At 39.9% G+C, this 55,376-nt stretch overlaps 1 protein-coding gene across 1 annotated transcript; it reads right to left on the bottom strand.

The window, feature by feature from the left end:
• Positions 1-467: 467 nt before the first annotated feature.
• Positions 468-28,521, bottom strand: LOC139313036 (sodium/potassium-transporting ATPase subunit alpha-1). Its single transcript, XM_070938362.1, has 23 exons — positions 28,329-28,521; positions 15,363-15,470; positions 14,904-14,963; positions 14,006-14,209; positions 12,980-13,093; positions 12,720-12,854; positions 12,477-12,594; positions 11,114-11,382; positions 10,807-11,005; positions 8,990-9,099; positions 7,761-7,895; positions 7,318-7,510; positions 6,390-6,565; positions 5,933-6,069; positions 4,755-4,905; positions 4,072-4,240; positions 3,584-3,738; positions 3,261-3,384; positions 1,912-2,057; positions 1,652-1,782; positions 1,390-1,491; positions 1,068-1,159; positions 468-756 (listed from the first exon to the last, which is right to left on the bottom strand). The coding sequence occupies exons 1-23, from the start codon at positions 28,338-28,340 to the stop codon at positions 728-730; spliced, it is 3,069 nt and encodes a 1,022-aa protein (XP_070794463.1). The 5' UTR covers positions 28,341-28,521; the 3' UTR covers positions 468-727.
• Between the last annotated feature and the right edge of the window lie 26,855 nt (positions 28,522-55,376).

Below are 55,376 nucleotides of genomic sequence, written 5' to 3'. Positions count from 1 at the left end.
CATCACACTGATGGCTCATCTTCGGCTTGTGTTCTATTTAAACCGCAGATCCTTTTCATATATATACTACCAAACAAGTTTTTTAAAAATTTATGTATTTACTTACATACTACCTTTATTATTTTTACAGATAACTCAAGGTGGCAAACATATCCAACACACCTTTCTCCTATTTTCCCTACAACGACCCTGTGAGGTGACTTGGATTGAGAGTTTCTCCTATCTTGTGCCTTTATTTTTTAGTTCCCAGATGCAGGACTTCATATTTCTCCTTAAGTTCCTGACTGCTCACGTTGGCTCACTTTTCAAGGCTGTTAGATAAATTAGTCTGGCATTTATTTGTAATGAACCTCAAAAGCCTCCTGACTCTAGTTCACTTTTCTTGTCTTTAAGCTGGCCTGCACTCTGCTCTTCCATGGTGCATGTGCCCACCTTCTCCTGAATTACCATGAATAAGAGAGTCAGAATCCTCTTCTGATCCATCTTTATTTGTAAAAGTCCAGATATAAAATCTTAACATTTCTTTAAAAAACCTGAAAAGGCACATTAAAAACTATTGTATTTTCCACCCCAAAGCCTGGACTATATTAACACTACCCATTTTTTTCATTGCATTATTCTTCTTCACTCTGAGTTGCTTTCATCCTTCAAAGTTTCCCTCTTCCTGTATTTCAGGAGCAAAAGAATGGAAGGAAGTCAAGAGTGCAACCTCTGGTCCAGCAGTCCTTTAGTAATAGGTTTCTTTTTCCACCCAGCCTACAGAGGAGAAAAACAAAGACATCAAGTTATATATATCCTAGTTTAAATATCAGATTAATCCTTGATATCAAAAACAAAATTAGAGAACACACAATACTGAGCTCTCAAAGCACAAGTAAAAAAGTTAGTGTTATAATGTAAATTCATGCCAACACCTGGGCTTCCAAGATACTAAAAGAAACCTGTCTCATTCATAAAATTTATGATGGTGATGGTGTACATATATATATTTATGTTGCCCGTCTGAATCCTTAGAGAGCTTTCTAGATTAGTGCAATGAGTGTATGGCACCTTAGAATGCTACTTACCTCCAGGGCTGCGTCTGAGGATTAGTTTTCTTACTTCATCATAGACAAAGATGAGGAGAGAATAAGGGAAAGCACAAAACCACCACGAAGGTCTGCAAGGTTAAAAAAATAATTGTAGTACATAGCTGTATGACATAATTGATGGTTAGCAAAAGCTCAGAAGCTTCAAAAACAACAACAGAGGAAGCCCAGATCCATTCGTTTAATGCATCACTGAATTAAAAATGATCAAAATTATGCTAAATCCAGTAATAGCAACTGAGGAATAGATGAGCTAATTATCAACTTCAAAGGCCCAACATTACTCAGGTTTATTACTTACTTCAATGGGTACATTCTCAAGGCAACATCCATTCCTGGGCAATAAGAGAGGAAGGCAGCAAGAGCAGTTTCTTCAAAGAGACCAAATATTAGGATCTTGTTCCTGTGGAAGCATTAAGAGATCAAAGTTGATCATGCAGGCTCTTCAGCTTGCAAACATTTTCCCAAGGCTGCTGGCCTACATTACTTCCAAGTTGTGTGATATTCAACAATGCAAGGGCCACAGGAAAAAAAAATACCCTTGTTAAGAGTCTGCTACTTACTTCATTCCTTGCTGGAAGACAGAATTCCTTCTGGTCTTACAGATAACCAAGTCTGCCCACTGTACCACCACAATGCTGACAAAGAATGCTGTGTGGCAAGTGAATTCTACAATTTTCCTTTGCTCATAAGTCTAAAGAAGATTAAGAGGAAAATAATTGGTTATTGGGCTTCCTCCATACTGCCAATGAAACAAAGATCCAATGGGCATGGGGTTTAGTAATGTCTGGTAGTAGTCCTCTTAAGCTAAACACAAACTCACCCACTGCTGTCCATAGCTGTCCTCCACATCATTTACCCATCGGTCATCCCACTTCACTCTAATCCCCAGTAAAGTGGATGGCAAGAAGCCATTCTCTGCAAGGATTACAAAGTATGTGAAGAAGCCACCCAAGGCTTGGATCATCCCTAAATGAATAAAACAGAGGTGAGCAAATGTTAGCAGTACTTTTGGAACACACATTCCGAAAACAAGGGCGTCTCTTTTGTGTATTATTTTAAAACCATCTCATGAAACTGAAAATATCTCACCATCTTCCAATTAACATAAGTGGGAATTATTTTTTATTTTTGATGATCTATTTGTGTAAAAACAAACTGCATCCTTGTATTAAGGATGAAATATCAGCTACTGCTGTATTGATCTATGTGAAAAAACATACAAGACTGCAACTTTCTAAATTCCAGCGAAGTCTATCTTCATCATGTCAAAGGACTACAGTTTTTCTAAGGTCTCTTGCACAATGTAACTGTACAGAGGGCTATGCAAGATGGCCATTCCAGGAACCAGCACTGCCCTCATAAAGGTACCCACCCAGCTGTTAACCCCTAGTCCCAACATCCAATTGGTTCCTAATTATCCCCCTAAGTCTCTTACTTATACTCTTTCCCACTGAAGAATTCACCTGTCCTTTCCCTAGTTGTACAATACAATGTACCTTCTTTTGCAGTTTCCCTTAATGATATTAGCTTTCAATATTATTAGCACACTAAATTTCTATAGTATACAGATCATGATTAATGAGCCTCCTTATCAGCCACAATCCTACATACACTAACTAGATTGCTATTAGCAATAGTATTTTTTCATGTGAGAAGTGCAAGAGTGCACACCTTCTCTAGCATGTGAGGAAATACAGAGAAACTGTATCCTTATCAGTAGAAACTGATCTCTGAAAACTAGTCCAGACTACTCTGGATACTTCAACAGCTGTGGCATCGAATTTCAAGGTGATGTAAGCTACGTTCTATATGTGAGGTTAGAAAATTTGTCACAATGGATAAGGAGGGGTTTCACTGTTTCCCAAGCCCCCTCCCCCCGAGTTAAATTCTAATGTGTAAAATGTAACTTGGGGGAGGGGGAGAGAAAAATGTAGATAGGAGAAATGCAGAATAGTATGAATGGCATGTCCTGTACCCATTTTAGATTTTATGTTAATTCTTCCAACTTTCCTGCTTACCTTCCATTAAAATAATGCAGTACTTTAAGAAGCCTGCCATCTCTTTTCCCATGTAAAGCATTTGCTAGATTTTTGAGCATTTGCCCTTCCACAAAAAACTGCCATCTCTATTCAACCCCAAGGAGATAGAGGCGGGTACTTTTCCACTTACCAATCTGACCATAAGCCATGCTAATCAGCCTTTCGTTTACAAGTTTGTCTGTCTTGGGGTTTCTGGGCTGTCTCTTCATGATGTCACTTTCTGCTTGCTCATATGCCAGAGATATTGCAGGAACCTTTGGAGCAGGAAAGAGAACTTGCAGAATTAAATTAAGCTTCATAGACTGTATGCTGATTCATATATGAATCAGTATCATCCGCACTGAAAAAGCATTTGGCTTCACTGCAAAAATTGTGCAACAGAAATATACTGTATGTCTCATTCTATGGGGTTGAGGGGATTAGTTGCAATATTAATTAATAAATTTTACTAACCATATCAGTGCCTAAGTCAATGCATAAGATGGTGACTGTTCCCAGCGGTAGGGGGATGTTGGCAATTATGAAGATAAGGAAAGGCGTAATCTCAGGAATGTTACTGGTCAAGGTATAGGCAATTGATTTCTTCAGATTATCAAAAATCAGGCGACCTAAAAATAAAGAGCACTTTAAAATGAAAGCAAATAGAAGATTGTCATACATTTGAGGCTAATCTTCCTTCTTGCACAACTTCTTAGAATACAAAATTTAATTCATTCTAATGAAAGAAGATGATGAAAAATCCTCTGTAGTACAGCATACATTAACAAAAGGCAGATGGAAATGCAGCCAACTGAAAGTGGAGAACATGCTATTTTTCCAAGTACCAAACAGGGAATTTTATATTCTTGTATAAGCACACACAGAATTTGGGGACTCGGACTATAACATGGAAGAGGAGGGAGACAAGTTCTTCAATTTAGAAAACTGAGCTAGATATTTACCTTCTTCAACCCCAGTAACAATAGAAGCAAAGTTGTCATCCAGTAGAATCATGTCAGCTGCCTGTTTAGAGACATCTGACCCAGCAATGCCCATAGCAACACCAATGTCTGCCTTTTTCAAAGCAGGGGAATCATTCACACCATCTCCAGTGACAGCTACAATAGCACCCTGAAAGATTAAAACAAATTCTTTTTTCTAGACACTTCATTTCAAGGACAGCCTATTTTTTCCCCCTATGAGTTTGGGGAGGTCACACAGTTTAGCGTTAAAGCATATGACTGACACTGAGAGACCACTGAATCACCAACTAAAAGTATTTCAGATATTCTCATCTGAAGAAACCTACTGCCAGACAGCAATGGTCCACTGGATATGCAGATATAAAGCAGTGAGGCATCAGGAAGTTATGCAGAGCAGATCAATGAAGGGAAAAACCCTGCAGATCTGTAGTGGAAGGTAATGCAAGAGAGAGATTTTGGCTATATATATTAAGGCAAGCTTATTAATTAATGATAGAATAGACTCATTACTGAAAGTATTTAAACAGACAGTGGACACCGTCAGGGTTTCATTATACACTGACAATCAGAAGCCGGAGGGGGTAGATCACTTTCAAAGTCTTTACCACTCAGATTTTATATAGAATGGACTGACCAAAATTGCAGGGATCCCCTCTGCTTACCTGCCGTTGGCAGCCTTCTACAATAATAAGCTTCTGTTGTGGAGACGTTCTAGCAAAGACTATTTCTGTATGGTGTTTCAGAATATCATCTAGTTGTTCACTGGTCATATCCTTCAAGTCAGACCCATGAATCACACAGGCTTTGGCATCTCTGTAATTTAAAAGATGGCATATTGAAAAGTTGCAGATTATTCCTTCAAACCTTGCTTTCCAATGAAAATGAAAAGATATCCTTGAAGTTAACGATCAGGTCCCAGTGACTGTGCCCTTGCACTTTTCTTGGCAATACACTGACAGTACTTTGCTAACTGCACTCTTCCAGTATTTCAATTTCCTAATCTAGCCAACAATCTTGAAATTATCAGGTCATGCCCCAACCAAGTATTTTCCAGGGTTCAACATTGCTTAGCTTCAGAGATTAGCCTCACATTGCTTTGTGCTGCCATCTAATGAAGCAGTGCTCTCCCCCATGCAACTCTGAGCTTGTTTTGCCTTAGGGCTCTGCAAATCATTCTGTGCATGCACAGCCTATGCCCAAACCCATTTCACACATTTTTGTCACAGCATGGAAGGAAACAGAGGCTGTTTTTACAGGTAAAAGTTGCTTAGTGGCAGGGAGTGGTAAGTACCTGGAAAGCTAAAGGGCAGACTGAAGGCAGGGGGGCCAGTGGGACCATTCTTCACTGAGATAGCAGCAGTGATGGTATCTGAGGGGGATGGGGGCCAGTGGAAGCTCCTGAGGGAAGGAGTACAGAGGACAAGCCCTGCCCTAGTTGCTCATCCACATTTTACTTCATCTGAAACCTAGGACAGTCAAAGTGGTCCAGGTTTCGGCTCTGCCAAACAGGCTAAACTGAAGAAGGTGGCAGAATCACCACAAAGATTTGCTTGTTCTGGGTTTGAAGCAAACATTTTCACATTGCGTGTACACACCCTACTTTGCTTTCAAACCTTCAGAAGGACTCAGCTGCCTAAAACAATTAAATACTGTAAACAGCTCTTAATCTGAAAAAAGGAAACAAAATAATATTAAAACCATTTTACTACTTTACTACTTACTTTTTCTCATATCCTACCAACAGATATTGTTAAATGCCAGAATAAACAAATTAATTAGCAGAATTGCTCCAATCCCTCTCAGAAATGCTCCACATTTTTCACTCTAGCTGGTCCAATACCTGGGGTTGACCTGGTTGACAGGGATGTTGAGGCGAAGAGCAATATCTTCCACGGTCTCATTTCCCTCAGAGATGATGCCTACACCCTTGGCAATAGCTTTTGCTGTGATAGGATGGTCTCCTGTCACCATAATGACCTACATGATGAAACAAATCAACCTCAGCAAGTGCAATGAAGACAAGGCCTAGAAGTCTTTTCAAATGTCCCTTGCCTGACCCGAGCAGCAACAAATAAGCTGGTGCTGATGTCAATCGTTCAAGAGAAACAGAACAATCAGCAATAACCATAACCTTTTGAGATGGAAAGGGAGGCTACCAACAGGCCTAGTTTATCTCTTCGTCTCCACCAGCCTCATCCTTTATCTGTAAAGCTACCAAACATAGCTCCCTTTTCAGTTATTTGGTGTTGTACTTAGCCTTAAATATTTGAGGGGAGAGGTTAGTGATGCACTTTTACCTTTATTCCAGCACTTCTGCATTTGCCAACAGCATCAGGCACAGCAGCACGAGGAGGATCAATCATAGAAATTAAACCAACAAAACACAGCTTCTCTACAGGGAAGTTCACCTCATCTGTATCAAATTGGAAGTCTTCAGGAAACTGTTCATCAGGCAGAGCCAGGTGACAGAAGCCTGGAAGAAATCCCATTTCAGTTATTTGTAGACAAACACACTAGGGCAGACATTCAGCAATGATTATTAATGATTAAATTGCCCAGTTGTGCATTTGATATGGGCACTTAGGAGGAAAATATTCAGCTGGGGACCCTCTCTGCCACATTACTGTACTGAGTGCTTGACCATGACATCCAAGCCATATCATCATCTTAAGTGATAGTAGTTCAAGCACTTCTCACCCACTGGCTAAGTATTTTCATCATAGTTTACAAGCATTTCATGCAATCTCTTGGCTATAAGGTAAGCCAGCTGGTAATGGAGTCCATAGGGATGGGGGTGAGGTCAGGAAGGCTGTCAAAAGAGATAAGATGGTAGACAAAGCAATGCAATTAAAGCCCCACCTCTGGGGTAGAGCTGTGGTGGTGCAGTGGTTAGAGTGCAGTACTGCAAGCTACTTCTGCTAACTGCCGGTTGCCTGCAATTTGGCAGTTCGAATCTTATTGATTCAAGGTTGACTCAGCCTTCCATCCTTCCGAGGTGGGTAAAATGAGGACCCAAATTGTTGAAGGCAATATGCTGACTCTGTAAACCGCTTAGAGACGGTTGTAAAGCACTGTAAAGCGGTATGTAAGTCTAAGTGCTATTGCTATTAACTGCACTGCCACAACTACTCTCTTGCCTTTTTAGGGCCCTATAGAGATCATGGCTGACTGACAGATTATTCTGAGAGAAGAAGGAACAAACAAGAATTCAGTCAGGCATCTTACCCAGAACTCTCTCCCCCAAGCCTCCCAATTCAAGATAGGCATTCTGAAATGCATCTTTGGCCTCCTCATCCAAGGGAACTTCTTTTCCATGCATCAGGATGGAACTGCAACGGTCGAGAATTCTCTCTGGTGCACCTTTCATCACCAATAGATATCGTGATTCTGACGTGTTTGGATTCTTGTGAATTGACAGCTGCATATTTTTAATAACAGTGTTAGTTAACTGCCTTTTGGATGGTATTTCATACATTGATTTGGAATATGCCTTGCAGATGACAAACACATAGAGCAAAAGAATAGAACCCTCCCAGCCAGAGCTATAATCTGATTGATACATAATTTAGCTTAACTGAGTTTGAGATAAACAGCAACACAGCCCAACATAAAAGATACTGAATTTGTTCCCAGGGAATGCCTCTGTGCAAAAAGCAGAGATTTCTTACTTGGTATTTATTGGTAGAGTTGAATGGGATCTCCACTACTTTGGGGTTCTTCTCCCTCAGTTCCTTGACAGATCCACAGCAAAGTTCAATGCATTTTAGAAGTGCAGATTCAGAAGCATCTCCTGCCACTGCTCTCTATCAAATGACACAGCAGTTCACAATAAGGATTTGAAATCTTTTGAAGGCAATTCAACCACCACCACCACCACCACCCCACTTTCAAAATAAGCTTAACTTTATCAACAAGACATATTTCAACATTCTCTGAGAGAAAACCAGTTAGGTTTCTTATTTTAAAAAAGAGGCTAGTGTTAAGTAGAAACTAACAAAAGTAAATATTTTTGCAGCAATACTGTAAAGAGAAGATAGGCAGGCTTGATAATAATTATAGAGTGGAACAGAACGTGCTCAGCACTAAGAGAGGGCATAAGCCATCTGTAAATAACTTTAAAAAAACATACGATACCTCAAGTCTCTAAGTTCTTTTTACAAGTTACTCTCAAGTAGTTAAAATGCATGTTCTCTTATTGCTGCTTGCCTATAAGTAGTTTGTTTTGCTGATGATACACCAGACTTGTATCATCTCCATTTCATTGAAATTTAAGGCAATCCAGAAGCCTTAGATGATGGAGCATTATACGATTGATAAATTTCATGTGTTTGTTGACTGCCAAGATCAGGCAGTTTGTCCAGCACTTTGCAAATCACAAGATCTAATTACCTATCCAGTGTGGGTTTTTCTCAGTTTAGGGGGCATCATTGTACTGTCCTTCTTGTATCACAGTTTAAAAAAACTACTGTTGGAAGAAATTTTCTTCTGTCATGGATAGAATTTTCAATAGATTCTTGATCTATGCACAAAATTTGTGAACTAAATTTCCATTCAAGTCTTTAGTAACCCTAATCAACAACACTGCATGCCATAAGACAGAGGTGTCAAACTGGATTTCTTCGAGGGCTGGATCAGCATTGTTGTTCTCCGGGCTAGTGGTGGGGGAAGTGGGAGGGAGATGGGATGGATGCCTCCTGCACCACCCTGCAGGCAAAACGGGGCGTGGGGGGGAAATGATGCTCATATTAAAGATGTTGCAATGTTGCCTTTTCTACTAGCAGAAACATTCTTATTTTCCAAGATGCCTTTTCTTTATGCTGCTTCACATTAACTGCAAGGCCACAGATGGTAGACAAATATGTGCAACTATGGCAACTGAACCAAGGGATTAACTCACCTTCAAAATGGGAACATTTTCTTGGTTAGCCTGAAATACAGCCCGGTTACATAATCCTGCAATCTTGGCTAAAGCAGTCCATGTTGGAGATGTTTTGTCAAAAGAAGCACCTAAAGGGAAGGAACCCATATGCTGTACACAATTCCATGCTCAAATCAGCATGCAATTAATTTCCTCTGCCACACTTTCCCCTTGTTTGATTTAAAGCTATTATGCCAGGCACAGTGGAGCAAAATCCCTCTCACAAGTTCTTGATTACAAGCTTAAATGCAGAAGAAAGATCCCTTCCTGGTCCACCACAGCTCTTAACAATAGCTGTAGGACTTCAGTCTTGATTAACTACCTTCTACATTTTCAGACAAACTGACCATTGCTTCTGTATCTAGAAAGAATAATTTAAGGTTCATTCTTCTAGACATAAACAATTAGGCTTGTGAAGAACTCCCTGGGTAATCATGTGTTTGTTTACACCATACATACTTTACTGATCTTTTCTTTTTAACAATAGTCTGTGGATTTATTTATTTAGTATGGTATTGCAATCCATGTTGCTATGTTAGTTGGTTACAGTAAAAGCAAATGGTAGGCTGCATATATGAAAATACTTATTACAATAGAAGGAGAATAATTATATAGCTTCAAAATATATGGAAAAACACATCAAATAAATCTATTTTCTCCCTGTTTTTCATTTTCAATTAAAAATGTTGGCCAAGCAGGATAAAGGATAAATATCTAATGTTATCTTTTCCATAGTGGTTTATGAAGAGTGAAGGATAAACTCATAACTTGATTGTTGTTTTCCATCAATTTTATGGAAAAGGCAGGGGGAATCCAAAAGGTCTCTTCTACTCCACTGGGTAAGAAACAATACACTACTCTCTATTATATAGGGATGAGGATGGTTGGGAAAAACCTCGATATTATAAGCCTTCAAAAAGTAGGATGAAAATTCTGGTGAGGCTTATTTCCAGCTCTTTATCCTTTCATTATAGTGACTTGCTCCTCTCCTTTGTCCATGCAAGTAGAAATATTGCTCTTCAAATGACAAGATTTTAGAATTAATGGAATTTAGAATTTATTTTTTCTCTGCAATTAAACAATCAACAAAATAATATTCTTCAATCAATGATCAACTTTTTTCAAATATATTTTATGTTTAATATTGTGCTTTAACATGGGGTTTTGTGTTCTGAAAAACCCTATTCTTAAATGGTTGTTTCAGATGAGTCTAAATCAGTGCTTCTCAACCTTGGCAACTTTAACATTTTTTTAAATTTTATTTTGATTTATATGCCGCCCTTCTCCAGAGACTCAGGGCGGCTTACAATGCGTTAAGCAATAGCCTTCATACTTTTGTATATATTTATACAAAGTCAGCTTATTGCCCCCACAATCTGGGTCCTCAGTTTACCTGCCTTTGAAAGGATGGAAGTCAACCTTGAGCCTGGTGAGATTTGAACTTGCAGTAATTGCAGGCAGCTGATGTTAATAACAGTGCTTTAGTCTGCTGCGCCACCAGAGCTCTTGGGCTTCAATTCCCAGAATTATCTAGCCAACATGGCAGGGCTGGCTGGGTAATTCTGGGAGTTGAAGTCTACTCCTCTTAAAGTTGCCAAGATTGAGAAACACTAATCAAGATTGACTTAAAACTGTATGTGAAGCATTGCAAATGTATTCTTTTTGGCTATTTTGGAGACAAAACAGAAGTTTTTACATATGGCTAGAAAGCTAGGCTGCCGGTCTGAACAAGTATTATCTTGACTATTAGCAGAAAGCAGTACCAAATTATCTCTTAAAGAAATCAGGCATTTTACCACTCTGGTTTTCTGTTGTGTCAGCTTCATGGATCTGGTTATCGAACCACATATGGGCAACAGTCATGCGGTTCTGGGTCAGGGTGCCTGTTTTGTCAGAACAGATTGTAGAAGTAGAGCCCAGAGTCTCCACAGCTTCTAAGTTCTTCACAAGACAATTCTTACGAGCCATGCGCTTGGCTGTGAGTGTCAGACATACCTACAAAATGAGGAAAGGGGAGATGAAGGCTGCCTTCCATCACAATTTATATTTCCTCAGATCTTTTATTAAGAAGAGTGTGCTAATCTCCTCTTTATGGCAACTTACTGTCACTGTAGCAAGCAGACCCTCAGGGACATTGGCAACAATGATGCCGATAAGAAATATTACAGCTTCTAGCCAAGTGTACTCGAGGATCAATGAGAGGATAAAAAAGGAAACACCCAGGAACACAGCCACACCAGTAATTATGTGGATAAAATGCTCAATCTCCGCAGCAATGGGAGTCTGTCCCCCTTCCAGCCCAGAAGCCAATGAAGCAATGCGGCCCATCACAGTTCGATCACCAGTGTTGATGACTACACCACGGGCAGTACCTGAAAATCAGAAGAAGGACTGTAATTAAACTCTCCCTTTTCTCTGTGTTATGTGCAATGCAAGCATAATACACAATTTTGGTTTTCAGCACAAACAAGGACATCTCTTCAGATGTTTCCCAGTCAAGTAGTTCAAAGATATTGCAAATGGTGGTACACATTTTCATCCCTCATGTATTAAGAATGTTTTATAAACTTTTATTTATTCTTGTTCTTTTTCCTCCTTGCAAAACTTGTCCCCATATAGGCATGATAGAAGATTCTTTGACAAGCTGTATTCTTTCAGGTACAGCTACAGAAATGATGTTCCAGCAATAATACCGTGTTTCCCTGAAAATACAACCTACCCTGAAAACAAGCCCTAGACCAATTTTCATGCCTGCATTTAATATAAGCTCTACCCCAAAATAAGCCCTAGTTAAGCCTGCCCAGGTGGGGCAAGGTGTAGGCGTAAAAATCAAGCTTGGGTGGGGTGGAGCTGCCCCACGCACACCGCACACACTTACCTTAGGACTGCCACAGCTTGGCCTCCCAGGCCCCAACATGTTGTGCCGCTGTCTGACTTCTTCTGTGGCCACTTGTGGCCAGACGCCATGTGGCACATTGCGCTGGTGCCGCAAGGCTTGTTGCACTGCCACTCACATCCACAATGGCACAATGCGCCATACAGCCTCCTGCCGTGAGCGGCGGCTCCAGCATGACAAGCCATACAGTGTCTGGCTGCAAGCGGCCACAGAAGTCAGGCAGTGGCGCAACAGGTGTTGGGGTATGGGATGCATGACTGCAGTGGTCCTAAGGAAGCAAGTAAGACATTCCCCGAAAACAAAACCTGGTGCTTATTTTGGGGCCGAAAAGAAAATAAGACCTGGTCTTATTTTTGGGGAAACATGGTAAATTCATGCTTTAGTTCAAAAAGATATAAAAAACCCCAATTGCAACCACTCTTTACATCCATCAGTTCTAAAATGTGCTAATAGAAGACATGATTTGCTAAGACGTTTCCTAATTTCTCCTTGAACAATCTATTATTTCTAGATTTGAGAACTGCTGTATTCTAACAGCCTTGTTGGTCAAATATTGGAAATTATATTTACCTTCAACACAATTAGTGGAAAAAAATGCAATATTTCTGGTCTCTAGTGGGTTATCATTTGTACAATCTGGAGACCTTGTCTGAGGTTCTGATTCACCTGTGAGAGATGAATTGTCCACCTGCAGGAGAAAAAGAAAAAAGTGCACATATGGTTTTATGGAGACACTGAGTGATACCATGCCTGGATCCTCTGCGGGACTTCTAGTACAGTCTCTTCATTTTTACTCCTTGAAGATATTCATACCTTACATCCATTAGCTGAAATAATTCTCAAATCAGCTGGGATTCTGTCTCCTCCCTTCACCTCCACTAGGTCTCCAACAGCTACACCTTCAGCATTGATGCTCAGTTTCTCCCCATTTCGGATTACCAAAGCTTGCTGCAAGAAGAAACAATGTTCAGTGACTATATAGGACAGCTCCATTACCAATGTGATCAAATATACATTAATAAATTGTAATTTATGTATTTTTTAAAAAATCTGAAATCTCAGCACTTTCATACCTGAGGCACCATGTTTTTGAAGGATTCCATGATCTTTGAACTTTTTGCTTCTTGATAGTAAGAGAAGCACCCAGTTATGATGACAACAGCAGCCAGCACAACACCTAGATATAACTACAAGTATATACAAGTATATGTGTCAGTCTTTTAAGTGATATTATTTATTCACACAAACCTCAATAAATTCTGCTCTGAGTTTGCAACATTAATTGTAGGCAATTATTTTAACAACAATGTTCCCAATGATTATGCTGATGAAAAGAATATATGAAGAGAAGAATTTAAAGAAGAAGAAAAAGGAGGACAGCAAACTATTTTCAGGTCAGAGGGAGAAGGGGCCATAACTTAATCTAATTCTTAAATTAAACAATATGAGAGAAACCCGTTGTGAAATTTTAAGATTTTGATGTTGAAATAGGCCCACCCTAAACTTAGCTGGCAAGGGCACTAGAAATACACAAATCAAGCTTTTACAGGCTGATCACAGATGTGTCATGCAGAAACCTGAGTTCAAAGGGCAAAATGTAATTTGAGCATGTGTAGTGGACATGTAGCACTTGTAGGGACCATCTTAAAATAACTCGGCTTGGATTGCTGAATTCTCTAGTTGCTATATAATCTTGGGAAAAGAGGCATCTGATTTAAGATGAATTTATGGGCAATGCACAAACACTCTAAATCATATTTTCAACTCCCACCTGGATTGCTGTTTAGCCTTAGATCATAGCCACCATGTTTATACTTACTCCAAGAGAAACGAAAGCCATAGCCAATAAGGACAAATCAAAACTTCCATTATTTTATGTTTTCAGGAGAATATAACCTTCCCCCAATTCTGGACAACTGTAAGTAGCTTTGAAGTAAAATCTTCCAGCAGCCTCTTCTGACAGACTTATAACCTTGAGGCACACAGCCAATGTGTTGACATATCATGATTTCCCATGATATCTAAACTGGGCTATTCAGTCATATCTCCCATTTTTAATCCCTTCCCCTCCCCTCCCCTCCCCTCCCCACCCCACGTACATTGTCATTATTAGGCTCTTCTCCTGTTGCAGCTTGAATACCAAACGCCAGAAAACAAAGAAGAGCTCCAATCCAAAGCAGAAGGGAGAAGCCTCCAAAGAGCTGCCGGCAGAATTTAACCCATTCTGGGGTTGTGGGAGGGGGAGTGAGAGCATTAAGGCCATCTCGAGCCAGGATTTCTGCAGCCCGTGCAGGAGTCAGTCCCTAAGACACAGAAAGGGAATGAGGAATTGAATTACAGAAATGCAACATGGTGGTTACTAGAGTGTGCTATAGTTGTCACACTGTAACATAGCAGAATTGCTTTCTTAAGTAACAGAGAAACGTCAGTTTTTCATTCATTCATATTTTCAAAACAACTTTTTCTAAATGACCTTAGTCATTGAAAAATATGTTCCTTTTACCTACTACAATTATTTGAATGTTGCCTGCTTGAGCTATTTCATTTTATAATAATGGATTAAAATGCATGAAACCCAAAACATTAAAAACATTAAAAACATTAAATCTAATTAAAAAAAACCTGTTGCTTTCCAATATTTTCACTGATAAAAAACCACAGTCCTTAATATTATAATTATCATAATACTATCTATTTCAAGTATGTGACAGTCATAACCTATAAATGATAGTAATAACATTAACAGAGTTGGAAAAGATCTTGGAGGTCTATATATAATATATATTATAAAAATGATCTTGAAAAGCTAGAAGATTATCATAGAATGATCCTCTAACATCATTCACAATGATTCAATGGCAGCAGCATTTCACAAAAATGCTCAAATCAAGTTGGGAAAGAGAATATAACTTCTGAATTATGACAAGAACATGAACCTGCTGCCAAGCATTTTGTACTTTCAAAGCAGAAAACTCCATCCAAACTTGACCAACTTACCCGGCTGAGATCAGTTCCATATTTGCGATGAAGTTCATCAAGGCTGAGTTTGTGATCATCCTGCAAAGTCAAAAAGACTAGTGAAGCCACATTTAGGTATCCAAGGATATTATCAATATATTGATGGAGTTTAACCGTAACAATTGCTGGAAAGAATTCCAAGTCGATAAACAAATTAAGTTTACCTAAAGTTTAAGCCTGGGTATGTCAAGGGGGAAGAAGGCACTATATGGTGTCAATTACCAAATTATCATTTTACTACCCTACATCCAGAGTTTTGATGACAGTGAGATGGCAAATTCTCTAAGCCAATTTGGAATACTATTAAAATCCATCATAGATCCAAAATGGTCCAATCCAAGGTAGTCAACGTAAAAGTCAGAAAATTGACAATTCGTGCCAGCTTAAGCATTATGTTAATTTCTTCATCCCTACACTGTGGACAAAAATTGTTCTTACCAGTGAAACTTCTTTTTTTAGTTCATCCATATCCTTTTCTTTTTTTCCTTTTTTCTTCTTTGCTCCATTCTCAGATGTAGCTGCAGGTTCATACTTGTCACGTCCAGTCTATATGAAAGTCAGAGACACAATAAAAGAACTGTCTTACACTGAACCAGGTCATTACTTTTATTTTATTTTAGTTATTTGAATTTATTTACCACCCAATTCCAACTGACTAACCTATGCAGTTCTGTATTTTCAACTTCTGATCAGCCTTTCCAGGGCTTTGGACAGAGGTTCTAATGCTACATCTCCCCCTCAGAGATCTTTGCTCTTTTATGTAAAAATCCTAAAAACAATCATTATAGGATACTCAACCCTTCTCAAATTTCACAACATATTAAAAACAATGGTCTGTAATGTGCACAGAAGCCTACTGCACATGTCACAAAACACAATCATAAGACTTCATTTGTAAAGCTGATTTTCATCACTCTTGGGGCATAATACTAAGGTGTTTGGAGCCTGAGTATGGTTCAGGATGAATATCTATGCTTTGAAATAGTGTCTGTATCAGGGGTGTCAAACTCAATTTCATTGAGAGCCACATCAGGATTGTGTTTGACCTTGGGGGGCTGGGGTGGGCTCGGTCAGCTTGATATCACTCGTGTCAGGGGTGCCTGTGGTGGCCCGAGCGCTCTGCCAGAGAAAACAGGCTCTAGAGCTCCATTTTTGCTGGCAGAGGCACCATGGGCCGGTCCTTTCCTGTTTCCAGGGTGGCCCCGAGGGCCAGATATAAGCACCCCGCGGGCCGCATACAGCCCACGGGTCTTGCGTTTGACACCTCTGGTCTGATACAGCATTATTTCTGACCAGTTAGCAAAATAAAAACACAGAGATAACTGCTTTTTAAAGTGCTTATTCTACCGGCTTGTTTCATACATGACACTACCGATAATATAGTCTGCTTGATTACAGTATAGCCTGCCCAGCTAATCATAGTTAAAACATATAACTACATCATACAATTATAGTCATGATATTAGGCTACTCACTTCTGGATAAGGGAGTAATTTAATAAAAATAAATACAGCATATAAGAAGCCTTAGAAAACATTATTGACTATACATTTGAGGTTAGAGAGATGGTTCTTTAATCTTACTATACCATTTGGAATGTTGCAGGATCCAGTCTGGGTTGGTCACTGGTCTGGGATCAGAGGTTGTCTTCCAAGCTTTTGAACTCATCCTGGAGCCCATCCTCAGGGAATTTCTTAGAGATGGGCTCCGGCATGAATCCGAAAGCTCGGAAGACAAAATCTCTGATCCCAGTGAGCGACCCAGATTGAATCCTGCAACATTATCCTGGGGCGCATACACTCGTCTTCATTCATTTGGAATGTATTTCATGTAATGGGTAAATGTAATGTACTGTTACACATAAATACTTCAGTCCTAAAAATTTCCTCTTTCCAGAAACATCCTATTTTGAAAGGTAGCATGTGCATTTTTAAGTTAAATCAAATGCAAATATTAATAAAAAATTAATTAGTTCTGCGTTTTATTATTTGAACTGCAACTGCCTTATGTATAATGCCTTTGTTTCAAGGAGATTACCGTAAATTGTTTTTAATCCATTTTTTTTCTTAAGAATGGTAGTTTCTAAGATCAGTATGTACAAATATTTACAAATCCTATAATGAAGGAACAAACTTTAAACTGAACAATGATCTAGACAGGACATTTAAATAAATATTTTTACTATATCAAATAGACCATGAGGAAGAAAAAAAAAAAGAGCTCAGGTCATTTTGAATTTAGCCACTATTTTTACTCATATTCTGCTCCAAGGACTTTTCCATCTCTCCCAACAGCTATTATTTGAGGAGTATGTGAAAACTACAGTACTGACTGCATTCCAAGGACTAGGACTGCATCGATCAGGATGGCCTCTTTCCCATTCCTCTCTAGACATTCATCCTTCCTCTAACTCAGGGGTCGGCAACTTTAAACATTCAAAGAGCCATTTGGACCCATTTCCCACCGAAAAGAAAACACCGGGAGCCACAAAGATCCTAACCGGAAGCTCCCCGTTCAATTCTGGAGCTAACTGGAAGTCCGGTTCCCCCCACCATAGTCTCCTCCTAGCGCGGTGTCTGTCCTAACTGAAAGCCCTATCAATTGTGGAACCAACCGGAAAGCCCGCCCCTTGCCTTAGAGTTTCCTCCTGGTGCACCGTGCTCCCCCCCCAACCAGAAGGTCCTCTCAAAATTGTGGTGCCGACCAGTGATCGCGAACTGCAACAGAAGGATGAAAGAGCCACATGTGGCTCCAGAGCCGCGGGTTGCTGACCCCTGCTCTAACTGTTGCTTGCAGGGTCCTGCCTGGATCCTGATACCGTCCCTCGGGAGAAGGGCAGTATAGAAATAAAATTAATAAATAAAAATAAATAAAAACTCTTCCTAGTCTTTATCATTTGTGACTCCTGAGTCACAAATGCTCTATTTCACACATACTTTATTTCACAAATACAGTGAAGGGTTTAATTAATGTTTTAAAATTTTATTTCTTAGCATATTCTTGAAAGGGGAAGCCTTAAGAATAGAAGTGCTGAGATTTAACATAATGGAAAACTAAGTTCCCTGCTCCTCCTGTTGCCTAAGAAGGTAAACAGGGCCGCTCACACTTTTAAATAAATTGTGGAAAATCTGGGTCTGGTTGCCAATGGTATCCTTCATAAAGCTTTGCAGAAGTTATGATATTATCAAGAGAAAATGGAACCCAGATACCTGGGTAAAGCATTATAGGACATTCAAGGAGTAGTACTTTGTTCATGTTTTTCACACACTCGGGGCTATGGAACATTTTGAAGATCACTGAGAGCTGGAATGGAGCTTTTGTTCTCTGCCCCTTATCTGTTAGAAGGTAAAGCAGAGCTGAACATTCCTGACATTCCCTTCACTGTATTGTTTCCCTTCTTAAAAGAGGGGAAGGGGAAAATTTTCAAAAAAGAAAACGTCTACATTCTTCGGAAGAATGGCATTTCAGTTACCCCAACTGCTTATTTTAAATACAAGGAAAAAATCTTAGATTATCATCAGGTAAGGGCACAGGAAACTGTTTCAGTCAGAATCACTTTATTTTCCCCATACACACACATTTCAATTTAAAAGGGAGCACAATCAACAATTGTTATTTTAATGCCCCAATTCTCTTCCTCCTCCTCACCATTTCAGAACACACATTCCTCCCCTGAACTACATGAACTACTGGCTTGAATTCAAATCCTTTGTGTAATATCATGGCTGAACAATTGCTTTCAAAATTTTCTGTATCAATATATGCTGATATTTAATTTAGATGAAGCACTGGAGTAGCACTTACCTACTTCCTTACTATGCAATTCAATCTACAACAGGGCAGTGTACTGGACACAATTAATCAGGAGGATAAGGTCTTATTTAATCCACTACTTTCTGGTAAATATGCAAGAAATTCCTCCAATTAAGATCAAGCCCGGGCAGAACAGGGATTAGGATGCCTGCAACTAGGATTTTGTACTTAAACAAACATTAGTCTATGATTGCGTATAAGGAAGGAAAATTGATCCAAGTATTCAATAAAATACAGCAAAGTTGCTTAATTACCAGACCCACAGTAGATTTGTTAATTAAGCTCTTCAATATTAAAGGATGTGCTTAGTCATGTGATATATTCACCCAAATGGCAAAGTCTGCCCATACATGTAATTTTAGAAGTACAGTCAAAATATTTACTTATGCAAAAATTATGGTACTGTTGTAACTCAGGCTATGCAAAACAATATTACACACCCAGCCAAGTTGTATTTCAATGAGATAGATGCTATGAAAGCTTTAAAGATGTCAAGAATTCTTCCATATTTAATGACTTGCAAAGTTAACAATGTGCCAAATCAAAATCTGAGGGGGAAGGTGTAGGAGGGCTACTCTTTCAATCTGGACAAGATAAGAACAGAGAGGACACCAGAACAAAGTCCCTGGGAATCTGTTGTTATTATAATGACATCATAAAAACAGGCTCTCGAGAGTTAGAGTTAGCTACTGTTCTCTAGTCTCAGCAACGCTTGCAGAACAATTACTTTTATATGGTAATTCATGGACAATGAACTTTTCCCCTAAAGACTGGAAGAAAAAAGCTACAAATACTTTTTTTTAAAGTAATGGCATATACAGGGCACAGAGGAGGGATGAGCAGTATTCCAGACCCAAAGCAGAAAAGATGCTTTAGAGGGGGATGGCTATGTTGACAATGTCTCCTTATTTCAAGCATGCATTCTCTAGGATCACATGGCAACTATGTGGAAAAAAAGCTTTTTTTAAGGTGGTGCCAGCCTCCCCTGCAAAGCACCTTTTCTTTTTCATATCCTAGAGGATGCTGCTGTTTGAGAAGCCCCGACCAAAGATTAGCATTTAGTCACAAGGCTAGTGTACAATGAGAAAACAACTGGATACTGCAAACCTCAGAACAAGATTTCACCCACTCCGAGCCAATATTAATCTCCTTTAATTGGATCTTTTAGGCATACCACAAATTATTTCAGAGACAGGTAACTTTCTTTCAATGTGGGGGCTGAACTTTTTTTCCTGCAAGCAACCCCCCCTCCCCATTTTTTGGCTTACAAAGACCACAAAAATTATAGACATGACTTCACAGGAAAGTGAGCTAGTATTTTCTTCCATTCTAGTGTGTGTTTGTGTGCTTGCCCACCACAAACTGGGTAACAAATATTTGTTATAAGTCTTAGAATATTGGCAGCTCAGACTTTGGGACTGCAAAACAGACTGCATACCTCTACTATTCCTCAGCAGAGTTATGCTGCATCTCTTGTCTGCCTGTCTTGAAAGTAGCCATGCCTTTTTCCAAGATTGTACAGCAGCTGCAGTGCAGAGGCCACCAGGAGAACCCAGGAAAAACGGGCTCCTCTTTAAAGAGTTGCAGATAGAAGCTCTATGCTTCGAAGTCTCTTTTTATGCTTGGATCTGAACTATCACAGATCCCAGTTTAGACCAGAGACCAGAGAATCAATCCCAAGATTGTAACATAGACTGGGTAGTTTAAAAAAAACATCCTGGAAGAAGGCAGAGGCAAATCACCTTCCTACCACAGCTCTGAAAAATACATTAAAGTGGCTATGAAGTCACCAGGAATCAAGCTTGATTATGAATAGAAAACTTCCTTTTTCTATCCCTACTTTTGGTTGCCACCAGGCACAATTTTTTTTTAATTTCAGAACCAAAAATAAGTGATTTCCTTAGAACAGAGAGGCATGACTGACATGAGGTCGAAAGCCACCTACATGTACAAACTGGAAAATAGGGATGTGCAAAATTCTGCCTGAAACAACACGTTTGAGGGGGCTGTGCCTGAACTAAAACATGCATAATTGAGGTGCTTCAGTTCATGTGTAGAACAAGAGAAGAGCTGTTTTGCTCCGGGCATGGTCTGAAATACAATTATTCTGGGAAGAACTGGTTTGAGGAGGAAGAGCCCAACCTATTGGTGATAGCAGCTGAGGGGAGGGAAAGAAGTGCTGGGAAGATGAGGCCATGTGGGTCAATGGAATATGCGCACTGGGACACCGCAAATGGTGACAGTGGCAACAACCATGAGAAGAGAGAGGAAGGAGTTGGGAAGGGCGGAGAACAGTGCAGGTGGGCCAGTCGAATATGCAGCTGCTGAAAGAAGCAGGGATGGTACATGCCAGCCTAATCCACTTGCACCATCCAGATACTGCTTCACCTGAATCTCTGTACAACCAAAGCATTCTGAGTTTTTGATTCTGCCAAACCATGGTGCATCTAAAATGATTTGGAAAGATTTCTGGGGCACAATGGTTGGCTCCAGATCAAGAGAGAATTTAATTTTCCATTACATGCATAGTGCATACCCCTACTGAGAAAAAAGGACTTCATTTCTACAACAGGCTTTACTGCGCCTGCTACAATCTTCAGTTTCAACCACAATTGAAATCACCAGGTTTTATATTACAAAGTCCTTTACAACCTGAGAAGGCATTGTTCTGAGCAGTTCAGCAGCCACCTCATACATGGTGTATCTATACAGTATTTACAACTTTCTATTTCAGAACTTTCTAATATAATAAATATAATATATAATATAATATAATAAATATAATATAATATAATATAATATAATATAATATAATATAATATAATATAATATAATATAATATAATATAATATAATATAATATAATATAATATAATATAATATAATGGTACTGTAATTCCACCAAAAAAGAAGCATTTGTATTTTACTGTATCTTCTGTTTCTACCTAATTTTTAGAATGAATATTAGCAGCCACTGTCTACATGCAGCCTTTTTTTAGCTCTTGAAGTTCCCAAGACCAGTATGGAAGAAACTGAAGTAAAATTGTACTTCTGACACATTTCACAGAATACCAGAAAATTAATCCCTTTAAGCAGCAAAAAAAAATCCCACTCCAATGTGGCTTTGTGCAATTGCATTACCCCACGGCAGTCCAATGTTCATTCCCCCTTCCCAGAGTAGGTGAAGTTCTTTTTTGAAGATGGACAAACTGCTGTTCAAATGTCATCCCACTTCTCTTTCCTGTGTTGCCTTAAGTGGCATTTTTCAGGTACAAATTATATTCTCAGCAAAGGAATGAAAGGCCACTCCTGTGCTCCAGTGAACCAGAAGCTTGCAATATTTCTAGGCTAGGGGGCCACACCTAGATTGGCTGAGGTGGAACTATTCCTTATGTGACAAATTTTCTCTTGAGAGCTTCAGGTAAGTGGGCCTTCCTTCATTTGTTTCTTTCCTTTCATTCCTTCAGGCCACAGCTCCTCTTCTCATGCTACTGCTCAACAGCTGTATACTCTCCATTTGTAACACAATACATAAGCACAAAAGGTATTCTTCCATGTCAGTCAGTATTTTGATTTGTCTAGTACACCAACATTGCCAGAGAACAGCTTAAGTGAACAAAGTCAATAATTTCTACTTATTTCTTATTAAGTAGGGGGGGGGGGGTAGGCCAAGGGACACAATGGGAGCTTCTCCCCCCTCATCAAATATTTTTTTTCCCCATTTCAAATGTTTGTTTTCCATTTGGAGAGTTTATGAACAAAAAATAGGGGTTTAAGGCAGCCATTTTTCACTTATATGCCCATAAAGCATACATTTAAAATACCTTTTTACCGTGTGCTATCCAAATTTTTATACATTGTGCACTGTGCTTTAACAAATGTGACTTACATGAGACAATAGCTAAGTCAATGTAAGGAGATCACAGCTGTGGAAGTTTATTCCCTTGACAAAAATGATCCCTTGGTAAAAGGTATTATCTTTAAACTTCTACTGAGAGCGAGATGTAGGAACAATTTACAGCACAAACACCTTGACTACGGTATTGTTATTTCATGCCCAAATGCAGCAATTAAATTTCTGCACTGTGTCACAACAGAATGGCAAGTATGCTCTCTCTCCCCCGCACACTCTTATTTTCTTTTCTTATGACAAAATTAACTTTCATAAACATATTGATTTGATTTAAGACAAATTGCATAGTTTTTTAAAATATGTTTTAAACTCAATTTGAATCCTGCAAAAAACCCGAAGACTAATTTGGACCAAGGACTATCTCAAGATATGGGCTGGAAGCACTCCTGAAATCAGGTTTTGCAAAAAGTGCATTTTAACTGGAAAAACTATGCCTCTCCTACCTATTTTGGTTCATATATCAGCATTTGTATAGATTAGCCATCTCAGGCTGCAAGATGTTTTGGATACATCTCTCATCCCAACCATGCTTGCCTGGGCTTGATCAGACTTGAAAAAATCAAAGCCTTTTTGACTAGGAATGTACAAAATTTGAATTAATGAAGAATTAGGTATGTTAGGGAGATCTATGGAACAAACTCTTTCCCTCCAAAGTAAATCCTATGTTCTAGAAATGCTTGATGGTATTCTGAACACAGTGTTTGTGTAAAACTTACCCATTCCTAGATTCCATTTCCAGGTCAATATTTTTTTTTGATTATGTGTAAAAGCTTTCAAGATCATTCTGATTTTTTTAGATGGAAGTGAACAACTCTGATGATGTTAAAGGGAGTTTTTCTGGTTACTTCAGTATGTTACAAGATCATCACTGGTATGAAATATTTCTTTCTGTACTTGTGGGAGGTGGGAGGGAGAAGATACTGGAAATCCTAAAAACAAGGGCACTGTGGCTAGATTCTAGAAAATTGTTTACCATCTTTTTAACTACCAAGAATTCATTTGAATGAATTCTTAAAATATGTTTGATTTTGCAACCACCTCTTCATTGATTTTTATGTTTCACTAACACAATTCCTTTGTTTTCTTCCCAGTGCTATAAAATACTTTGCTATAAAGAGATTTTAGTTACAGAAGGGGAGGACAGTTCAAGTGTCAAGCAAAGGACACATAAAAGTTGTCCTCTAACATAGCTCAACTACATATGGTTAAAACTGAAAATAGTGCACTCAAGAAAGAAAAAAAGCTACTGGCTAACATCCATATCCTCAATTAAATGGGAAGGTTCCCATTTACATTTACAGTAATCATCTATGCAGGAAAGTTATGCCTTGCAACTATAGATGAATTACTGTTACATAAGAGCCAAGCCCAAAGATCTAACTCACTCAAAGAGCAACAAGATAGGTTCAAGTACTTTTCCATTTCCTTAGTGTTGAAATACATTCATCTGAGTTGCTAGCATGGTTGCTACTCTTCATTTGAAATCCAAATCTGACTCTTCTGAATCAAAGATCCCTCTGTGATTTGCTTAATGAAGTCAGAGCTAACAAGGAAAATTCCCAAACTACAGAATCTCAGCTTTGTTTATTTTACCAAGGAAGTAACAGAGCAATCAAAAGAAGCTCTTACATTTCTTGCAATAAAGATAAAACTTCAGAGCTGAAATACATACATTGTATGTATATAATGTATACATATATTGAAATGAATTAAGCAATCTAGTTGTTGCAGAAGCGAAACCTATGTTCCCAAGCCTTAACTAATTGCTTACACACAAACACACACCCAAAAGCTACCAATTGCTAATATAAAGCTAGAAAGTTTATAAATATATTAAAAATTTTACAGGCAGACATCTATACCAAGACTTCCGTTTGCCATTCAGAACTATGGTAAAAAATATTGGTGATTTTAATCAATCCAGCAAATGCTAGCCTCCTTGGCCATTAACATTGTTTCCTCAACACAGCATAACTGCATCTATAATTCTCAACATTATTTTGAGGCAGTAAATCCTAATAAATCTGGTACATCTTCAGAACTATATTGAAAATGGACTTTTGGGGAACAATTGGCAAATTGAAAATAATTCTGCTGAGAGCAGAGCTAACTGGTGGAAGCCCTTTAGAATTCTTCTCATAACAAGGAGCAGTTTTGGGATCATCCACAAGTTACTTCTCATAATGTAACTGGAAGACAATGGTCTCTGTTGAGGGATGCCCAGACCATAGTTGGTGCCTTTATGGATATTGGGTTTGTATATTTCTTTTTCTAATCACTTTTGGAAATTGCTTATTAATTGCTCTTCAGCTATTTGGAACCTCTGGAATGACAAGTTTTGTACCACTTAGTGAGTCTCCTTCAAACTTCCATGAAAGAAATTTTAAATGCAGGTTTAAATCTGTTTTTGGTTTTTTTTTTTTTTTTTTTTTGTTTGTTTGGAATAAGCGTGAAAGAGTGACTAGAACATTGATTCTGGAAAGTTACAGGCCAAGCATCCAGATGCACTTGAAATAAGATTTTGGAATTTAATTACAAGAATCCTTCCTGTGGGAAAATGCTATTGCTTTGAATTATTTTTTAAAAATTGATAGGATGGGACTTTAAAGGTTAGACACTAGAGAGAACCAGAATGAACTAAGAAACAGTTAAATTTCACTTATTAATACAGAATGGAGGAAAATACTTTAACACTGCGTGTATTGAAGGATATTGGCAAACAATGAATTCAGAAGTTAATTTTAAGAGTGTATGCCATTAGAGACAGTGTTTAAAAGGCGCTGTGAAAGTGGAAAAATTTTACCAGGTAAGATGGAGACTGATATGAAACGTGGATTTAAAAATGATAGACTAAAAAAATAATACAGATAACGATGAATAAATGAAAGTGGCTGATGATATAAAAATAAACCAAAAGAGCAATCTGGACAACTTTCCTATATTGGATTTACAAGAGAGACTGGTTAAAGTTTTCAAGAATTTTGTGAGAACTAGCAAAGAAGAATGACAAGAAAGTTCTAGAACCATGATGGCAAACCTATGGCATGCGTGCCAGAGGTGGCATGCAGAGCCCTCTCTGTGGGCATGCGTGCCATTGCCAGCTGGTCTTCAAGTTTCCAGTGCTCCGGCGCACGCATGCATACATGTTCCGGTTTGGGCACTCAGTGCCGAAAAGGTTCGCCATCACTGTTCTAAGGCATTATTTCAAGGAATTAAAGAGCAAGATTGTTAAAAGTAAAAACAAGGAATACAAAATTGGTTTATTTGATCAAGGCTAGAATAGATATGTTGTTATCTCTAGTAATGGACTTTTGCAGACTAGGACTTGAACAATGAGGTTTTAAGGATTTGTTTATAGATAAAAAATAAGATACGAGAAGAAAAATAATTTGCTTAAATAGTTTAAGAGAAGGTGGTAAGTTACTAAAATTGTTTATACTTGTGTAAATACTTTCTTTGTATTTCTTTTCTTTTTCTTTACTATCTAATTTTTCTTTTTCTTTTTCTGCATTTTCTTTTTATTCTTTTCTTTATTTTAAATCAATTTTTATCTTTTTAATTGTAATGTTTAATAAAATTACTATTAAAAAACTGGGAAAGCAAAGAGACTAAAAGCTAAGAAAACACTAGATGATTCTTCTGCTTCTGTAACTGCAGTTCTGTGAAAACCAACAAACATTCCTAACAGTCAAGCAGCTTAGTTTATTCAATTACATGATCAGGCTTTATGCTGCGATTCTTTAAAGCTCCGAACTTTCACCCAAAAGGCATTAAAAATAACAGTATCCATTCTGTCTGAAACAATCACATACGCATTTGAAAATGAAGCAAGCTGTTGCATCAAACCACAGGATTTTATAGAAGTTTCCACAATGTGGCAACAGCCTCTCGTTTCCACCTGCCCTACTTAATGAACCACTCTAAACAACAATCATTCTACAGATCTAGGCCCTCAAGGCCTCTGCAGAAATAGTGAAAGAAAGCTGCTCTAACAAGATTCAAATATTCAAGTACACAAACACGATTTCAACATTAACACAAGGAAGAACCTTTCTGTTTGTGCTATCTGAAACAGCCTATGGAGTGCCCTGTTGGAATGAAGTGTTTAAACTACTGTGAACAGTCACCAATCAACCCAATGACCTTGAACCAATCTTTAGACCAGGAACGAATCCTAAGAGGCTGGGGCAAGGACATTTAGAGGCAGGGGCAAAAAACACCAACCCCCAAAACACAGACATGGCTCACATTCAGGTCTAAACCCATCATGCTACAGACAAAAACTGGAGGCATAACTAAGCCAGCATTTTTCATTTAGGATACTTTCCTCGGGTTTCTGATAGTTCTTCTAGGCATGGTCTGATTAAAAAGCATCCAGATTTCCACAAGTGAATGAGCAAACAAAATGGCAGCACTCTGCTAGTAAATTTTCGCCTAATCTCCTCTTCAGGAGACAACTGAAGTACAAGAAACCCTTCATTTAAAAAAAACATACTGATGATTCACTCCTTTTTTCAGATTGGAAGGTTGCTTAGAAATAGTTACGTCCAATACAGAAAAGCTTGCAAAATGATGTCTGAACCGGCCTGCTTATCTTTTTCACTTTTCTAAAGTCATGGCTAACTCTTCTAACTTCGTGGTTGGAAAGTTATGCCTTTTAAAAGCTATTCAAGCGAAGGAAGTAATATTTCTCTCTACAGGCATTCCTGACTAAACAAAAGATAAATGTGATCTGTGTGCCCGCATGTTTTCAGTTATCTCATGTCACAACATTAAACTGCTAAATTAACAAATAGGTAACCGTCAATTAACACATTAAACCGAAGAAGGAACCGGAACAGAAAAGATTAACCGGACAAGACGGGGAGGGTGAGGCCGAATGGCATGCATTTCAAAGCCAAAACGAAACTCTCCTACATGGATGATAATTTCTTAATGTCTCCAGGACATAACTTTATCTAAGTCCATATATATATAACTCAGAGAACAGTTTGCCACCTGTGGGATTTCTATTTTTTTAATCGGTTTTTCCAAAAACTAACACGAACCCTCCGCTCCGGAATTCGAAGAATACTTCGATTCTCGCCGCCTTAGGCGCGCCATTCTGACTGGCATATTCGCGAGGCTCTCCACCCGTTAAAACCAAGAAAAGGGAGGATATCACTACGGAATTTCCCGAACGCCTTTCCGGAGATCGTCGGCCGGCCGGCCTGCCCGCCCGCCCCTTCCCACCAGCGATTCGCTGCTTTACGCTCCGGCAGCCTGTTTGCGCACCGCGAGCTGCCGAGGGTGGAATTATCCGCCCCACAAGACAAGATCCTGTTCCGCTTCTAAAAGAACCTCGTGTTTGGGGCACGTTCTCAGCTCTAGTTTGTAGGGCGGCGCTTTTCAGTCTGGATGGCAGCGCCTCTCCTCGGTGCAAATTATGCCGGACGGCAGGGATCGCGGCAGCGCGCCATCCATCCTCAGAAAAAAGGCGCCCGTTCAGCGGCCGAGCAGGCGGGGGCTGCGCTGGCCATCGGTACCATTAAAGGAAAGAAACTTCCTTTGCTAGCAACAGGCGGTGCTACGGCGGTTCGTGCCGCCGAGGTCCAGGCGATTACAGCCTTCTGGCTAAGAGACGCGACCGAATTCCCGCGGTGCTCCCCGACCCCGGCCCCGTCCTTTTATTTTCCTCACCCCTTTGCTCATGGTGGCGACTGCCCGCGGTCCTTTCTGGGGCTACTGTCGATCTCTGGGAAGCGGGGGGCGGCAGATAGAGAAGGAGAGACTGCCACGTGTGCGCTGCAAGCAAGGCCGGCTGGGGAACGCTTGTTGGGCCGCCCCCCCTCTTCAGCGACCGCTTGCCGGAGCACCCGCGGAATGCAGCCGGAGTGACCGCCTAAGAGCGCCTGTGCCGCTTAAACCCAGCTGGCTAGCCTCGTCGGCCCCGCCCTTGAACGGTGTTGGCTCCGCCCTGATGGAAAAGAATGGGTAGGTGGAAGGGCCTCTCGGGCGGTTCACGTCGGTGGAAAGGCCTGGCGGGCATTGCTGAAGCGATTTTTCTCGGTTCCCGCGCCGCCGCCGCCGCCTCTTTCAGAAGGACTGGGGAGCTCATTGTTCCCCAGTTTCTCCATTTAAACGAGATTTATAACCGTGTAGCCAGCTTAAAAGAGAGATTTGTAAGTCTCGATACTACAAAGTTTAAAGGACATTATGGACAAGCGATTAAAGTTGAGGACAGTTTCTAACAAGTATGAAGTAGAACATTAGACATTAAAACAGCAAAACATTTGAGATCTACTTTTAACTTTATACGAATACATCAGCTTTTTTTCTTTTATATTGAAACACTAGAAATACAATGATGCAAAAGTTTTCAGGAAATGTATTTTTTAGAATGTCCAGAGATCATTGCACTAAGCATAGCAAACAGTATGTTCCCTCTAGGAATATGAAGGTGTTCTCCAAGTGAGTATTTTTCATGTGAGCGTGAATGGGGTGACTCCCAAGTTTAGGAAACAGATGTGTATATGGAGCCATTTTCATCTTGCAATATTTATTGGTGAGCAATTTGTTTTTCTCAATCCATTCCTACTTTGGAACATTTGACTTCTTATTAAAAAATCAAAGTAATCTGTCTTGTCTGTATAAATCTGTCAGCGGGGAATGAAGAATCACAGAATTGCGTATTTTGTTTAAAACGATGTGTCTTCATCAAATTGTGGAACATTTAAGAATGGTGGGACTTTTATTTTCCTTTTGCAGAAGATGTAGACATCAGAAAACACATTCACTGTCCTGTGAAAAATCTCCTTTGTCCCAATCTGTAATTATATAAATAATACGTAATATTTTAAAGGAAACTATTTAAGGGAAAAGTTATTGCATAATGTAAAATATAAACAGTATAAGAACAGAAATGAGAAGTATAAGCTTTAATTCTCCAGAATGGCATCTAATGTCCCTAGATTTCCAATCTATACTCCCAGCATGATTGCCAGCGGAGGCAATGTTGTGTGGGGAAAAACAAGAATACTGTTTCCATCACTTACAGTTCACTTATGGAGAGTTCCTGTTTGTGAATGGTGGAAAGGTTGGAAGAATGCTATGGGAGTGTGTTTAAGAAAGAAATAGAACAAACAGGAAGGACTTTGTTTTCTTTATTATACTTTCAAGAAAAGAAAAGCACAATTATAAGTACCTTCTATGCCAGGGGAAAGGTTCATAGATCTAACAGGGCAACTTTTAAGATTTATCAAGTCTGCTAGCAATTATTTCTTCCTAGTAACCACATGGGAAGAAATAACTGCAAAAAACCATCAAGGAAGTATAATCAAAATCCTGAAAGGTTAGAAGCATTTCCCATATCCATCTTTCTAGACGATGGATATGGCTTGGAAAAGAAATAGTACTTGTTATACTGTTTCTTGATGGGACTGATTTGATTTTCAGGACCAGGAGCTTGATTATCTAAATGATACATTGTTGATGTGAAATGAGTTGAACCTCAAAAATTAATAGAAGTGTGTTTGGCCATAGCATGGTAGCTTGATCAAGAGCCTTTTAAAATCATTTGTGAATTAGAGATGAAAACCTGAATCACAAGTTTTTGCACTATAGAAAGATTTAGATATTTTAGAAGTTATAGTTTTAGAGTTATAGGGCTGGAAGGGACCCTGGAGGTCTTCTAGTCCAACCTCCTGTCCATGGCAGAAGTCCTTATAACATCCCAAACAAATGAATGTCCAATACTTTCTTGAACACTTCCAGTGATGGACCATCCACAACTCCAGGAGGCAAGCTCTTATTTAGTTGTTCTCCTAGTCAGGAAGTTTCTCCTTAGTTCCAGATTGAACCTCCCTTTAACAAGCTTTCACCCATTGTTTCTTGTCCCACCCTCAGGAGGTTTGGGGAATAAATTGACATCTCTCTCCCCACCCTTCTCTGTAACACCACCTCAAGTAAGACAGCTATCATGTTTGTTATGTCCTTATAAGGACATCCGCCGGGGATTGGCTAATCCTCCGGCGGGAGATTTAAAGAACTGTCATTGGGCGGCTGAGTCTGCCGGAGCGTATTTAAAGAATCCCGGCAGCACAGCCACTCGTCTTATTCTTGTGCTTAAATAAAGTGCTGAATGGACCAGAGCTGGTCACGTCTTCCTTTCCCTGTGCCGATCTAACACTGGCGATGAAGGAATCAAGAACCAAGCGACGAACCTCGTGGCATGAAGCCAACCTCAAGAGCTAAGTCACTAGGCAGCTGAAGTCACTCGTAGGCAGTTTCCAGTGGCATGGCAGCAGCTGAAGCCACATTGCTGACCCTTGCCCCCTTCCGCCCAGGGAAGGAGAAATGGAAGTCCTACATGATCAGATTCAGGCAATTCCTGAGAGGCAACAACATCAGGGATGCTGACGACGACTGCAAGAAGGGCATTTTCCTGGCTAACTGCGGCATTGATTCCTCGAGATGGCCATCGACCTGGTGGCACCAAGGGACATCGAAGAGCTGCCATGGAGGGACCTGCAACAGATCCTGCAGGACCACTATGCCCCAACGGGAACACCGGTGGCAAATCAGTTCACCTTCCACCAGAGGGATCAAAAGGAAGGTGAAACCATCAAGGAATTTGTGGCCGCCCTGCGCCAAATCGCAGCCAGCTGTGAATTCGATCACGTGGACAATGCCATAGCTGACCGCATGGTTTTTGGCATGAGGGACAAAGCCCTACAGAAAAAGTTCCTGAGCAAGAAGAAACTCATGTTCAAGGACGTGGTGGAGGAAGCTACGGCCTCCAAGACCTCCGAGAGAGCAGCAGTGCTCCGGGCAAAAGGACTCCATAAAATTCACAGAGCTGCACAATCATCGACCGAGGATTCCACAGCTGGATCGGAATCCGATGAAGAATCGGCCGTGCACAAGGACTCCAGACCCCCGAAGCGGGAAAACGTTCAGAAAAGCGACCGGGGGGAGCGCTGTGCCAGCTGCAGAGGGGACCACGCCAGAGCCAGCTGCAAGTGGAGGGATGCAACCTGCAGACGTTGCAATAGAAGGGGGCACATCGCCGAAGCTTGCAGAGCCGAGGAGCCAGTCCCGGAGCATCCAGCCACCGGCCGTGTGAAAATTGGGAGGACAACGCGAGGTCATCCAAACGGTCTTCCTACCAGTCCAGACGCGGTGAGAGTGACGGAGGAGAGCAGTGCACCAGATGACCATAGACTTCTCCGATGACGATGTCACCGCCACCAAGTGCCACGTGATCGTACACTTGGAAGGAACCCCATGTTCAATGGAGGTAGATTCAGGCTCAATCTACTCCATTATGGACTGGCAACATCTCCAGCGCATCAAGCCAGACATCCGCAAGAAGGACCTGAAACCCCTACGTTCCAGGCTAGTCGACTTTGGGGGAAACCCCATCGGAGTTCTGGAAAGAACCTCACTTCACACCTCTTTCCGTGAATTCCAAGGTGACCTCCCCATCACCATCATCGAGCACAGCCGCCCGACCCTGCTGGGCATGGAGTGGTTCAAGCCACTAGGGCTCGGGATACAAGGGGTTAATCAGATCCGGCAGGATGAACTCGACACCCTCCTCGAAGAGTTCAAAGAAGTCTTCGATGGTAAGCTGGGGAAATTTGTGGGAAAGCCCATTTCCTTCAATCTTGATAAGGCAATTACACCCATTAGACTTAAGCTCCGCAGAGTTCCGTTTGCCTTGAGGCCCAAAGTAGATGCTCAGCTAGATAAGCTGATAGCCCAAGGCGTTTTGGAACCAATCGATCATGCGGCATGGGAGACGCCCATTGTAACCTCATGAAGCATGATGGATCTGTGCGCATCTGTGCCGACTACAAGTGTTCCATCAATAAGGCCCTGTCACAGAGCGCATACCCAGTTCCAGTGGTGCAACATCTGCTGCATTCACTTGGGAGTGGGACAATATTCGCCAAATTGGACCTGGCCCAGGCTTACCAGCAATTGCCAGTAGATGAAAAAACTGCGGAGGCTCAAACCATTGTCACCCACAGAGGCGCATTTAAATGTAACCGTCTCCAATTTGGAGTCAGCGCAGCCCCAGGAATTTTCCAATCTATGATGGAACGCCTTCTCCAAGGCATTCCAGGGGTGGTGCCGTACTTCGATGATGTCTTAATCTCCGGGCACTCTAAAACCCAACTACTTGAGCGGCTCAAACAAGTTTTACAGCGCTTTAAGGAGAAGGGTTTAAGAGTCAGGAGAGACAAGTGCATCATTGGGGTCCAGGAGGTCGAGTTCCTGGGCTATCTCATAGATGGCACTGGCATCCACCCCACCAAAGCAAAGGTTAGGGCAATCCACGAAGCTCCAGCCCCCAAAAACAAAGCGGAGCTTCAAGCCTTTTTGGGACAACTGAATTTTTACAGTGTCTTCTTAAAACAAAAGGCAACAGCTGCTGAACCGCTCCATCACCTGCTGGGGAAAGCGGTACCATGGAGATGGGGGACAGAAGAGGAGGCAGCTTTCAAGACCATCAAAGGGCTCCTCTCCTCAGACAGCGTGCTCATCCAATACCACGAGACGCTCCCATTTCTGCTGACCTGTGACGCATCACCATACGGGATTGGTGCAGTCCTCAGCCACCAACTTCCCAACGGCTCTGAGGCACCCATCACCTATTTTTCCAAGACGATGTCCAGCACCGAGAGGAACTATAGCCAGCTGGACAAGGAAGCCTTGGCCATCGTGGCTGGCATCAAGCGCTTCCACGAGTACCTGTATGGCAGAAGCTTCACGTTCATCACGGACCACAAGCCACTGTTGGGACTGTTAGCAGGCGACAAACCCACACCCGGCTACATGTCGCCCAGGATGACACGCTGGGCCATCTTCCTTGCCGGGTACTCATACAAACTAATCCACAGACCCGGCAAGACCATTGGAAACGCCGACGCCCTGAGCCGATGCCCATCCCAGGAGCCTGTGGAGGACCCCGCCCCCACACTTGGACTATTCCACATCAATAATGACCCCATTTGCCCAGTCACCTCTGCAGACGTGGCAGCGCAGACCCAGAAGGACAAAACTCTCAAACAGGTACTCTCCTGGGTCCTGCGGGGGTGGCCAATGGAGAGAGTGGCAGAGGAATTCACCCCATTCATCAGGAAGCAGCAAGAACTAACCACAATAAAGGGCTGCATCCTTTGGGGCGACAGGGTCGTGATTCCCCGGGCACTACAGCAGAATACCCTAGAGACACGGCACAAGGGGCACCCTGGCATCGTGCGCATGAAGGGGTTGGCACGAAGCTACGTGTGGTGGCCCACTTTAGACAAAGACGTTGAGACCTGGGTAGCCAGATGTGACCCGTGCCAGGAATCCCAGCCAGCGCCACCCCGTGCCCACTCATCCAAATGGGAGATGCCCAGCAGCCCATGGTCAAGAATCCACATTGATTTTGCAGGGCCGATGAGTGGAAAATATCTCCTCATCGTGGTGGATGCCTTCTCTAAATGGCTGGAGGTCATGCCCATGGCATCTACAACAACAGAGGCCACCACAAGGGCACTCCAGAGACTTTTCGCGATGCACGGGCTACCGGATGTACTCATTTCCGACAACAGGCCACAGCTCACCTCCAAGCCCATGGAAACATTCCTGACAGGACTGGGCATCCGCCATGCCCTGGTTGCCCCCTACAGACCGGCTGGAAATGGGCAAGCTGAGAGGATGGTGAGACTCACGAAGGAAGCCCTCACCAAAATGGGCACCGGCGACTGGCAAGAGAGAATTGACCAGTTCCTCCTAACCCAGCACATCATGCCGCACGCAACGACGCGGAAAAGCCCGGCCGAGCTGCTGATGGGGAGAAGACTGAGGTCACATCTGGATCGGCTGCACCCCCAGTACAACCCAGAGGTGCCATCAGATGCCAGCCACCTGCCCCGCACCTTCGCCACAGGAGACCCGGTCTTTGCACTTAACTTTCACGGGTTCCCGAAGTGGCTGAAAGGCAAGATCGAGAGCTCAACCGGCCCGAAGTCCTACAGAGTGGAGCTGGAAGATGGACAGGTCTGTAGACGTCACATCGACCAGCTCTGGAAAAGGTGGAGGGGAATGGAAAGAAACCAGCCTGATGAGGTAGGCCTACAACACCCCAACGAGGTAGGCCTACAACACCCCAACGAGGTAGGCCTGCAACACCCTGACGAGGTAGGCCTGCAACACCCCAACGAGGTGGGCCTGCAACACCCCAACGAGGAAGGCTGACCACACCCAGACGAGGTAGGCCTACGACACCCCGACGAAGCTGACCAATGCCACTATCGCGAGCTGAACCGGCGAAAGTCAAGAGCAGTAGACCGGTACCCACGGCCTGAGGGACGTCGACACCAACCCAGCGAGGAGGGCATCCGCCATCCCAGCGAGGGAGACCCCCACCGCAGCATTGAGGTAGACCGGGGGCTACCCAGGGGGGAAGAGCCACACCCCCCCAGCAGGGGCGACAAACAACACCCCAGCCAGGGAGACCTCCGTCCCAGGCGAGTAGACCGGGAACAACCAGGCGAGGAGAGCATACAACACCCCAGCAGAGCCAGCCAGCGACCGACCGGTGATGGAGACCTCCAGCGCCAACCCCGCGAGGTCGACCTGCACCAACCCGACAGTGGAGGCGAACACTACCCTGGCAAGGTTGACCATGACCAACATCGACATCGGGAGCCACAGAAGTCTAAAATAACACCAGTGGACTTACCGGGCTTCGGACGGATCCCACCGGACAGCAGCGATGTCCAACCGTGAGGTTCCAGAGACTTCGGGCGAGGGAAGGACCGGGGACACCAGCAGGAAGATCCAGACGTTGCGGCCGGAGGTGCTGCGACGGGTCCCACACACTCAACGGCCGGAATCCGGGCTGCCCCAACCGGGGAGCCGGAGAGGACAGGAGTTTTGCCCACCCAGGTCAGCGGCGAAGCTCAGAGTGAACTGTGCTGGTCTTCCAGTACCATCAGGCGTCCCGCCTACCTGCGTGAGTTCGTTACGCATATTGATATTGACTCTGATGGACAGCTTTCAGAGTAAGGGGGGGAGGAGTGTTATGTCCTTATAAGGACATCTGCCGGGGATTGGCTAATCCTCCGGCGGGAGATTTAAAGAACTGTCATTGGGCAGCTGAGTCTGCCGGAGCGTATTTAAAGAGCCCCGGCAGCACAGCCGCTCGTCTTATTCTTGTGCTTAAATAAAGTGCTGAATGGACCAGAGCTGGTCGCGTCTTCCTTTCCCTGGGCCGATCTAACAATGTTCCCCCTAATTTTTTCACAGAAAAGCCGGGGTCAACCTATTTTCCAAAGCACCACGAGGCAAGATAAGAAACAACAGATGGAAACTAATCAAGGAGAGAAGCAACCTAGAACTAAGAAATTTCCTGCCAGTGAAAACAATCAACCAGTGGGACAGCTTGCTATCAGAAGTTGTGGGTGCTCCATCACTGGAGGCTTTTAAGAAGAGACTGGACAGCTGCTTGTCTGGAATGGTATAGGGTCTCCTGCTTGAGAAGGGGGGTGGACTAGAAGACCTCTAAGGTCCCTTCCAACTGTTTTCATTTCTCTTAATTAGGCTAGACACACCACAATTTAGCTGCAGTTAGCTCATTTTAGTTGCTCATCTCTACACTCTTTTTAGGGTCTCAGTAACTTTTCTGTATTGTGGGGATCAGAACTGTGTTCCAAGCGTGGCCTTACTCTACTGCTGTATAAAGTTCTGACCTGGACATACTATCATTTCAACCAGTTTTCTTGGCAAAGATTTTAAAAAAATGTTTTTTAATGGGATTGAAAGGGTAGGAATGAAACCAAAGATAGAAACATAATAAAGGAATGTACATTTGAATGAGTTTAATTTTCCAGAGCCAGATGATTTTCATTCTAGGATACTGAATGAAAGGCGGGCTAGATGTGTCATGTGCTGGCCATGCCCATGCCCAGTTTAGCGAAGGGGAAAAGTCCCGATATGTCACGTGATGACGTGAATTTGACACCCTTTCTGTAGCAAAACTTCAATGGATTGTTTGAGGTTTGCTAAAAAAATGGGTAAAATATTTCCTCTCAAAAAGAGGTGAAAAGGGAAACTAAACATCAGTCAGCTTGGTATCTATTTCCTAGGAAGATTCAAGAGCAGATCATGAAGTGATTAGTTTGTAAATACTTGGTTTTCCACCATCCCAGAATGCAACCTACAGAAGCATACAGTTGAATTATAGAAAAACAGATTCCGATGGAAAGGGAGAGAAAAACCTCTGAAGTTTGTCAGTGGGTCTGACTGATTTGTACCAGCCAAACAACCACTTCTCAATAGATGTTTTACTTTGCATTGAGCAGGTGCAGCTTAAATGGTCCCTTTTACTTCTATCCTGCTCTGGGAATTTGACTTTATTCTCCTTTTTAGCTGATAAGTCAATGATGATTTCTAGGAGAGCTGAGGAATTCTGCAGCATCACTATTTCAGAAGTGAGATTGTATATCTTTGTTGCATATATTAATAAAAAGTTTTAATTTTATTATCAGATTCCAGAGGAGTGCTTTCTACTTGATCATTGACCAAATGTAAATAAACTAAAATTTAAAAAGTGTATGATTCTCTAATCACAGACAATGATGTCAGATAAGATGTGATCTACTGAATGAACCATAGATGGCTGGGATCGTGTAAGGTAAGCTACAAGCCATGGTTTACAAACCATAGCAGCTGGGCTCACATAACACACAAAGCCATTAGCAAATCACATTTTTGTTTAATATAATTTTTGAAGTAGAGCCAACACGTTAGTTAAAAAAAACCCTTTGGAATATGTAAGACCATAAATTAAACTAAAGAAAAATTATCTAAATTGCTCCCAAATACTATTTCTTACCCTTTTAATTTTTATGTAGGTGGGAGAAATACTGTGTATGAAAGAATAAGGATTAAATCAATCAAGTAATCTTTTTCGCTGCAAAATGTATAGATACTTTCTGCACATGATTAGAAAAAATGGGTTCTCCAAACTGATGTCCGTGGAGGCTTTCCATTTGCCATCCTATTAAAACTAAAGTCTCTCTTCTATTATTGACAGATGGGCATTCTTTAATTAACATTGCTGTATCAACCAAGCTTTCTGACAAGTATCAAATTTCCTCTTCTCTGCTTTTCTGTTGAACATTTTTTTTAATATACATTTCTTGTTTCTTTCTCTCCTTTCTTTGAAGATGACTCTTACTCAACCTATTTTTTTCTCTCTGTTCCTTGCCTAACCTTGCTCTATTTCTTAGTTTTGTTGTTTTTCTTTTCTCCCTTCCTTAATTTTCTATTATATAGGATCAAGTTAGTTATTTTGTGCTGAGATTCAGATGTAATGTTTACCTAAGATTAGCAAATTACTTTCCTTTGTAAGTACCCAGAGTCTCTTAGCAGCCATTTTACAATGGCTTTACAACGACAACCATTTTAATGATATCCAAAGTTTTTTTAAAAAATTAAAAATTTATTTTTAAAGATGTTTGGCATCTTGGTTCTCCTGATTTGTAATCTAATAACAATTTGCTGAATTCCAGGTTTGTGAAATCATTTGATGCCAATTTTAGTCAATCCCTCCTTGTGTTTATAGTCTTTTAAGTGCTTAGTCATAACACCACTTTACAGTGCTTTACAGCCCTCTCTAAGCAGTTTACAAAGTCAGCATATTGCCCCCAACAATTTGGGTCCTCATTTTTACCCACCTCGGAAGGATGGAAGGCTGAGTCAACCTTGAGCCTGGTGAGATTTGAACTGCCAAATTGCCAGCAGCCAGCAGTCAGCAAAAGTAGCCTGCGGTACTGCACTCTAACCACTGCACCACCGTGGCTCTTAAAAAATAATGAAAACATTTTTATAAGTTTATTACAAAACAAAGTGTGTGTGTGTATTTCTGAGAACAGAAAGTAAATGCAATGTTGTTTTTTTTTTAATTTGATTTATATGCCGCCCTTCTCCGGAGACTCAGGGTGGCTTACAATGTGTTAAGCAATAGCCTTCATACTTTTGTATATTTATACAAAGTCAGATTTAATTTAATTTAATTTAATTTAATTTAATTTAATTTAATTTAATTTAATTTAATTTAATTTAATTTAATTTAATTTAATTTAATTTAATTTAATTTAATTTAATTTAATTTAATTTAATTTAATTTAATTTAATTTAATTTAATTTAATTATTTAATTTAATTTAATTTAATTTAATTTAATTTAATTTAATTTAATAATTCAAAAGATCCTCAATAATTTTATTGAAAGTTCAAGCAGGATTGGTCATTACATTAAAGCATTGCTACTTTCTGATGTAATTTATTACACATGTTTTTGTTCATTAAATAGAATTTTAGTCAGTTTGTGAAGATACGGCCATACTTCTTCACTTTTGCATTTGTTAAGATTGTTACATCGTAGATACAGATTTGTTGAGATTTCTTACATTACAAATAGGCAACTTTATACTTTCCAGATGATTGGACTACAACTTCTATATGTTCCAACCATCACGAACAATGTTCAAGGACTCCTGAGAATTGTTGAGCCTAAATAAGACACACTGTATTTCTTCAGTGTTTTGTGCACAAAGAGACTTGAACCCATTTCATAAAAATACATGGTAATCTCTCTATACATGCTAGAATGTCCATTTTGGAGAAGTTGAAGACTATTATTACTATATTTCATTTACATTCCCTATTGTTTCACTCTTATTGAAAATATTCTTTATCATACTGGCCAATTGAAAAAGAAATCTGCTAAGGTATAAATTACATTGAAAAACAATTAAGCATTTTTATAGCAATTTACATTTGGCAAGCCTAGAGAACACAATATGATTTATATGCCGCTCTGAGTCTCTGGAAAAGGGCGGCATATAAATCGGACCAATAAATGATTATTTTTAATTCCATTGACCAGCAAGCTGTAATTATCTCTCACACCTGGTTGGCTTGTTTTATGAGTTCAATGACATCTCGTAACAAGATAAATCTCCAATTCCATTAAAAGCAGCTTCAAGACAATATGAAATCATAATGGGAAATAAAAAAATATATAATGGTGAGAAGAGTAAGAATAAACATGCATTACTTCAGAAAAAAATATTATGAGGGTTCAGAAGAATATTTAAACATATACAGACCTTTGGCTCATTAGGGTCAGAGGAGTTCATATGAGACTCTTGATCTGCCAGGATTGAACTGGATTGAGCTGGTCTGGAGACCAAATGGAGAACTAAACTGGCAGTTTTGACAGCAGTTCAAGGCACTGATGTTCTTCTCATAGAAGTTAAAATGATCCCATGCCTATCACACTTAGTGAGGCCCTAGTCATTTCCATGAGTACCTTCTTAGGGATGGATCAAATTTCACTGTTATTTTATGTATTTATAAACATTTATATATTGCTTTCTACTTAAAATGTATTCAGAACAACCTTTTAATGTATATTATATTGTTTGAATGTGGAGAAATTGGTGAAATACGTTCACAAAACCCATAAGAAAATTAGCAATTTTTAAGGTGTCCATATTTCTTTTACTTATTTTTACAGTCTGTTCATGTAGAGTACTCAGAATCCATTTTGTTTTTAGTGTCAACCTCTATAAATGCACCCATCAAGAGGAATGCTAATTATTGAATATCCTGAAATAATAAGAAATGCTGGTAATTAAGGAAATGAAGATGGGAGAAACAGATCAGATAAAGCAATTGGCTAATTGTGGATAATTTACATAGTTAGAATGCAATAATGATTAATTGGCTGCAGTTGGGTATCATTGCATTGCAGGAGCCATGATTCAGACATTGCACTAAGCTGTAGTGTTTTACTTTGGCTTAGCATATAATATGCTGAGGTATCCCAACTTACTTTATTTTTAGCTTCTTTTAATTAAAAAAAAGGAAATTAGCAGGCTGAAAAGCACCAATTTCAAGCATACTATCAGTCTGTGAGTTAAGGTGATAAATGCTATCCGGAATGCTAGAGAATGGAGACATTCAGCAATCTGTCTTTTGGTAAATGGATGTTTTGTGACAGGCCAAAGCAATTACAAAATCACTGACTCCCACAACCCAGAGGAGGAATCTTGTCATTGCATTCCCAATAGATGGCCATTCAGCCTCTGTTTAAATGCCCTCAGAGAAAGAGTCCACCATCTGATTTAGTGTGGGACAATTTTGACTGTCAGAAATGTCTTTCCAATGTCCAATCAAGACCTAGTTCCCTATGTTGTTGTTGTTAGTTGTGAAGTCATGTCCGACCCATCATGACCCCATGGACAACATTCCTCCAAGCCTTTCTGTCATCTACCATCCTCTGGAGTCCATTTAAGCTCACACCTACTGCTCAGTGACTCCAGCCAGCCACCCTTGTTCTCTGTCATCCCCTTCTTCTTTTGCCCTCAATCTTTCCCAGCATTAGGCTCTTCTCCAGTGAGTCCTTCCTTCTCATTAGGTGGCCAAAGTATTTCAGTTTCATCTTCAGGATCTGACCTTCTAAAGAGCAGTCGGCTGATCTACTGACTGACCGGTTTGATACCTTGCAGTCCAAGGGACTCGCAGGAGTCTTCTCCAGCACCATAGTTCAAAGGCCTCAATTCTTTGGCGCTCAGCCTTGTTTATGGTCCAACTTTAACAGCCATATATTGCAACTGGGAATACCATAGCCTTGACTATACACGCTTTTGTTGGCAGGGTGATGTCTCTGCTTTTTAGTATGCTTTCTAGATTTGCCATAGCTTTCCTCCCCAGGAGCAAGCGTCTTTTAATTTCTTGGCTACAGTGATCTTGGAGCCTAGGAAAATAAAATCTGTCACTACCTCCATTTCTTCCCCATCTATTTGCCAGGAATTGAGAGGGCTGGATGCCATGATCTTAGTTTTCTTAATGTTGAGTTTCAAGTTTCAAGACAACTTTTGCACTCTCCTTCACCCGCATCAAGAGGCTCTTTAGTTCCTCTTCAATTTCTGCCATTAGAGTGGTATCATTGGCGTATCTGAGGTTGTTGATATTTCTCCCGGCAATCTTAATCTAGCCCCACCTTTCTCATTATGTGCTCTGCATATAAATTAAATAGGCAGAGCGACAGTATACAGCCTTGCCGGACTCCTTTCCAAATTTTGAACCAATCAGTGGTTCCATGTCCAGTTCTCATGTCATGTTGCTTCTTGACCTGCAAATAGATTTCTCAAGAGACAAATATGATAGTCTGGTACTCCCATCTCTTTAAGAATTTGCCACAATTTGTTGTGATCCGCACAATCAAAGGCTTTAGCATAGCCAATGAAGCAGAAGTAGATGTTTTTCTGGAACTCCCTAGCTTTCTCCATGATCCAGCGTGTGTTGGCAATTTGATCTTTAGTTCCTCTGCCTCTTTGGAATCCTGCCTGTACTTCTGGTAGTTCTTGATCCACATACTGCTGGAGCCTAGCTTGTAGGATTTTAAGCATAACTTTACTAGTATGTGAAATGAGTCCAATGGTGCAATAGTTTGAACATTCTTTGGCATTGCCTTTCTTTGGAATTGGAATGTAAACTGACCTTTTCCAATCCTGTGGCCACTGTTGAGTTTTCCAAATTTGCTGGCAAATTGAGTGTAGCACTTTTACTGCATTGTCTTTTTAAGTTTTTGAATAGCTCAGCTGGAGTACTGTCACCTCCACTAGCTTTGTTGTTGCTCAGATATCATAAGGCCCATTTGATTTCACATTCTAGGATGTCTGGCTCGAGGTCAGTGAGCACCACATCTTGGTTATCAAGGACGTTAAGTTCATTCTTGTATAGTTCTTCTGTGTAATTTTGCCACCTCTTCTTAAACTCTTCTGCCTCTGTTAGGTCCCTGCTATTTTGGTCCTTTATCATGCCCATCTTTGCATGAAATGTTCCCTTCATATCTCCAATATTCTTGAAGAGATCTCTGGTCCTCCCTATTATTGTTTTCTTCTATTTCTTTGCACTGTTCATTGTTCATTGCACTAGTTCCCTATAATTTAAGTCAATTGTTTGAATAATTCTGCTCTGTGGCCTACATGATACTTTCAACTATTTGAAGGCAGTTATGTCTCCCCATAGTCTTCCCTCCTCCAAACTAAATATACCGGATACTTTAAATCATTTCTTGTAGGTTTTTCTTCCAGTTTCCTTATCATCTTTGACCCTCCTCAGCATGCTCTTCAATTTGTAAATGTACTAAAATGCAGTCTCTAAACCTGGACGCAATAATAAGAAAGAATGAAAAGTAATGATTTTGTGGACGTTGATACTGTAAGCTTGTTGATGTAACCCACAACTTCATTTGTTTCTCTACAGCTGTTTCATGTTATTACCATATTTTATGTTCAGCTTGGGATGTACCAAGCTATGCAAAAAGCCTTTTTGCCTGGGCTGCTCCTGGTATCATCATCAATTCCTATTCTGATGCCTTTGATATTTCCTATCTAAGTGCCTTACTGAAATTCATGTTACTGGTTTCTTCCCATTCTACCAGCTTGTTTCTGAATCTTGACATGGTTCTCTAATGCAGAATTCTTCAACCTTTCTGGGTTGGTGGCCTAGAGCAAAAGGGAGGGATGGTTTTGTGGGAGGGGTAGGCACATGGGTGCACATGAGCACCCATTGCTCATGCAAGTGGGGCTGCAAGTTCCTGTGACATTCATGCAAGTGGAGCTGTGTGTGTGCACATACCAGCCGGTCACTCACATGGCCCGGTTGCAAATAGGCCACAGATCAGTAGTGGGCCGCAGCCCACAGGTTGGGGACCCCTACTCTAATGTATTTGCTATCCTCCTATTTTTCTGTTATCCACAAATTTGATAACTATCTTTTCTAGCCCTTCACCCAGTTACCGTATTTTTCGGAGTATAAGACGCACCTTTTTCCCCCCTAAAAGAGGCTGAAAATTTGGGTGTGTTTTATACTTCGAATGTAGCTTTTTCGAAGCTTTTTTTCAGCCCTAACAAGGCATTAGTGAGCGACCTTTCCAACTTTGCCTGCTCCCTCGACTCTCCAGCTGTGCTTTAAGGCGCAAGCAAGTGAAGCGATCTCCATGCTTTGCTCCAACTCTCAGCTGTTCTTTAGAAGCTTTTTTTTCCAGCCCTAACTAGGCACTAGCCGAGTGAAGTGATCCCCCCCCCCCCCCCCCCCCCCGTGCTTTGCCTTCTTTTCTCATTGCTGCTTCCTCTCAGCTGTGCCTTAGAAGCTGTTTTTTTATCCAGGCAGGGGATAAAAACCAGCAAACTAATGTGCTGAAACTGACCAGACTAAGGACGCTAGCCAGATGAATACCAGATAGACAGATTTTCCCCCCTATTTTCCTCCCCCAAAACTGCGTCTTATACTCTGGTGCATCTTATACTCCAAAAAATACGGTATTTATAAATATATTGTACAGGACCCAGAACAGGGATGGCGAACCTATGGCACGCATGCCGGAAGTGGCACACAGAGCCATCTCTCTGGGCATGCCAGCCATTGCCCATTGCTCTTCCAGGTTCCGGCACACGTGCCGGGGAACTGCTCTTCCAGTTTCCCATGCTCCCATTTCAGCACTCAGTGCCAAAAAGGTTCACCAACACTGACCTAGAACAAAGCTTGTGATGCAACATTTCTATCAGTTTCAAACTTTAGCCCTGCCAAATAAAATTAAGTACCCTCCCTTTTTATTCTTACCTTCTATGTGTGTCTTATTCTTTCCAGCCTCTTTTATTTTGAATATAATGTATGTAAAGATATGTTTTGCTGTTCATGGCAGTCTGAACTGCAGCTTTCCAGATTCCACCTCCACAGTTCATCCAGAGCTATCTTGCTGATCCTGTGTTCTATATGCTGTCTTATTTGGCTGTCTTTCTACATCAGTGATGGCTAACCTTTTCCGGACCAAGTGCCTAAAGCATGCATGCACACCCAAAATGCAATGTGTGCACGGCCCCTGCGCATGTGCCCTGTGCATGTGCGTAGACCATTCCCACATGCACCTCACCCACCCCCACATGTGTGCGTGCCCCCCGCATGTCCCCCGCTCCCCCACTCATGCGCGGCAGAGACCCGAAGACCAGCTGGCCAGTGGGAGGCGCGTGAACATTTGCAGCGGAACTGAGCTGGGGCTACGGCTTGTGTGCCCACAGAGAGGGCGCTGCGTGCCACCTCTGGCACAAGAGCTATAGGTTCACCATCACTGTTCTACATCCTATATATGCCCTTTTTTTGTTAGTTTTCAAATCTTTACTGAGCTTTTCGTGTGGTTATTTTAGGTTCTGCTGTTTCCTGTTTCTTTTCTCATTGAAGTTACTTGCAATTGTGCATTTATCATCATTGCTTTTAGGAATTCCCATTCATACTAAACTCTTCTCGTTAGCTTTCCCAGTGATCTCGTTTCCTAGCTAGAAAAGCAGAAATGTATTGATCTATTTAAAAAAAATCTATTTTTTTTTAAAAATCCAAAATACTCAAAGCTATATTTTCTACTAAAATCAAAAACTCCAGCACTGTATATTATAGCTCTAGAAAATTCTAGAATGGACTGCTACAACCAAAATGTCTTGGGAAAGTAAGCTGACTTTACCCTTCTAGCCTTTTCTCCAGTGTGATTATCAGCCCATTTTAAATTATGTGGATGGTTTTTTGAAGCCATTCAAGATTAAAGCTATTTAAAGCCATTTGTACTTAAGCAATGAAATGTGCTTAAGTGATAAAACAATGAAATGTAAACTCACATACTCCGTATTGTAGCCAGGGCATTAGTAGGTCATGGGAATATAGTTGGACAATTCTCAGAACAATAAAGAGGATTTTGTACCATGACTGCACCAATGCAAACACTGATTGTTTTTTTTTAAATGATTATTAAAGGCACCATCTTTATTAAAACAACTGCATAGTGAATATCAGCTTCCTGTGGTTTTCTCACATGAAGATGGAAAAAAACATCACACAGAAAATACTATGGTTTTTATTTGTCTAACATAACTGGTAACTGCACAAAATGCTCTGCTTTAGAGACAACTCCTTGAAGTGATATGTGAAGGATCTGAGGAGAAATATTCCATGACATGAAAAACTGCAGTGTATATTACATTAGTTGTACAGATTTTAACAAATAGGATTCAAGGTAGATTTTTGTGATATTGTTCATTATGACCCACTATGCCCCAATTCTGAGCATACTTTCACATTGTTTACTGTTGTTGTTTCATTGTTCACACAACAGTAACAGCAGTGTTGTAAAAACCTGTGTGAGTTGATACTCATATGAAATATAGCTGCAAAACAAGAAACTCTAGGTTAGATCTTGCCTCTGTTGTTTTTAAGGGGCTTGTCTTTCTGGACCCTTCAATTTTGCTTTTCACATTTCTACACTAATCTCAGTAACAATTGAATGTCTTTCTTGTTTAATTTCCCATGTGAGGAATTTTGCAAAGTAAGCAGTTGGGGGGGGGAGGAAAATTAAATTGCTTCCCCCTGAGCAGCAGTCTCAATCAGGATCCCACATGCTTAAAATAATATAAAGCATCTCCCCATGTTTACCTCATCACTGCCTTCTTAAAAATAGCCCTGGGGTAAATAATTCCTGATCATAAAGGAATGCAGTCATATGCAGTAATGGCAATATTACAGATCCTCCAGGTCATGTTGTAATTCATAATGATCAGAAAATGCTTTATCTTTCTTTCATCTCCCATTTTTTAAAATCTGAGGATAAGAGAAATTTGAAATTCACACACACATCTCTGAAGTTTGGGATATTATACAATACTATGTTGGATTCTTTCTAGGGTTTATAAAAAGGGTTTCTGCATTACATGCTTTATCATTTTTCTCTTTGGTTTATCTCCCCATTGCCTCAATATAAAACCAAAATTGTGTTCAGGTATGTCTCATGCCTATTGAAGAACTGCAGAATTCCAAATAATTAGGCACAATTTTCAACAGTCACTTGGAAGATAATTCCTCAGTTTATTTTCACTGTAAACTGAAATCAAAGGTGCTGTGACTTAATTTTAAAAGAAGTTTATTTCTCTATCTTTGCAAATTGTTTGAAGTTGGCTTTGGCTTTTCTATTTTATGGGCATGGTGTCAGTCTATATAACAGTTTATTTCTGCAGAAGTCAAGAAGCCATCGGAATATGAGTTGAATTACATATTAGAATTCAGTATTTGTGGAAAACTGATGGGTGGTGGAAATAATGTGCAGTCCTCCCTCATATGCTCTTTAAGTTAAAAATACAGAGTTGAAATAGATCATTTAAGCTATCAAGTCAACTCTCTCTTCAGTGGAGGAATTTAAATTACAGCATCCCAGAAAAATGGCCAATTAATCTCTGCTTGAACTTGTCCAATGAAAGAGAATTCACCACTTTGGATAATTAGACCCACTGTCAACCTGCTCTTACTTTTAGGAAACTTTTTTTCTAAATTTAATCAATTGCTGTAATTCATTCTGTCTCCTGAACTGTGGAAGGAGAGAAAGAACAGGTCTTGTGTCTCTGTGTGACACCTTTTTCTGTACTTGGCAAATCAGCTATCATATCCTTCCTGAATCTCTTTTCACAAAATTAAAACATCATAATAGGATTGTGCAAAATTTTGATCAAATCACACCACTGAAGCACATGTGTGAATCAAAATGATCAAACTGATTTGAGTGCTTCACAATATTTCCAAGATGCTTCAAATATTCTATGGCTCTTCTGCTGCCTTTCCATATACAGTTCATACAGTTTTTCTTGGAAAGAAAGCTACAAGAGGGTTGAATGACATGAATAGGTAGTTAAATAATTTTATCATCTGATTAAATTCCTTGACTATCACAAATAGGCAGACATCAGCAGATTTTCCCTATTTTAATTTTTTTGATTATGTTAATTTAAGCTTTTTGGAAATTTAAAAGCATTACATTTCCTTAAAAATATATGTTAATGTTTCCACATGGAAACCGCTTCTAAACTTCGTGCTTGATGTGGAAAAGAATGAAACCTTGATTTTGGGGTTTACAGATTAGACTGATAGATCTTTATAGAAATGACTTGTTCATACTATTATGGAAAAGCAAAAAGTTGTGATCTGTTGTTAATGCCTTATTCTACTGTAACAGAGAGAGTCGGAAGTCAATGCTTCTTTTTCTTTCCCCATCTTTCTTCACTTTTCTTCCCCCTTTCCCCTCATTGTCCTCTTATTTACTTTTCTATTTTACAATACTTTAAAACTCAATAAAATGTGATTAATGAAAAATATATGATAATGTAACAACATATCAAAGAAAATAAACTATATGTTAACTATTGTATAACTGTAATAAAATAACTTAATAAACTGTGTTAAAAAATGAAAAAAAAAATCTAACCTGAACTAACTAAAATAAAAATAAAGAAAAAAAACACAAAATGACAACAAAAATTACAAAGGAAGGAAATAAATGGGGGGCGGGGGAGGAAAGGAACTTTACTTCTCTGTCTTCCCAAAATATTTCACACTAATTCCACTTCATTTTCTGGTAGTCTGGAAATTAATGTTGTATGATAAAAGGAATGATGGCTGTTGTTACTGGAAAGTTTTCCCCATTCCACCTGTATCATAAGTGATCAAATAGAATTTGTGAGTGGCTTTCTTTCTCTAAATTAGTCACTTTCTGTTTGGCCCCACATTTTTTATTCTGAAATGCTCTTTTTCACTGAATTTGCAATAAATGATACATTTTAGCTTGCTTTTCTTTATAGGTGATATAATTATCAACTATAGAATTCACAAATCAAAAACTATATTATGCTTACAATAGCCTGTTTACAGCCACTTGGATCAGCTCTTAAGAAATTGGGAGAGTTAAACTTAGAAGAAAAAGTAGAACTAAGAAAAGTGAAGAACTGAAAGCTTAGCTGGATAGTTAATGTAAAAGCTGTTGCAATAGCTTCATAGATTAGATGAGCAGCAAGTGTATATGTGTGTAGATAATGCAACCTTTCCTAGCTTGGGTATCCTCCAGATGCAGAGCATTCAACTAGAATTTCCCAGATAACATGGTCTGTTGCAGAGAATTTTGTGAATAGAGATCTACCCTTCTGGTGTGTCCCATGTTTAAAGAAATCTGAGTTAAAGGATTTGATTCTGTGGTGTTGTAAATATAGAGTTATCAAGATCTGACTTTCTGTAGTATGGCTACAGTTACTCTATTATTACAGTGATGTTCCATCTGCCTCTAGTACTGTATTCCCAGAACATGTAGTGCCCCAAGGATTAGATCTCCCTCTTCCAGTTTTTCTGGAACTTCTTTTCTTCACAGTTTTGACCCTTATCTCCTTTTAGTACTCAGCCCACATCTCTGTCACTATTCCCACCAATTTTTGGCTGTTTCTCTCCTGCTGTCCTAATTGGGAAGAGGAAAAATGTCTATGAGGACAAATATGTGATGTTCTGTTCCTAGCATAAGTGCATTCAAAACCATCTGCCCAGGAGTTTATAGGTGGCTAACTATGATCTTCTTCTGCCCTGTCCCCAAGGCCAATTAAGATCACTGGCAGGGGGGTATGTTCAAGCAGATGACTAGTTTGCTGCTCTTCGTATTAATCAGATTTTGAATGCTGGGCAGTGAAATTTTACAGTTTCCTTCAAAGAAACAATTGGAGCTCTTTAAGGAACGATTTCTGGTTCACTAATAGTAGGGTTGCCAGGTCTGCTTCCAAAAAATAGCGGACAAGCGGGGGGGGGGGGGGGGGGGGTTAAGTAGTAAAAAAAAAAATTACAATTATATATTTTCTTACAAACATTTTAACACGTATTAAAATAATCACTTCAAAACTTTACTTAAAATTCAAAACTTCAAATATAATAATATGTAAAATATTAAATTACATTTTAATTTCATCATAAAGCTTTTGAATAAAAAAAATGTCCACTATTTTGTGAAAAAAAATAGTGAACATAATGTGAAAAAAGTGGACTGTCCGCTCAAATAGTGGACACCTGGCAACATTAACTAAAAGTACAAATGCTACATGTATAAAAGAACTGCTTATTTCTCAATCACGATGATGAAAGGCAGCACATTCTGAAAACAATAGAGTAAAATATTGATTCTCATAGCTGATGCCATTTAGTAAAATATGCATAACAAATAATCAACCTTTTCTCTGTGAGCTTTCTATATAATCTCTTTACTCCAGATTCGGGGCACTCCCACAAAGCTACCAGCCTCACCCCTTGTTCAGAGTCCTCATTCGTGAGAAGAAGAGGATTAAAAGGACAATCTGGGAAAATGGAAATTTCTGTGCCTCTCTCATTCTGTGGTACAGCAAATAAATAAATTATTTATTTATTATTGGGGCATTACTGGAAGTTTTCAAGAAAAGATTGGACATCCATTTGTCTGTGATGGTATAAGGACTCTTGCCTTGGGAAGGGGGTTGGACTAGAAGACCTTCAAGGTCCCTTCTAGCCCTATAATTCTATAATTCTAAAATTCTAAAATTGCTACTGTCGTTACTCAACAAGTGATGGTGATAAAATACTAAGAAACCCAAGAGATCAAGAATAGACAAGATGAACATTTCTGCTGTCTGGAATCCATCTTGGTCCACAATTTCCACTGAAGTTGAGCTGAGCTGATCATATTTCAGAATCCAAGCAAGTTCTCCAATTTTGTGCAGATTGCCTCTGGATAGCGTTGGTGCTGTTACAGGCCTATACATTTGCAATGAACTCCCCAGAACCATTAAGGCAGCTTGTAGTGCGCTACCATTTTACTTCTTCAAATTCATTGTCATCTATTTACTTCTCTTTAATAAAAAAAAATGGAGGAAACTTTATTGCAAGCAGTTCTCCTAAGAAAAGGTGATATTAATAGTTGTATTCTAGATTTAGACAAATCTTGTGAGGAAAATAGATCGTTTCTGTTCTAATATACTACACCAGGCAACATGTTATATGCCATATTTGTTCTTGGAGATCTAGATTGAACTAAGGGCAAGCCTCAAAGACACTTGAGAATCAATCATCATCATCATCTGGTGGGTGTGTTCCTTTTCGATTATCAAAAATAATAACAACACAGTAATAATAATGTAAGGAAAAAGTGTAGGTTAGAACAACACTAGATAATGAGTAGTTATTAATGTGGCTGATGCTGCTAGGTCCAATGACAATGTTTTGGGTAGTCCTGAGGTCAAAGTTCACATCTGGGTTTATTGCAGATATAGCTACATAAAAACAAACTTTTACAATTACACATTACACCCACTGAGTAGATTTCTTAATTCCACTTATTGGGTGTTTACTAAATAACCATTATTATAAAAAAAAATTAGCCATAAACCTTTCTCTTCTATGGACAGGAGGGCTCAGGACCTCCTGGTCAGAGGAGAATGGAATTTGCCTTTCATTGCTTTTCAATGTACTTTTTCACTATAGCTCAATGGAAAATACCCCAGTCATTCATTAAACATATAGCTATCAATTAAATGGACTGAGATAAATGTTCTAAAAATGGAATATTCCCCAATTATCTTGAATCTGGATGTGGTAGATCATTGTTGACAAATCATAGATAGCAGTCGGTCTCCGAATCCCTCTTTTTCAATGCCCCTTGAAAATAATAAACAAAACAATATTAGAATGGGTATATCATCTAAAATAACCTTTTGAAAGAATCTTTTCAAGCCATACTTTGAAATTACAAACCTCTCAAATTGCAGCTTTATATGATAAACATAATCCTTGACTATCAAAAGTTTACCTGACTTCAACATTTCTTAGATTTAAAAAGCCACTGTCAAAAAGTTGAAATTAAAAAGTTTATGAGTTCTTACTGAGCAGGATGGAACATTTTCTCAGCATAGATGTTCAGCTTCTTGCCTTTGCAATATCGTGTTTTTTATGACTGACTCACCACCTGCAAGAATCTGAGTATCAGTAAGAATTCCAGCACATCAATGATTGATGATTCATGATAATTGTTTCTGCTCCCTTATTCAGCAAAAAGATGGACATTGGACTTGATACAGAAATGCAGGGAAAGGAGCAAACAGAAAGAAGCAACTGAAGGGTCATATATAGGAGAAGGGTCAATCAAAAGATAAAGGTAAAGATTCCCTCGCACATGCATGCTTGTCGATTCTGGCTCTAGGGGCGGTGCTCATCTCCGTTTCTAAGCCGAAGAGCCAGCACTGTACGAAGACGTCTCTATGATCATGTGGCTGATATGACTAAATGGTGAAGGCGCACAGAGCACCTTCCCATCAAAGTGGTCCCTATTTTTCTACTTGCATTTTTTACGTGCTTTCGAACTGCTTGGTTGGCAGAGCTGGAACAAGTAATGGAAGCTCACTCCGTTATGCGGCGCTAGGGATTCGAACCGCTGAACTTCTAATCGACAAGCTCAGCGTCTTAGTCACTGAGCCACTGCCTCCATAATCAAAATGTTTAGAAACGTAAATATAAACACCAAATATCCACTTCTGCAGTGCATTGCCAGTGGAACCTTGGTTATTCATTGGATTCTATTGGAAAGGACAAGCATAAAAAAACCTTTCCTTGCTATTGGAACATCACATCTGGTGTGCTATATGCTTTGGACTTGCCTTCTGTTTTGTTTTTCTGGTTTCCCTGTTTTTTCCTTTACAATCCTAACTTGGGCACGAGTTACTTAATTGCTTACAAGATTTGCATGTAACCATACAATAGAGCTATCAGTCTGAGGTCCATATATCTGAATGCCTAATAGATGATAAGCAACAAATGGTTTAGATCTCTTTGCTGACATCTAATGAAGATCTGGAATTTTGTACTTCATATGGTAGCTTGATCCAATCACATAAAATTCTTAAGATGGTACAATCTGAATACAGATGAGAGATGGGATGTAAAAGCATAATGTCAAAATCAACAGTAAATGCAGAAAGCGTCAAAATGTACTACTACCCTAAAATTAGAAATATATTTAAATAGGGAGAGTTCAGGGTTATATTGGCTGGATAACTAGAAAAGAGTTCAACTGATTTTTAAAAAATCCAGAGATGATGCTGGACAAATCTGTCTCTGAAGTCTGTTTCATAATAAGATGTTGTTATTGAAAAGACCCTGGCCCTAGTTATCCTACTTCATTGAGAGAGGCATTCATCATAGGACCTTTGAAACTTAGATTGGAGACAGTTTTCTTTTGAGTAATCTGGTCCAAATCTTTTAGGATTTTAAAGATTTGGATTGGACCTGGATTTTTATCCTTTTACTCTCTTGGTCTTTGGGCCCACATCCACCTGGCTTTACTATTTAATAATTCTTTTTTTTTTTTTTTTTAAGAAATTGCTTGAAGAAAAATATCTAATGGAGACAGATATATCTTCCTGATCAAGCAATTTCTCTCTGGCTAATGTGGAATTAACTCAGGGACAATTGGATTGTATTCTTGCCAGGCGATGATTTTACTAACCTCCTCACCTGCCCAATTCAGCCTTATTGAAACCTGGTTTAACTCAAATTTGCACATTCATGCCTAAGCTGCCTACCTGCACTTAAACTTTAAACTAACAGGCAAGTTCAGGCATAACAGTCTTTCACAATTTCACATTACTATACTATATAAATAATTGAGTTGAGTTTCAGAAGTGATTTTTGTGAAGACATGTTAATTATGGTTTATTGACTAAACTGCACTTGACCAGTTTGTAAAACATGGTAAGCCATAAAAACGAAAAGTAGTTTTGGGTTTAGCGTAAAGTAGGAACTCAGACAAATTAGGTAACTCAAGAGATGACTCCAGGGTGGATCTCTTAGCATATTGAGCAATTGTTCTGGGAAGGGATCAGATTCAGACAATATAGATGGGATGTTTCTATCATAAGCAAATGGAAACTGTTGCGATATTTTCAGGATCAGACTCAATAAATCATTTGAGAATTAAGAGTTCAAATATATCTCTCTTTATTTACATAAGGCATTCTATATTCACTGAATATTCACAGATAGAAGCAAGGAAGGGATGTGTGCAGCTCCTTATATATACAATGGGTGGAGCTAGATATGGGAGTGGTGAAGTATGAATACATTAAGAAGTGAAGAATAAATTAACCCCTGATATCCTGTCCATATACTATTTACATAATGGAGAATAAGGCATTTACTTGTGACAAATCTCCCTCTAAATGCCGATTCGATATACTACACCAATTACATTCAGATTCAGAACAATATAAAACATATAACTTAGAAGTCAAGTACTTATGTTGTTTAGACGGCAAAGGTTTTGTTAATATGTCAGCTATTTGTTCTGATGTTTCGCAATGTACTGCTTTAATAAATCCATCCTGAGATAACTGTCTCACATGTTTAAATTTTATGTCTATATGTCTGGACCTTTGTCCAATGGCATCAGATCTGGATATTTCTATAGCAGCTTTGTTATCTTCATGCATGATAAAAGGCAAAGTGGGTTTTTTCCAAATGTCAGAAAGTAAGTCATTAAACCATACAAGGTTATTTGCTGCTTTAGATAGACAAACATATTCTGCCTCTGTTGTTGAAGTGGCTACTAAATCTTGTTTGCTAGTGTACCAGTAAACTGGACAACCGTTAAGGAGGAATATATAACCAGATGTACTTTTTCTACATGAAGTATCGCCAGCCCAATCCGCATCGGCGTAACATGTGAGGATGGGCTCCTTGACATTATTAGGCTCCAATATCAAACAAAAATCTAAGCTATTCTTTAAATATCTTAATATCCTTTTGACAGCTTCCCAATGGTATATTGTTGGTTTGCTGACATGTCTGGACAATAAGTTGAGGGGCAAAGCGATATCAGGTCTAGTCCAATTGGAAATGTAAAGAAGCGAACCTATGATTGATCTATAAAATGTATTATCTTTGAATTCAGGGGATGATTCTTTTGCATTCTTTAGAAAGTCAGTTTGCATGGGAGTGTCACAGGGTTTAGCATCTCTTAAATTACATTTATTCAAGAGCTCTATGATCTTATCTCTCTGAGAGAGTTTGAATCCTCTTCTAGTTTTACTGATTTGAACACCAAGATACTTATTTACTTTGCCCAAAGATTTCAGTGAGAAATGTTCATTTAGCTTTGTTACAAATGTTTCTCTTCTTTCTTTGTGTTTACCTATGTACAAAATGTCATCCACATAGATTAATACAAATTCTATGGAATCATCACTTTTTTTTACAAAGAAACAGTTATCAGCAGTAGTAGCACTGAAATCCATAGTTTTAAGCACTTTTACTAAACAATCATACCATCGTTTACCAGATTGTTTCAACCCGTATAAACTTTTGTTTAATAACCAAGTCTCATTTTTGTTTGTGTATTGACTGTGAGGTGCTCTTACATATATTTCCTTATCTAATTTTGCGTGTAGATACGCAGTCTGTATGTCATATTGGAACACATCGAGATTGAGTGCTGATGCTATAACTAGAGCTGTTTTGACACTCTCAGTTCTTACTGTGGGGGAGTATGTGTCAGTATAATCCTCGGGATATTTCTGTGCATAACCTTGTGCAACTAATCTAGCTTTGTATAGAGTATTGCCTCCCTCTAAATTTTTAATTTTATATATCCACCTAGTGCCAATAATAGTTTTGTCCTTTGGTGCAATTGCAGGTGTAAATACATTTAACCCTCGTAAACTTTCCATCTCTTTAGTCATTGCTGATTCCCATTTTTCCTTTTCTTTAGGAGGAAGTTTTAACACCTCCTCATATGTATTTGGTGTTGTTGATTCTC

Source organism: Pituophis catenifer, unplaced genomic scaffold (assembly GCF_029215685.1).
Source record: "Pituophis catenifer annectens isolate HBS135680 unplaced genomic scaffold, rPitCat1.0.hap2 SCAF_2, whole genome shotgun sequence".
Classification (NCBI taxonomy): Eukaryota; Metazoa; Chordata; class Lepidosauria; order Squamata; family Colubridae; genus Pituophis; species Pituophis catenifer.
This window is presented reverse-complemented; position numbering and strand designations above follow the sequence as displayed.

What these genes read in the sequence shown, in the direction of transcription:
- LOC139313036 (XM_070938362.1), bottom strand. An exon ending in TTTCAGCTAATGGATGTAAG is followed by an intron (nt 12,595 to 12,719) that starts GTATGAATATCT and finishes TTTCTCCTGCAG; the next exon opens with GTGGACAATTCATCTCTCAC. An exon ending in GTCTGCTTGCTACAGTGACA is followed by an intron (nt 11,006 to 11,113) that starts GTAAGTTGCCAT and finishes CTCATTTTGTAG; the next exon opens with GTATGTCTGACACTCACAGC.